The following is a 72,089-nucleotide window of genomic DNA, read 5'->3' on the forward strand; positions in this document are numbered from 1 at the left end:
CGACCCTAAGCACACAGCCAAGACAATGCAGAAGTGGCTTCGGGACAAGTCTCTGAATGTCCTTAAGTGGCCCAGCCAGAGCCCGGACTTGAACCTGATAAAACATCTCTGGAGAGACTTGAAAATAGTTGTGTAGCAACTGACAGAGCTTGAGAGGATTTGCAGAGAAGAATGGGAGAAACTCCCCAAATACAGGTGTGCTAAGCTTTTAGCGTTATACCCAGTAAGACTCAAGACTTTAATCACTGCCAAAGGGGCTTCAACAATGCACATTTACATTTTTAATAAATTAGCCAAAGTTAAAAACAGGTTTTGCTTTGTCATTATGGGGGATTTTGTGTAAATTTCTGCCCCGCTAGAGCTGCCACAGGTCAACTGTAAGTGCTTTTATTGTGCACTGGAAACATCTAGGAGCAACAATGGCTCAGCCGCAAAGTGGTAGGCTACACAAGCTCACAGAACGGGACCGCTGAGTGCTGAAGCACGTAGCAAGTAAAAATCGTCTCTCCTCAGTTACAACACTCATTACCGAGTTCCAAACTGCCTCTGGAAGCCACGTCAGCACAATAACTGTTCGTCGGGAGCTTCGTGAAATGGGTTTCCATGGCAGTCCGACGGACAAATCTGGGTTTGACGGATGCCAGGAGAACGCTACCTGCTCCAATGCATAGTGCCAACTGTAAAGTTTGGTGGAAAAGGAATAATGTTCTGATGGTGTTTTTCATGGTTTGGGCTAGGCTCCATAGTTCCAGTGAATTGAAATCTTAACGCTAAAGTATTTTTAAAGAACTTCATTGGTCTTTGTCCAGTACGCACGCACACACCTCAGCTTCAAACAGCTTGGCCCCCGAAGAGAGGCCACTTCCTGGCCACAGTCAGGTAGATGTTTCCACACTCGGATGAACTTCGACCCCTGAGTGATGCCCATCGGGTTGACAGACACCGGTACAGTGGCCTGGGGGGTGGGAGAAGGTCATTCATCATTGACAGAGTATGTGAGGGGGTTAATAAATAACAGAAAGTATGTGAGAGTCAGACCGAGAGAGAATAGAAATCCCCCTAGAATGGTGTGAGAAACTTGGATAAAGAAGGATATAATACCAGACCTGTGTCCAAAAACTATTTAAAATCTTTCAAATACTTTCAGTGTTTGCATTAGCCTCCTCTGAGTGCCAGATGAGCGGGATTCGCACTTTTACAACTATTCTATTGGTTCCATTGCGCCAGGAAACCTCGATCAAACCCAGCTAAAAGTATTTGAACCCAGGTCTGTATAATAGAACACATTCCAGCAGCTTACCCGAGCTGTTCCTCAGTGGAGGTCTTACGGTAGTGTTTCAGGTATTTTTATTTATTTTATTATTTCACCTTTATTTAAACAGGTAGGCTAGTTGAGAACAAGTTCTCATTTACAACTGCGACCTGGCCAAGATAAAGCAAAGCAGTGCGACACAAACAACACAGAGTTACACATGGAATAAACAAACACGCAGTCAATAATACAATAGAAAAGGTCGGTAATGCGAGCTGGTCTGCGCATGCCTGAAGTTCCTTGCTACTGACGCCGTCTGGACCATACGAGTTTCGTATTTCTCGCTCTTTCTCTCTCTCTCTCTCTGTGTACACTAACTGGTAAAGAGACCTGGTTTGTGTTGTTGAGGAAGTGAACAGGTAGACTGAAGGGCAGAGTGGTGGTAGGGGTTCCTAAGAAGGATCTCCGTCACCCTTCTGCTGCGTCTGCTCTACCGACCACTGACAGTAGATGGCGTACTTACCCAACTCTGTCCTGAGCGAGACACGGAAAAGTACAGTCAAATTGCAGACAAATACTGGATTGTGTTACCAAATGAGAGACTAGGAAATCAGACTAGGGACAATTTGCATGTGTGCATGTGTGAGTGTGTGCTCACCTGGAGTCTCCATGCCTTTGTTGTATAGGGTCATCTCCCTATACATCCACACTAGATAAGGGCAAACTGTTTAAATCCATTGCAGTTCACTAGTGCAAATTCAAATACATACTCCGCATGTTCCAGTTTAGTGCAGGCATAATGCATTAACAACAGTCTATTCATGACCGCCACAAGCCATTGCATTTGTCAGATGAGGACTGTTTGTAGTTTACATGTACTCATGCTGCCCCCCTGTGGTGTAGAGTGTGCATGTGTACCAGCAAGGGTCTGGGCTGTTGGGGCTGTCTCTTGCGTGTCTATTTGATGAGCTGACAGAAGAACTCGTCTGTAGCTCTGGGTTGGTCAGGCACACCTGCAAAGCACTCTGGGCTAGGGACATGTGGTAGTCAATTCCTGGAGCATCATTGACCACATTGATGAAGAGCTGGCATGTCTGGAAGAGAGGGAGAGTGGCGAATGTCAGTGACAATAACATTCTATAAATGTTTACAAATTAATACATTTTTTATATAGAAGTATTCACCCACTTTGTTATGGCAAGCCTAAATAAGTTCAGGAGTAAAAATTTGCAAATCACATAAAAAGTTGCATGGACTCACTCTGTATGCAATAGTATATATTTTTAAATACTACCCCAACTCGGTACCCAACACATACAATTATCTGTAAGGTCCATCAGTCAAGTAATGAATTTCAAGCACAAATTCAACCACAAAGACCAGGGAGATCTTCCAATGCCTCGCAAAGAAGGGCACCAATCGTTGGATAAAAAAATAAAATAGACACTGAATATCCCTTTGAGCATGGTGAAGTTATTAATTATGTTTTGGATGGTGTATCAAAACACCCAGTCACTACAAAGATACAGGTGTCCTTCAAAACTGAGTTGTCGGAGAGAAAGGAAACCGCTCAGGGTTTTCACCATAAGGCCAATGGTAATCTCTCATGGACAGATTCACGTGTAAATTGGAAGTGACAATTTTAGCGAAAATTTTACTTCTGGGTAACCAAGATTAGGCCAATGGTGATTTTAAAATAGTTACAGATTTTAATGGCTGTAATAGGATACAACTGTGGATGGATCAACAACATTGTAGTTACTCCACAAATAACCAAAACGACATAGTGAAAAGAAGGAAGACTGTACAGAATACAAATATTACAAAACATGCATCTTGTTTGCAACAAGGCACTAAAGTAATACTACAAAAAATGTGGCAAAGGAATTCACTTTCTGTCCTGAATACAAAGCGTTATGTTTGGGGAAAATCCAACACAACAAATCACTGAGTACCACTCTCCATATTTTCAAGCATGGTGGTGGCTGCATCATGTTATGGGTATGCTTGTCATCGGCAAAGACAATACCATAAAACACAAATTTAAACTGGAGTTGATACCAAGAAGACAGTGAATGTTCCTGAGTGACCTAATTACAGTTTTGACTTTGACAACTATGGTGTGGGGCGTGGCTTGTAAGCCCCTCCCGCATGATTTCAGCTCTTCGTCCGACTCATGTCGCCTGTCCACCTTCACCCGAGCCTCCCACACCACTGCGAGCAAGTATGGTGAATGGGAAGATATGAGAGTAGAGAAGACATGTATATGGGTATAAGTGAATGAGTTGTGTACCTTATCTTCCTGACTGCGGAAGTAGTAGAATGTTTTACCAATGTGGGCACACCACACGTTCTGGGTTCAGAACAACAATGTTTTAATTATACCACCACCCAAAAGGGCACTTGACGAGTGGGAGGGCAAAGGGGCAGGTGCTCGTGCTCAGGTAGACCCCTATTTGTGCACGTGTCTGCACACACACACACACACACACACACAAGTACCTGGAGCTCTTGCTTCCCATCGCCGTGGGCGATACTACTGGTGGCGTTAAACTCAATCTGACCCTGTGGTGTCCAGATGATATCACTCTGGGAAGACAATCACATGGGCTTGTTCAGTAAATGGCATAACAGTGAGAGTGTTACAGTTCATTGAACCAAATCACAGGACCAGTCATGAGACCCAGCTAGCAGATATGATCCCTTTGAAAGTGATGGGAACGTACATTTTTGGTTTCCCATTGGTTCTGGGAACGAGCCATACATTTTCTGACCTGTAAAACTAAAAAAAAATTCTGAGAACATTTTACTATGGTTCCCAGAAAGTTTCCTGGGAGGTTTATTAATGTTCTGTAGAATATTTTGAGTTTTTCAATAACTTCCTTAACATTTTCAATAAGAATTTTAATAACACTGCTAGCTTATTTGGGGTTAACTTTTTAGAACTTTTTTTGTGTTTTTTGCGGAAAGTTTTTTTAATAGAACGTTCTCGCAACAATTTGACAACATAACTTTAAAAAGAAACCATGATGAGGAAGCTTGTAGGAAACATTATGCTGAAGTACTGAAATTCCCACAGAAGAATGTTGTTTTTTAACGTTCTCTGAACATTCCCAATGTCAAAGCAGTTGGAGAACGTTCCTAGATCATTATCAAAAATGTATTTAAATGTAAAGGTGTTTGAACTTTTAGGAAATGCTCTGTTAAAGTAATGAAATACTAAGAAAATATGTTCCAAAGCCAGGCAAATATCCTTCACCATTCCCAGAAAGTTGTTGGAAGGTTGTATGCAAAATATCCATAGGACAACCGCGCTCTCACCAAGCTCTAAGAGACATATGGTTCTCAGACCATTATGTGCTAGCTGGGTAGCCTGTACAGATGTAAGATCTTGAGCCAGTGAGAAATAGGAAAAAAATCCTGCAGGAATTGTGAATTATTATGGGTATTGTAATTAATGGACATTTTTGTAGTGGTTACATTTTTTGTTAGGGCAAATCAAGTCTGAAATGGAAATTACACACGTTAAAAGCCTTTTTAAAATTCAAATGCACTACAAGTTTGCATTTCCTACTTTGCAGGAACATTCTCAGCAACAAAAGAGTGTTCAAAATAAGATTGAGAGCTGCTCTATCTTTGAGGACGAACCAAAGTCTCTTCCAAGTCTTCTTCAACATCTTCAAGAGGTACCCTGACTTCTCCATGGGTTCCTACAAACACCGGAGGTGGAGAGTGGTGTGTACAGTATCAGGTGTAGGGTATATGTGTAGATTGTGTCACTGTCTACTCCAAGTCAATATTCACTTCTTAAGAAGGAATTCCCCTCAACGATGCTCACAAATTGGCCAAAACAAACATTATTTTCCATTGAGTCCCATTAGTTTAGTTATACAGAAACAACAAAATGTGCCGAAAAGCTGATGTGTAACGATCTTCGTCTGGAGAAAGAGAGGAGGACCAAAGCGCAGCGTGGTAAGTGTTCATGATGAAACTTTAATAGAACAAACTGAACACTGAAATACAAAACAATAAATTGAACGAACAAAAACCGAAACAGTTCCGTGTGGAACACACATACACGGAAGACAACCACCCACAAAACACAACAGAAAACAGGCTCCCTAAATATGGTTCCCAATCAGAGACAACGACTAACACCTGCCTCTGATTGAGAACCATATCAGGCCAAACGAAAAACCCAACATAGAAACACAAACATAGATAACCCACCCAACTCACGCCCTGACCATACTAAAACAAAGAAATAACAAAAGAACATAGGTCAGAACGTGACACCTGCACTGTGAATGTTTACATGGTGTGTTCAATAAAGACATGAAAACGTATTGTTTGTTATTAGTTTAAGCAAACTCTGTTTGTCTATTGTTGTGACCAATATGAAGATTTATGCAGAAATCCAGGTATTTCCGAAGGGTTCACATACTTTTTCTTGCCACTGTATATGCAGTATCAATTAATAAGGCTGATGGAACAGATATTATATTCTTATTGGCAGACTCAACAGCCTTTGTTTCTCAAATGATTGCCTCGTCTGGTTCACAAACTACTTCTCTGATAGAGTTCAGTGTGTCAAATCGGATGGCCTGTTGTCCGGACCTCTGGCAGTCTCTATGGGGGTGCCACAGGGTTCAATCCTCGGGCCGACTCTTTTCTCTGTATACATCAATGATGTCGCTCTTGCTGCTGGTGATTCTCTGATCCACCTCTACGCAGACGACACCATTCTGTATACTTCTGGCCCTTCTTTGGACACTGTGTTTACTAACCTCCAGACGAGCTTCAATGCCTACAACTCTCCTTCCGTGGCCTCCAACTGCTCTTAAATGCAAGTAAAACTAAATACGTGCTCTTCAACTGATAACTGCCCGCACCTGTCCGCCCGTTCAGCATCACTACTCTGGACGGTTCTGACTTATCTAATTTGCAAAATGGCGGACGGAAGACAGGGTGGTGCGGCAGGTGCCGCTTCTCATTCGAATGCTGTAATTTTATCTAAACCATCAGGTGTACTCCGGCCCCAGCTAAGTAACTCATGCAAAGAGTTAAAGCGCAATTATGTGTTTTATCTCCAGTACTCTGCCATGATTGTCAGTTATGTAGCTGCTCTACTGATAATCTCAGTGCGTCCTTGCTGGGATGACACAATCAGTCTACTACCGGAGAATATTAACACCAAACACATTGGTTCACCGTTCCACGGGAGCGGACAGTACACAGCATACCATAATGTTCTGAATAATGGCCAAGTCTACCTCGCTCCCTATTCCACCACACAGCTTAGGCGTAACAAACACAAGTCCAACATTTATCGGAAACTGTTAAACTACCTGTTCACTACCCTCCTGCTCTCCGGGGATGTGCAACTCAATCCTGGGCCCAACATCACCGAGCCAGCGATACGCACCGGAGTGGAAAGCGGTGGATGGCCTCGTCCACTGATCGTCGCCGCTGTGGAAGTGGGTGAGTGCTATGGTCCTATGGTTTCTCTCGACTCACCCGGCTCCAGGATAGATTTTGACTCTTCAAACATACCAAAGTCGCTATATGCGATCCCTGACTCTGCTTCTGGTACGCAAGCTGTTTTAATTAGTTCCCCGCATCCAGTGCAGGCGGGAGGGATTGTTAATTGCGCTACCGAACTGCCCCTAATCAAAACGAAACAAAACGGCCTAAACCCAGCCGTCAGAAAACACAGAAAATGTAACTTTTTTCAATGTGTCAATCACTCTCGAGTCATCTGGGACCCACGAGCTAAGCCCAAGGGACTACTAGGGGGGCACTTGAACATTCGTAGTGTCATTCCAAAAAGTGATCAAATTCAACATCTACTCACAGACTCCAACCTTGACTTTCTCTGCCTCTCAGAGACATGGCTCCATAAAAACTCTCCATCTGCTGCTTTGATTGTGCCTGGCTACAATGTTTTCAGGAGAGACAGGACTGAATGAAGAGGAGGGGGTGTGATGATTTACATTAAAGAACATATCCGATGTAAACAAATTGAGTGGTCATGTGATAATGAACTAGAATGTATTGGCCTGAACATTACACTGTCTCCCCAAATGTCTTTTACCCTCATTGGAATGTATAGGCCACCTTCCACCAAAAGTGTGTTTTTTGATCAGTTTAATAACATGCTTAGGGAATGTGATTTTGGGAAAGAGGTCATCTTAATGGGAGATTTTAACATTAATTATGAAGACAAGTGTTGTAGGAAAACCCTCAAACGGATCACTAATACCTTTGACCTTACACAGCTAGTTAAAGGGCCAACCAGGGTGACTTGTTGCTCTAAAACACAGATTGATTTGGTGTTCAGTAATAAACCAGAGAGCGTGACTAAATCATTCAATATGGTTACTGGGCTATCTGATCATAATCTGACACTTATAGCCAGACAGCTGTCTAAGAGCAGGTTTAACCTCTCTACTGTTAGAAAGCCTGATCAACTAAGAATACCTAAGAGTGAATTAAGCTATTTTGAAAACGCAATTAAGGGAATTAACTGGAATGATCTCTTGTCCTATGCAGACGTGGAAGCTGATAGTCAAGTTTTTCTATCCACAATCCAGACTACATTAAATGGTTTCCTAAAGAAAATCAAATCCAAACCTGGCCAAAAGAGCACTCTTCCTTGGCTAAATGGAGAAATCTGGAAATTGATGAAAGAATGAGATTATTATCTAAAAATAGCCCTAAGATCCAAATTAGAGCATGACAGACGTAGGTTTACCATGTTGAGAAATAAGGTGATGAAAGAAATCAGACAGGCCAAGGCAAACTTTTTTATTAACATAATTGGTGAAGCAAAGGGAAATTCTAAACTGATCTGGGAGAATCTAAAAAAGTTAACAGGGAAAGACCATAGTAACACTGCAAAAAGACTAGAAATCATGGTGAATAACAATCTAACACAGGATGCAGTCGAAATAGCAATAGCCTTCAATTCCTACTTTATTGACTCTGTCAGGGTACTGACACACAACCCCTTCACTGGTTTCTTGGGCTCAGTGCTAGTAAATGATGCTCAACCTGTCTTCATCATAAGGGAGGTTTCTGAGTCAAAGGTGGACAAGGTGATTAGCTCACTAAAGAACTCTAAAGCCAAAGATGTGTTTGGGATGGACTCTACCTTTCTTAAAAACTACAAAGAGTCACTCATTGGCCCCATTACTAAGGTCACCAACACATCTATTGGTCTCGGGGTGTTTCCAAGGGTATGGAAGTCGGCCATAATAACGGCCATCTTTAAATCAGGCGACCCTGCTGACGTGAGTAACTACAGGCCCATTAGTATACTACCTGTGGTGTCAAAGGTTGTTGAAAAGTGTGTAGCAGAACAACTGATTGCCCACCTCAACAACAGCCCCTTCACATTACATTCCATGCAGTTTGGCTTCAGAGCGAAACACTCCACAGAAACGGCCAACTGCTTTCTTCTGGAAAATGTGAAGTCCAAGATGGACAAAGGGGGCGTTGTTGGGGCTGTGTTTCTGGACCTAAGGAAGGCTTTTGATACTGTTAACCATGAGATTCTCATCACAAAATTGTCCAAGTTCAACTTTTCCCCCGATGCCTTGAGATGGATGAAATCATACCTTGAAGGCAGAACTCAGTGTGTCAGTGAGCAATGAGCTGTCGCCCACTCTTAGCTATGATGTGGGTGTGCCCCAAGGGTCAATACTGGGGCCCCTCCTGTTCAGCCTGTACATTAATGATCTGTCTTCTGTCTGTACTGGGTCTGAAGTTCAAATGTATGCAGATGATACAGTGATATATGTGCATGCAAAGAGCAAACAACAAGCTGCACAAGAACTCACTACTGTAATGGTCCAGGTTACAAAGTGGCTCAGTGACTCGTGTTTGCATCTCAATGTGAAAAAAACTGTTTGCATGTTCTTCACAAAGAGGGCAACAGATGCTACTGAGCCAGATGTCTATGTGTCAGGGGAGAAGCTCCAGGTGGTATCTGATTTTAAGTACCTTGGCATCATACTTGATTCCAACCTCTCTTTTAAAAAGCATGTGAAAAAGGTAATTCAAATAACCAAATTCAACCTAGCTAATTTCCGATTTATACGAAATTGTTTGACTACAGAGGTAGCAAAACTGTACTTCAAATCTATGATACTCCCCCACTTAACATACTGCTTGACTAGTTGGGCCCAAGCTTGCTGTACAACAGTAAGACCTATTCAGTCTGTCTACAAACAGGCTCTCAAAGTGCTTGATAGGAAGCCCAATAGCCATCATCACTGTCACATCCTCAGAAAGCATGAGCTCCTGAGTTGGGAAAATCTTGTGCAATACACCGATGCATGTCTTGTATTCAAGATCCTAAATGGCTTGGCTCCCCCTCCACTCAGTATTTTTGTTAAACAGAAAACCCAAACATATGGCAGCAGATCCACAAGGTCTGCCATGAGAGGTGACTGTGTAGTTCCCCTAAGGAAAAGCACCTTTAGTAAATCCGCTTTTTCTGTGAGAGCTTCCCATGTCTGGAATACACTGCCATCAGACACACATAACTGCACCACATATCACACTTTCACAAAATGCTTGAAGACATGGCTAAAGGTCAATCAGATTTGCTAGCTGTGTGTTGCCGCTTTCCATGTCTGTTGTCTGTAACTTGTGAGGTGTGGAAACACTTTGTTGCTTTTATGAATTTTGTCTTGCTGCTTTTTGTTCTATGTTGCTCTGTCTGTATGCTACGTCTTGCTTGTCCTATGTTGCTATGTCTGTATGCTATGTCTTGTTCTATGTTGCTATTGTCTATATTGTAATTGTTTTTAATAACCTGCCCAGGGACTGCGGTTGAAAATTAGCCGGCTGGCTAAAACCGGCACTTTTACTGAAACGTTGATTAATGTGCACTGTCCCTGTAAAAATAAACTCAAACTCAAACTCAAACTCAAACTTAGAATACGTGGACAACTACAAATACCTGGGTGTCTGGCTAGACTGTAAACTCTCCTTCCAGACTCACATTAAGCATCTCCAATCCAAAATGTAATCTAGAATCGGCTTCCTACACTGCTCAAAAAAATAAAGGGAACACTTAAACAACACAATGTAACTCCAAGTCAATCACACTTCTGTGAAATCAAACTGTACACTTAGGAAGCAACACTGATTGACAATAAATTTCACATGCTGTTGTGCAAATGGAATAGACAAAAGGTGGAAATTATAGGCAATTAGCAAGACACCCCCAAAAAAGGAGTGATTCTGCAGGTGGTGACCACAGACCACTTCTCAGTTCCTATGCTTCCTGGCTGATGTTTTGGTCACTTTTGAATGCTGGCGGTGCTCTCACTCTAGTGGTAGCATGAGACGGAGTCTACAACCCACACAAGTGGCTCAGGTAGTGCAGTTCATCCAGGATGGCACATCAATGCGAGCTGTGGCAAAAAGGTTTGCTGTGTCTGTCAGCGTAGTGTCCAGAGCATGGAGGCGCTACCAGGAGACAGGCCAGTACATCAGGAGACGTGGAGGAGGCCGTAGGAGGGCAACAACCCAGCAGCAGGACCGCTACCTCCGCCTTTGTGCAAGGAGGTGCACTGCCAGCGCCCTGCAAAATGACCTCCAGCAGGCCACAAATGTGCATGTGTCAGCATATGGTCTCACAAGGGGTCTGAGGATCTCATCTCGGTACCTAATGGCAGTCAGGCTACCTCTGGCGAGCACATGGAGGGCTGTGCGGCCCCACAAAGAAATGCCACCCCACACCATGACTGACCCATCGCCAAACCGGTCATGCTGGAGGATGTTGCAGGCAGCAGAACGTTCTCCACGGCGTCTCCAGACTCTGTCACGTCTGTCACATGTGCTCATGTGCTCAGTGTGAACCTGCTTTCATCTGTGAAGAGCACAGGGCGCCAGTGGCGAATTTGCCAATCTTGGTGTTCTCTGGCAAATGCCAAACGTCCTGCACGGTGTTGGGCTGTAAGCACAACCCCCACCTGTGGACGTCGGGCCCTCGTACCACCCTCATGGAGTCTGTTTCTGACCGTTTGAGCAGACACATGCACATTTGTGGCCTGCTGGAGGTCATTTTGCAGGGCGCTGGCAGTGCACCTCCTTGCACAAAGGCGGAGGTAGCGGTCCTGCTGCTGGGTTGTTGCCCTCCTACGGCCTCCTCCACGTCTCCTGATGTACTGGCCTGTCTCCTGGTAGCGCCTCCATGCTCTGGACACTACGCTGACAGACACAGCAAACCTTTTTGCCACAGCTCGCATTGATGTGCCATCCTGGATGAACTGCACTACCTGAGCCACTTGTGTGGGTTGTAGACTCCGTCTCATGCTACCACTAGAGTGAGAGCACCGCCAGCATTCAAAAGTGACCAAAACATCAGCCAGGAAGCATAGGAACTGAGAAGTGGTCTGTGGTCACCACCTGCAGAATCACTCCTTTTTTGGGGGTGTCTTGCTAATTGCCTATAATTTCCACCTTTTGTCTATTCCATTTGCACAACAGCATGTGAAATTTATTGTCAATCAGTGTTGCTTCCTAAGTGTACAGTTTGATTTCACAGAAGTGTGATTGACTTGGAGTTACATTGTGTTGTTTAAGTGTTCCCTTTATTTTTTTGAGCAGTGTATTTCGCAACAAAGCATCCTTCACTCATGCTGCCAAACATACCCTCGTAAAACTGACCATCCTACCGATCCTCAACTTTCGGCGATGTCATTTATAAAATAGCCTCCAACACTTTACTCAAAAAATTAGATGCAGTCTATCACAGTGCCATCCGTTTTGTCACCAAAGCACCATATATTTCCCACCACTGCGACCTGTCCGTTGGCTGGCCATCGCTTCATACTCGTCGCCAAACCCACTGGCTCCAGGTCATCTACAAGTCTCTGCTAGGTAAAGCCCCACCTTATCTCAGCTCACTGGTCACCATAGCAGCACCCACTCGTAGCACGGGCTCCAGCAGGTATATCTCACTGGTCACCCCCAAAGCCCATTCCTACTTTGGCCGCCTTTCCTTCCAGTTCTCTGCTGCCAATGACTGGAACAAACTGCAAAAATCACTGAAGCTGGAGATTCTTATCTCCCTCACTAGCTTTAAGCACCAGCTGTCAGAGCAGCTCACAGATCACTGCACCTGTACATAGCCCACCTGTAAACAGCCCATCCAACTACCTCATCCCCATACTGTATTTATTTATCTTGCCCCTTTGCACCCCAGTATCTCTACTTGCACATTCATCTTCTGCACATCTACCATTCCAGTGTTTAATTGCTATATTGTAATTACTTCGCCACCATGGCCTATTTATTGCCTTACCTCCCTTATCTTACCTCAATTGCACTTTTTGTATATAGACGTTTCTTTTTTTCTACTGTATTATTGGCTGTATGTTTGTTTATTCCATGTGTAACTCTGTGTTGTTGTATGTGTCGAACTGCTGTGCTTTATCTTGGCCAGGTCGCAGTTGTAAATGAGAACTTGTTCTCAACTAGCCTACCTGGTTAAATAAAGGTGAAATAAATCAATTTAAAAAGATCAGAATGTTTAGCTTTGTCACGTTCCTGACCTTATTTCCTTTGTTTAGTCTTTGTTTAGTTGGTCAGGACGTGAGCTGGGTGGGCATTCTATGTTTTGTGTTTCTATGTTGGGTTTGTTGTTTGGCCTAATATGGTTCTCAATCAGAGGCAGGTGTTTGTCATTGTCTCTGATTGGGAACCATATTAAGGTTGCCTGTTTTTACTGTTTGTTTGTGGGTGATTGTTCCTGTTCGTGTGTTCATCTGTTCTGTGTTCCCATGTTCAGGACTGTAGCGTTTTCGGTTCCTTCTGTCAGTTTGTTGTTTTTGTTCGTCGTTTAAATATCCTAATTAAAATATGGATTATCATCACGGTGCATTTTGGTCCTCCTCTCTTTCACCCGAAGACAGCCGTTACAAGCTTGTTGATAAACTATTATTTCTTCACACAGCAGTAGACCTATGTGCGAATGTTCCAAAATACAATTTGCGGTAAAACATCTGTTCTAAAATGCACACCGCACAAGCGGTTTCATGGACAGTAATAGAAATATCCATTCGAAATTTTGAGAGGGGAGATCTAAAGATGTAACAACTATCATGGGTTGCTAATATGACTAGGATAATGCCTTTGGTTGCTAGACAATGAAGGAAAGTTGAATGAAGAACAGGAGAAAGGGAGAATGCATATGAGGAAGTCTTTATAAAATAATTGCCTCCACGTTTCTATGGTGGGATTTTGGCTATAGGCTACTTTGAAGCAAAGAAAGACATGCCTCATAATATGAAGTAAAACACCCAGGTTTAAAACAATAAAGGAATAGGAAAAATTGAGCGACGCTAATGATAGGCCTAACCGTCTTCTGGTAGATGGAAAGGCTTTCCCAAAAACCTTATTAATTAAATGTTAACTAGTTACAAAGTAGCCTATGCCTACCTGGCAAAATTATATCATGATTATTTGCATCTATCCAGTTGTTTTGCAAACTCCATCGCTAGTGCTACAGAAACACTGCAAACCAAACAATAGTGCTAGGTGCCTGCACACTTGAATTAAAGAGTAACTACACTTTCTTTAAAAAATTTGCATTGTAACTGCAGATAACAGTCAGAGTGCAGTACACTGCAGTACACTGCAGTTATTCAGCAATTACTGCGTCCGAAATACCACAGCCTACTGCAGTTACTGCACTTTTACTGCAGTTTCTTTTTTGTACGGGGCCTGTGGGGAAAACAACCTGTGGTCACCTTGGTTATGTCATTGGCTCACTGCAAAAACGTGACATTTTTCAAACGCAATTTTCTTTTTGTCTGCTTATTTTAGTTAATTACAAAACTACATTTAAGAAAAGTACAACATGTCTAAAGATGACGTTTCAACATTGCCTACTACCGAGCGTTCTCACTACTTAGAAAAACATAATATTGTAGGGCTTCCCTCATGCCCCTTTTAATGACGGTGCTAGCAACCACGTGAGTGAGTGCTGGCTAGCTACCGACCTGATACTTCAGGATATTGGCAGTGAGGCCCCTTATCTACTTCGCCAGTCTGATGAACTCGTGGATAGCCAATGCTAACTAGCAGTATTGTGCTAATGCTAGTTAGCAATTGCGCTAGCTCTAGTTAGCAACTTCCTTCAAACTGTACGCAGAGACATAAAAATTGTATCCACGAGTTTATCTGAGTCTCCCTTACAAAAAAATATTGCAGTCAGATTACAGTATAACTGCAGTATGCTGCAAATAGAGTCCAAAAGAGTCCAAAATAACACTGTTTTTTTACTGCAGTAAATTTGCAGTGTACTGCAGTTGACAGTTGAAGTACAGTTGAAGTCGGAAGTTTACATGCACTTAGGTTGAGTCATTAAAACTTGTCAACCACTCTTCAAATTTCCTGTTAACAAACTGTAGTTTTTGCAAGTCGGTTAGGATATCTACTTTATGCATGACAAAGTAATTTTCCAACAATTGTTTACAGACAGATTGTTTCACTGTATCACAATTCCAGTGGGTCAGAAGTTTACATACACTAAGTTGACTGTGCCTTTAAACAGCTTGGAAAAGTTCAAAGGATGTCATGGCTTTAGAAGCTTCTGATAGGCTAATTGACATAATTTGAGTCAATTGGAGGTGTACCTGTGGATGTATTTCAAGGCCTACCTTCAAACTCAGTGCCTCTTTGCTTGACATCATGGGAAAATCAAAGGAAAACAGCCAAGACCTCTACAAGTCTGGTTCATCCTTGGGAGTAATTTCCAAACGCCTGAAGGTACCACGTTCATCTGTACCAACAATAGCACGCAAGTATAAACACCATGGGACCACGCAGCCATCATACCGCTCAGGAAGGAGACACGTTCTGTCTCCTAGAGATGAATGTATTTTGATGCGAAAAGTGTAAATCAATCCCAGAACAACAGCAAAGGACCTTGTGAAGATGCTGGAGGAAACAGGTATAAAAGTATCTATATCCACAGTAAAACGAGTCCTATATCGACATAACTTGAAAGGCCGCTCAGCAAGAAAGAAGCCACTTCTCCAAATACGCCATAAAAAAGCCAGACTACGGTTTGCAACTGCACATGGGGACAAAGATTGCACTTTTTGGAGAAATGTCCTCTGGTCTGATGAAACAAAAATAGAACTGTTTGGCCATTTTGGAGGAAAAAAGGGAGAGGTTTGCAAGCTGAAGAACACCGGCCCAACCGTGAAGCACGGGGTGGCAGCATCATGTTGTGGGGGTGCTTTGCTGCAGGAGGGACTGGTGCACTTCACAAAATAGATGGCATCATGAGGTACGAAATTTCTGTGCATATATTGAAGCAACATCAAGACATCAGTCAGGAAGTTAAAGCTTGGTCGCAAATGGGTCTTCCAAATGGACAATGACCCCTAGCATACTTCCAAAGTTGTGGCAAAATGGCTTAAGGACAACAAAGTCAAGGTATTGGAGTGGCCATCACAAAGCCCTGACCTCAATCCCATGGAAAATTTGTAGACAGAACTGAAAAGCATGTGCGAGCAAGGAGGCCTACAAACCTGACTCAGTTACACCAGCTCTTTAAGGAGGAATGGGCCAAAATTCACCCAACTTATTGTGGGAAGCTTGTGGAAGGCTACCCGAAACGTTTGACCCAAGTTAAACAATTTAAAGGCAATGCTGCCAAATACTAATTGAGTGTACTTCTGACCCACTGGGAATTTGATGAAAGAAACAAAAGCTGAAATAAATCATTCTCTCTACTATTATTCTGACATTTCACATTCTTAAAATAAAGTGGTGATCCTAACTGACCTAAAACAGGGAATTTTTACTTGGATTAAATGTCAGGAATTATGAAAACTGAGTTTAAATGTATTTGGCTAAACTCCCGACTTCAACTGTACATTGAACAGCACATCATGTCACGCGGGACTAGGTGGGCGAAGGAATCAGACGCAGAGAGTTCCACTGGGGAAAAGTGCTCTTTACTTCGGCACACAAAATGATAAGCCCAACAATACAGGGCGCGGACAACAACGTGACAACCCAAAAAACACAGGGTGCCAAGTTTAAGAAAATAAATCCACCTCTACCTAAAACGCACACACGTAACATAAAGACAATCCCGCACAAAACAAGGGTGGGTCCACCTACTAAAAATAGGGAAGCTCATTAAACCAAACAACAGAAACACAGGTGAAACTAATAAGACAAAACAAACAGACAAACGAAAAAGGGATCGGTGGCGGCTAGTAGGACGGTGACGACGACCGCCGAGCACCGCCCGAACAGGCAGGGGAGCCAACTTCGGCGGAAGTCATGACAGCAGGGTGGAAAAAGTATGTGAACCCTTGGATTTAATAACTGTGAATGTTTAAATGACGTATTCAATATAGACAAGAAAAATACAATAATTTGTGTGTTATTAGTTTAAGCACACTATGTTTGTCTATTGTTGTGTGTCACACCCTGATCTGTTTCACCTGTCTTTGTGATTGTCTCCAACCACCTTCAGGTGTCACCCGTTTTCCCCATTAGTCCCTGGGTATTTATTCCAGTGTTCTCTGTTTGTCTGTCAGTTTGTCTTGTCAAGTCACCCAGCGTGTTTTTCCGTGCGCCTGATTTTTCTTATCGCCCTTTTGCTAGTCCTCCCAGGTTTGACCCTTGCCTGCCTTGACTCTGAACCCGCCTGCCTGACCATACTGCCTGATTAAATTGTTTCTTCCCCTCATCAATCTACACACAATAGCCCATAATGACAAAACAAAAACAGGTTTCTAGAAATGTTTTGCAAATGTATTAAATAAAAACCCTGGAAATATACATTTACATAAGTATTCAGACCCTTTACTTAGTACTTTGTTGAAGCACCTTTGGCTGCGATTACAGCCTTGAGTCTTTTTTGTATGATGCTACAAGCTTGGCACACCTGTATTTGAGGAGTTTATCCCATTCTTCTCAGCAGATCCTCTCAAGCTCTGTCAGGTTGGATGGGGAGCGTCACTGCACAGCTATTTTCAGGTCTCTCCAGAGACGTTCGATCGGGTTCAAGTCCGGGCTCTGGCTGGGCCACTCAAGGACTATAAGGGCACAAGGCGAGACCCAGATGCAGACGGGAGGCAGATGGTTAGAGTCCAAGATGTTTATTAACACTCCAAAAGGGAAGAGAATGTTCGTGGACTGGCAAAAAGTCAAAACCAGTTCACAGTTCCAAAAGGTACCTAATGGCAGGCAAGCTCGAGGTCAGGGCAGGCAGAATGGTCAGGCAGGCGGGAATGAAGTCCAGAAAAATAGGCAAAGGTCAAAACCGGGTTGACTAGTAAAAGAGAATAGAAAAGCATGGGAAAAACATGCTGGTTGACTTGAACATACAAGACGAACTGGCACAGAGAGACAGGAAACACAGGGATAAATACACCAGGGAAAATAAGCGACACCTGGAGGGGGTGGAGACAATCACAAGGACAGGTGAAACAGATCAGGGCATGACAAGGACATTCAGAGACTTGTCCCGAGCCACTCCTGCGTTGTTTTGGCTGTGTGCTTAGGGTCGTTGTCCTGTTGGAACATGAACCATTTGCTCCAGTCTAAGGTCTTGAGCGCTCTGGAGCAGGTTTTCCACAAGGATCTCTCTGTAGTTTGCTCCCTTCATCTTTCCCTCGATCCTGACTAGTCTCCCAATCCAATGCCGCTGAAAGACATCCTCACAGCATGATGCTGCCACCACCATGCTTCACCGTAGAGATGGTGCCAGGTTTCCTCCAGGCGGGATGCTTGGCATTCAGGCCAAAGAGTTCAATCTTGGTTTGATCAGACCAGAGGATCTTGTTTCTCATGGTCTGAGAGTCTTTAGGTGCCTTTTGGCAAACTCCAAGCGGACTGTCATGTGCCTTTTACTGAGGAGTGCCTTCCGTCTGGCCACTCTACCATAAAGACCTGATTGGTGGAGTGCTGCAGATATGGTTGTCCTTCTGGAAGGTTGTGGGTAGGGTACTTGGGAGTGAGGGCTGGGGTGAGGATGGGGCTGGGATTGACGGAGGGGTCACTGGAAGAGGGCGAGGAGTCTAGTCTTTGAGACTGGAAGCGTTTTGTCGAGTCTGTCTGAGGATCAGTCCTCTAGCTTCCTCTATCTGATCCCCTCCTTCTCCACCAGCCCCCCCCCCCCTCCACGGACCCTGGCAGGTGGAAGTGGGGGCGCTTGGTGCGCTCCATGTCACCGTCGAACAGAGAGCTGCTGTCATTGGATGCAGTGAGGTAGGTCTCGCTGCCGGGATGACTGCACTGCAGCGTACATACACCCCCTTCACACACACCTCCCCCTCTCCCTCCCACATAGCACTGACAGCCCTCCTGTGCTGGTGGAGTTATCTGTGAAAATGTGTCTTGGTTAAACCAGATCTAAAATCTTGCGTAATTTGGTCAGAAGCTCATGTTCACGTAGTCTGTCCACGAGAGATTAGTGAAAATAAACAACACTTAAACAAACCCTCTTCATGTCTATATAATGTAATATACTATGTAACAATAACGCACTACTAAATAACTACTCTGTACTAAATCGAGTTCTTCCATTGTGGTCCTGGGGACCTAGAGGGTGTGCAGGAACCTACGGGGCTTTTGTTCCAGCCCAGTACTAACACTCCTGATTCAACTAATCAAAGGTATTATGCTTAGTTGATAAGTTTATTAAGGTGTGTTAGTGCTGGAGAGGATCTAGAACCTGCACACTCTGTGGGTCCCTGGGACCAGGAGTAAAAAACATAGTACTATACTGAACAAAAATATAACAACATGCAATAATTTCAATGATTTTACTGAGTTACAGTTCATAGAAGGAAATCAGTCAATTGAAATACATTCATTAGGCCCTAATCTATTGATTTCACATGACTGGGCAGAGGCTCAGCCATGAGTGGGCCTTGGAGGGCATAGGCCCACCCACTGGGGAGCCAGGCCCAGCCAATCAGAATGAGTTCTTCCCCTCAAAAGGGCTTTATTACAGACAGAAATACTCCTCAGTTTCATCAGCTGTCCAAGTGGCTGGTCTCAGATGATCCTGCAGGTGATGAAGCCGGATGTGCAGGTCCTGATCTGGCGTGGTTACATGTGGTCTGCAGTTGTGAGCCCAGTTGGACGTACTGACAAATTCTCTAAAATTATGTTGGAGGCGGCATATGGTAGATAAATTAACATTCAATTCTCTGGCAACAGCTCTGGTGGACATTCCTGCAGTCAGCATGCCAATTGCCCGCTCCCTCAAAATTGACACATCTGTGGCATTGTGTTGTGTGACAAAACTGCAGATTTTAGAGTGGCCATTTATTGTCCCCAGCACAAGATACACCTGTGTAATGTTCATGCTGTTTAATCAGCTTCTTGAAAAGCCACACCTGTCCGGTGCAATGTGTGGGATCTTTTATTTCTGCTCATGAAACATGGGACCAACACTTTACATGTTCCGTTTATATTTTTGTTCAGTATACATTGATAGTCATGGAAATGATCGGTGGTGGTCATCCAGTAGATATGTGGAGTGAGGAGGTAGGGACTGACTGGTGTTTTTCCCCCTTTGGCCTCTCCCTCAGGCTGGGTGCTGAGGGTCCTCTGGGTGGGCTCGGGCCTGTTAGGAACTGGGTGGATTTCCCTTGTACCTGTAAACAGCCAAACGTCAGGCTGCTGAGACGCTGGGCCTCCCCTGGCTTGGACTGGACACCACCTTCTGCAGCTGACATCATGGCAGTGATTCTCTCCTTACATTTACATTTACATTTAAGTCATTTAGCAGACGCTCTTATCCAGAGCGACTTACAAATTGGTGCATTCACCTTATGATATCCAGTGGAACAGCCACTTTACAATAGTGCATCTAAATCTTTTAAGGGGGGGTGGGGGGGGGGGTTAGAAGGATTACTTTATCCTATCCTAGGTATTCCTTAAAGAGGTGGGGTTTCAGGTGTCTCCGGAAGGTGGTGATTGACTCCGCTGACCTGGCGTCGTGAGGGAGTTTGTTCCACCATTGGGGTGCCAGAGCAGCGAACAGTTTTGACTGGGCTGAGCGGGAACTGTACTTCCTCAGAGGTAGGGAGGCGAGCAGGCCAGAGGTCGATGAACGCAGTGCCCTTGTTTGGGTGTAGGGCCTGATCAGAGCCTGAAGGTACGGAGGTGCCGTTCCCCTCACAGCTCCGTAGGCAAGCACCATGGTCTTGTAGCGGATGCGAGCTTCAACTGGAAGCCAGTGGAGAGAGCGGAGGAGCGTGGTGACGTGAGAGAACTTGGGAAGGTTGAACACCAGACGGGCTGCGGCGTTCTGGATGAGTTGTAGGGGTTTAATGGCACAGGCAGGGAGCCCAGCCAACAGCGAGTTGCAGTAATCCAGACGGGAGATGACAAGTGCCTGGATTAGGACCTGCGCCGCTTCCTGTGTGAGGCAGGGTCGTACTCTGCGAATGTTGTAGAGCATGAACCTACAGGAACGGGCCACCGCCTTGATGTTAGTTGAGAACGACAGGGTGTTGTCCAGGATCACGCCAAGGTTCTTAGCGCTCTGGGAGGAGGACACAATGGAGTTGTCAACCGTGATGGCGAGATCATGGAACGGGCAGTCCTTCCCCGGGAGGAAGAGCAGCTCCGTCTTGCCGAGGTTCAGCTTGAGGTGGTGATCCGTCATCCACACTGATATGTCTGCCAGACATGCAGAGATGCGATTCGCCACCTGGTTATCAGAAGGGGGAAAGGAGAAGATTAATTGTGTGTCGTCTGCATAGCAATGATAGGAGAGACCATGTGAGGTTATGACAGAGCCAAGTGACTTGGTGTATAGCGAGAATAGGAGAGGGCCTAGAACAGAGCCCTGGGGGACACCAGTGGTGAGAGCACGTGGTGCGGAGACAGATTCTCGCCACGCCACCTGGTAGGAGCGACCTGTCAGGTAGGACGCAATCCAAGCGTGGGCCGCACCGGAGATGCCCAACTCGGAGAGGGTGGAGAGGAGGATCTGATGGTTCACAGTATCAAAGGCAGCCGATAGGTCTAGAAGGATGAGAGCAGAGGAGAGAGAGTTAGCTTTAGCAGTGCGGAGCGCCTCCGTGACACAGAGAAGAGCAGTCTCAGTTGAATGACTAGTCTTGAAACCTGACTGATTTGGATCAAGAAGGTCATTCTGAGAGAGATAGCAGGAGAGCTGGCCAAGGACGGCACGTTCAAGAGTTTTGGAGAGAAAAGAAAGAAGGGATACTGGTCTGTAGTTGTTGACATCGGAGGGATCGAGTGTAGGTTTTTTCAGAAGGGGTGCAACTCTCGCTCTCTTGAAGACGGAAGGAACGTAGCCAGCGGTCAAGGATGAGTTGATGAGCGAGGTGAGGTAAGGGAGAAGGTCTCCGGAAATGGTCTGGAGAAGAGAGGAGGGGATAGGGTCAAGCGGGCAGGTTGTTGGGCGGCTGGCCGTCACAAGACGCGAGATTTCATCTGGGGAGAGAGGGGAGAAAGAGGTCAAAGCACAGGGTAGGGCAGTGTGAGCAGAACCAGCGGTGTCGTTTGACTTAGCAAACGAGGATCGGATGTCGTCAACCTTCTTTTCAAAATGGTTGACGAAGTCATCCGCAGAGAGGGAGGAGGGGGGGGGAGGGGGAGGAGGATTCAGGAGGGAGGAGAAGGTGGCAAAGAGCTTCCTAGGGTTAGAGGCAGATGCTTGGAATTTAGAGTGGTAGAAAGTGGCTTTAGCAGCAGAGACAGAAGAGGAAAATGTAGAGAGGAGGGAGTGAAAGGATGCCAGGTCTGCAGGGAGGCGAGTTCTCCTCCATTTCCGCTCGGCTGCCCGGAGCCCTGTTCCTTAACACAGGTATGAGTGTTGATGAGGACAAGGCTGCCTAGTGATATATTGTATAAGGGCAGTGAAGCCAGTGGTACACAGCAAATCCTGTCTGATCAAGGAAGTTGTTATATGGGCATTTCAGTAAACCTGCCTAGTGATATATTTTATAAGGGCAGTGAAGCCAGTGGTACACAGCAAATCCTGTCTGAACTGGTCTAGTCCACTCTGTCTTCCAACTCTGGCTGAGGGAGGGAAGGCCTTGGGCCTATTCACAGCAGAGAGTAGAGGCAGACTGTACACACACACTACCCTAACTGTGGCCAGTGGTGTGCCAGCTGGACCAAAGGGTGTGTTCTGATCCAAAACACACATGAAACCTGCAAATATGTCACCACGCACACACACAGACACACGAACACAAATGCACGCACATGCACGCAGAGACGCAGGCACACACTTAGCCACATCTTCTTAGAAATTATTCTCTACAGCCCAAGGTCATCGACAAATGACAAACCACAGCTTTCTGTCAATTCACACATATAGCATCAGGCAGAGAATATAACTGTAATCATAGAGAGTACAGCTGGAGAAAGGGAGAAATGACACACACACTGCCATCTCGGTCTTCAAGGCTGAAATCACTGTCCATCGTTTCCTGAAAGGCTCTGATGGGACTTTGTTAATGATAGTTACTAGATTAGTTTGGTAATCTGTGTTATGGCCCATTAGCAAGTCCCAGTTCCAGTCAGACAACCACTCCTCCTGTCTCCTACTGTAGGCTATGTCTTCGCCATCCAACGTCTACCTGGGGCGGCAGGTAGCCTAGTGGTTAGAGCATTGGGCCAGTAACCGAAAGGTTGCTAGATCGAATCCCCGAGCTGACGAGGTAAAAATCTGTCGTTCTGCCCCTGAACAAGGCAGTCAACCCACTGTTCCTAGGCCGTCATTGTAAATAAGAATTTATTCTTAACTGACTTGCCTAGTTAAATAAAGGTTAAATAAAAAAAATTAAAAAACAATGTCAACATAAACACAGAAGGTTTACACAATTGAAGCACAAAAACATGCCCAACTTAGGTGCCCCTCTGCCCCTAACATCTCTCCATCACTCCACCCTGCAACCTCTCCACTGGATCCAAACTCCAGTTTGCCTGGAATTCCAGGCCTGCCTCGTTGTGGTCAGCCAGCCAGCATGCACCCCACACACATACAACCCTCTAGCCAGCTCCTAAAGCCCTCCTCTGTAACCACCAGGCCTACACTACATCTCTAGTGGTAACAACTGATTTCCATGCAGTGGTTCCATCAGATTATACTTCCACACAGCAGACACTTGACTACTGGGAGGATTCTGCTGAGCAGAGTGAGAATTACACCATGACATTCGGGGGGGGGGGGGGGGGGGGTGCACGAAAATGTATGGTGCAAATAATAAAGACAATTTAAACTGTAAAAATGAATGACCTTTTAATGTGGCATAAACACAACCAGTTTTGATATTTTCATCTGATTGTCAAACAAATCACTTCAAACAAAGTATTCTACCTGTGCAGATTTGTCCACTCCCAACAAATACCAGCATCCAAACTGAGTGTATACGCGCGCCATTCGGTGAATGGAAATAGACATCTGTTACGAAACGTCAAACAGTGTGCCTAATGACATTCAGCGATTGCGACTGATTAGGCCTAGATGAATTGATGCGTCTTGCTGACAAATGTACCTTTTTTTGTAGCCTGAAAAGTTCGGGACACCTGAAATTGGTCTGAAACGGAATGGTGGATACTTGAAATGCATTTCTGAAAAAGGTGAGTAAATGGTGTTTACTTGCGTTTACCCTCCACCAGGCCTACACCACTGCCGGTAGCCTAACCTCTCAGCCGAGGCAGTTTTACACACATGAACACACACAGAACAGGTAGCCTACATTCAATATAATACATGAGTTGAATCAAAACACGTTTTGCACTCTAGTTCATGAGTCCATAATTCATGAGTTAATACTTGTTACAGTCGTGTTATTTAGGTGATGCGTTACTGCTGATGTGTTCACTTTAGTTTGCATCCTATAGGAGAGCCTGGGATGTAAAGGCTACTTGGGATCATTCGACAACGTACACGTTCAATTTGTTATAATTTGGTACAACTTGTTACTTAAGACCAACCTTGTCTGCCGTTAGCTCTCTGATTTTGATTGTCTGTACCCAGAACCTCATGAGCAGGGCTTCCAGGACGAAACACTTCTCCTTCCAGTCCTCCTGTCCTAGGGCCTCCTCTGCCTTCACCATGCCCCCTGTCCCTTTCTCTGTGGAACACAGGGGTGAGAATTCGAAATCCTATTATCTCAAAGGCTCTTAAAACAATGCCAAACTATCCTTGGCCTTCACCTGATTCTCGCGTGGTTATACTTTCTGATGAGCCTGATAAGCCCATTTCCCAAAATACAGAGATTCGGAAAGTATTCAGACACCTTGATTTTTTCCCCACATTGTTACGTTACAGCCTTATTCTAAAATTGATTAAATAAATTTTTCCCTCATCAATTTACACACAATACCCCATAATGATGAAGCAAAAACAGGTTTAGACATTTTTGCAAATGTATTAAAAATAAAAAACAGAAATACCTTATTTACATAAGTATTCAGAACCTTTGCTATGAGACTCGAAAATTAAGCTCAGGTGCATCATGTTTTAATTGATCATCCTTGAGATGCTTCTACAACTTGATTGGACTCCACCTGTGGTAAATTCATTTGATTGGACATGATTTGGAAAGGCACACACCTGTCTATATAAGGTCCCACAGCTATGAGGTCAAAGGAATTGTCCGTAAAGCACAGAGACAGGATTGTGTTGAGGCACAGATCTGGGGAAAAGTACCAAAATAATTCTGCCGCATTGAAGGTCCCCAAGAACACAATGGCCTCCATCATTCTTAAGTGGAAGAAGTTTGGAAGACTCTTCCTAGAGCTGGCTGCTCGGCCAGACTGAACAATCAGGGGAGAAGGGCCTTGGTCAGGGAGATGACCAAGAACCCGATGGTCACTCTGACAGAGCTCCAGAGTTCCTCTGTGGAGATGGGAGGATCTACCAGAAGGACAACCATCTCTGCAGCACTCCAACAATCAGGCCTTTGTGTTAGAGTGGCCAAACAGAAGCCACTCCGCAGTAAAAGGCACATGACAGCCCGCTTGGAGTTTGCCAAAAGGCACCTAAAAACTCTCAGACCATGAGAAACAAGATTCTCTGGTCTGATGAAACCAAGATTGAACTCTTTGGCTTGAATGCCAAGTGTCACGTCTGGAGGAAACCTGGCACCATCTCTACGGTGAAGCATGTTTTTCAGCGGCAGGGACTTGGGAGACTTGTCAGGATCGAGGCAAAGATGAACGGAGCAAAGTATAGAGAGATCCTTGATGAAAACCTGCTCCAGAGCGCTCAGGACCTCATACTGGGGTTCACCTTCCAACAAGTCAATGACCGCTAAGCACACAGCCAAGACAAAGGAGTGGCTTGGGACAAATGTCCTTGAGTGGCCCAGCCAGAGCCCGGCCTTGAACCCGACCAAACATCTCTGGAGAGACCTGACAATAGACAATAGCTGTGCAGCAGCGCTCCCCATCCAACCTGACAGATCTTGAGAGGATCTGCAGAGAATAATGTGAGAAACTCCCCAAATACAGGTGTGCCAAGCTTGTAGCGTCATACCCAAGAAGACTCGATGCTGTAATCGCTGCCAAAGGTGCTTCAACAAGGTACTAAGGGTCTGAATACTTATACATTTGAAATACAAAAAAATAGTTTTTTAAAAGTAGCTTTAACTTTTGAAATCCTGTTTTTGCTTTGTCATTATGTGGTATTGTGTGTAGATTGATGATAGGGGAAAAAACTATTTAATACATTTTAAAATGAGGTTGTAATGTAAGAAAATGTGTAAAGTCAAGGGGTCTGAATACTTTCCAAATGCACTGTATGTTTTGATTGTTAATACATTGGAAGATTGCATGATGGTACTCTAATGATGATTTTGAAAAATTTGCTTGAAAGGCATGAGCCCTGCTTTGTTTTTTTTCTTCAGGCTGTACACACTTCATCAGTCTCTCATTCACAATTTGACAAGCACTTGATAATACCTCAAATTTCCCAGCGGCATCCCCTTTGCGTGTCCGTGTTGCACCCTAAAAAAAAACCAGGACTTTTGCGGCCAGTGGCCCTTGGGCTAAATATAAAAAATATAATTCCCTTCTCCCTGAGTGCTGAGTGCTCCGAAGCACCTCTCACTCACATGGCTCTTCATCATGTGATCGGGTCTTTCTCACAGGCTACAAGTGAAGACAGACACATCGGGACGCAACTGTGCGCGTCCTTATCCAATTCGAAGTGCATATTGAAGATATGGGAAGAATTGTCCACATTTACTTTTCGTCAGCCAACAAGATGAGAAAGGCTTGTGTTTTTGCTGCTCATTAGGCTATGTCAATCTACTATCCCCATAGTACAAAAGTTGACCTATTCTGTGCGAGAAATAAATGTTCCAAACATAGTCTGGGACAGTTGTCGGATGCGGTCGATCCCAAATTAATACATCAAAAAAACTGATCAGAAAGTTTAGTGTAAAAGGTTGATAATCAATTAGGCTATTTCTTCACATTATAAGCGCAGCAATGCGCACATGGCTGTAGGCTATAAGCACGACTCTTCCATTAGGTAATATTGTCACCCATCAGTCTATTCTTGATTTAATCTTGTCTTTACATATACTAAATAATGAGTGAAATTTGTTTTGATTTAGGATGAACCATTATCATGCACCTGTCTCGAAAGAGGGGGAAAAAATACATGTCATCTATGCACTTAGATGAAAACGGGGGCAGGCAAACGACAGGTCAAGGGCAGGCAGAGGTCAGTATTCCAGAGCAGAGTCCGAAAGGTACAGAACGGCAGGCAGGGTCAGGGCAGGCAGAATGGTCAAAAACTGGAGAACATGAACTAGAGCAAGACAGAAGCAAGGGAAAACCGCTGTTAGGCTTGACAAAACAAAACAAACTTGCAACAGACAAACCGAGAACACGGGTATAAATACACTGGGGATAATGGGGAAGATGGGCGACACCTGGAGTGGGGTGGAGACGAGCACAAAGACATGTGAAACAGATCAGAGTGTGACATAAATAGCGAATGGAGGACGTTTTTCACGTGGTTCATTTCCATGCCAGCCAGGTAGGCTATACTCCTGTTGTAAAGAGAAGCAATGTGCTTAATATTAGGAAAGTTGAGAAATAAATATAGTAGGCCTAGCCTATAGAAAGCTGATGGGATCTTCCTCTTAAGCGGCATCACACTGATTTCTCACGCAATTGCATAGCCTGTAGAAATGTTGCACAACATGAGCTCATGGGTTCTCATTAAGTGTTTCATTAGATTTTAGTTTACATTTGCATAGTCAGTCATTAGAGGGACAATAAAGTGCTGAGTACCAGGCAGTTAGCAAGTTTTGTAGGCTACTAATGACCATCAGCAGCATCAGAGCTTGGAGAAGCCTAATTACCCTGACTAAACTGTCACGTGGAATTTGACTGCCTTTGTGACTCGAGACCGCCGGTGTGGCCTGTAATATGGTCACCACAACACCCCTCGTCACAAATCCTGTTCCAGGAGAGCTACAGCCAGGGTGTGCAGGCTTTTGTTCCAGCCCAACACCACCACACCTGACTCAACTACTCAACTGTGCTCCCAACAGTATAACTTCTGTAGCTTGATATCTCACGCTACACCCTGGTTGTTGTGTCACAGGTTCAAATCATGGTGACAAACAAGAGAACTGTAAAAGTGGAGTCTGTGGTCTTGAGAGGTAAGCAGATGGAATTGATTATTTTGCCTAAACATCAGACTGTTACCATGGTTACTCCATGGCTATCAGTCTGAAAGAAGTGACTGTAAAAAAGACGCAAGCCAGAATGTTGAATACATAGACTGAGTGTACTCTACCGGTTGCGCATGCTGTTGGTCCTTTTGGCAGTAGGAGGTGGATATCGGGTATACACAGGAAAGTGTTGTTTACCCAACTTTTTGCGGCGCCGGTAGGTTCTGTCACTTGTATTTTCAATCTCTTGACTCATTGCATGTGATGCACAATATGTAAACAATAAGAAGCCCGTTTCCTCTCAATCAGCTGGAAGATTTTGCCATTTGGTCTGTGATTCGGTACAGAGCAGCGTAGGTAAAGTCGGGTTAATAACATTACTCTGTGGATAGTTTTGCAACATTTAGGGGGGGTGGGGTGGGGTTGAGCTCGACTGCAGGTTTGCGTGCTACGCCACTGCTTATAACTAACTATAAGTTAACTAGTGAGTGCCGCAGCGGTCTAAGGCACTGCATCAGTGCTAGAGGCGTCACTACAGACCCTGGTTAGATCACGGGCTGTACCACAATCGGCCGTGATCAGGAGTCCGGCGGAGCACAATTGGCCCAGGGTCGTCGGTTTTTAATTTAAAATTTATTTTACCGTTATTTAACTAGGCAAGTCAGTTAAGAACACATTCTTATTTACAATGACGGCCTACCCTGGCCAAACCCTAACTCCGACAATGCTGGGCCAATTCTGCGCCACCCAGTGGGACTCACCTGATCAAGGTTCTTGGTTACAGCAGAGACAATGAATCCTGAATCAAGATCCCTGCGGCCTAAATTTGTTTTGTCTGTTTTAACATTTTGGAAATACCGTATACGCCGGTATGGTACTGGAATGATGGAATGAAAATCTGGTTAACGCCCAACCCTAGCAAACGTGTGAGGTTGACATAAATGAAAATGTGTGTGGAGGAGGTAATTGGATGACAGTACTGTTGTTTTTCTTGTCCCGTCGTAGAGATATTGTAAGCCTTATGTTGCAGTGCAGGTACATCTTATGTTCTCCTGGCTGGTCTAATTGTGTCTGTGTCTCTCCAGGCAGGGTCTCAGGTGGAGCAGCTGAGTGAGGCGGAAACTTCCCATGGGTCTCTCCTCCAGGACTGTCTGCACACGCTGGCCCTCATCTACACCTCCCTGCAGGCCAAGAACCCCCCCCCCCCCCCCCCCCCCCCCCCCCCCCGTAGGGCCAGGTACATCTCACCACCTCCTCCTCTCCCTCAGTCTCAAGCCCTGGCACATAAGGTGTGCAGGCTTTTGTTCCAGCCCAGCACAACCACACCTGATTTCAACTACTCAACTGCTGATCAACACCTTGACGAGTTGAACAGGTGTTACGGCTGGGTTGGAAGTGGAACCAAAGCCTGCACATCCAGGACCAGGGATTGTGACCACAGCTCTGTCTTTCCAGTAGATTAGCAAACATGTTATAGAATTGCTACTCTCTTTAATCTACATGTTCTCTCTGCAATCTGCAGTGCCCTGAGCTCTGTACCAGACTGGCTGCAGGAGCAGACTGTTGGTTGGCTGTCCGGGTGCCTGTCTGACTGTCTGTCCACTCTCGGCTCAGATCACACCGCATACCCATATCTGATTGACTCCCATCACATCTTGCCTAGGCGGCTTCCCACTCGGTACGTATGGAATCTCCTCACTTAGGCTGTCTCTCGTGTTTGGTATAATTTTTAGAAGATACACTTCATCCACAGTTCATTATATATCGAATGTTCTATTGCCTTTCAGGTGAAAGGTGTATACAGTCTGCTAACAGAAGGCGAGTGCTTTGTTTTCCTTCAGGTTATTATCAAACCTGCTCAGGATGATGAGCTCAAACACAGAAACATTTTTCCCGGAGTTCATTGATGTCTTTAGTTAATATGCCTCTCCCTCTGTTCTTCTCTCCAGTGTTACAGTTCCTCCAGAAGGCCTTAAGTGAATATCTCCAACAGGTAAGACATCCTGTGCTCCTAAATCTTGGTCCTCTGGACCCACAGGACGGCATGCTTTTGTTCCAGCTCGGTAGTAACACACATGATTAAACTATTCCAGGTCTTAATTAGTTGGGTGGTTAAATTAGCTGTGTTTGGGCTAAAACAAAATTGGCACCGGTCCCAAGTATCAGGATAGGAAAAACATGTGGTGCGTGGCCTCTGACTGACTTGTGTGTGTGTGTGTGTGTGTATGTCGCCCCCTGCTGTGTATGCTACACCAGGGGTGTGTTCACTAGGAAACCGACAGAAACGGGCAGGGACCTACCTGAATTTGTCCAATAGAAACTCTCGTTTTCATTGTAAAATGATTTCCGTTTGGAGTAAACGGTCTCCGTTGCAGAACTTTTGCAACTGTTAGCCACGGTTTGCTATGGTCTTGGTCTGAATGAATACACTCCAGGTTACTCAACATTAGCTCATAAAGTGTGAGCACTCAGCTTTTAAGTAATGAGTAGGCTCCCCCCCACTCTCTTTTTCTCTATAGATTTTGTGCAGTCGGTCCAGAGCATGGTTGGCCAGGTGTGTCATGGGGAGTGGAGATAGTGGCCGCAGGGGTGAGTGACTACACCCCATACACTCACAAGTACACTGAATGACTCATTTTGATTGGATTCATTTTCGTTGTTCCTTGATAGTAATGGCCATGATGTTGATTTCTGGAACTTTTTGTCTCTCTCTCTTTCTGTGTGTTTTTGTCTGTCCATCTGCCTCTCTAGGTGGCAGGTCTCCTGCAAGGTTCAGAACAGGTTGGTGAGTGCGCCCCCGTGTGGCTGAGACAAAGCTGTACGGGGCTATATGACAGTGGCCGTCCCGCGGGTGTGTCTCTCTACCTGTGTCACGGGGCCCTGGCTATGCTGAACTGGAGGATCTTGTTTCTCATGGTCTGAGAGTTTTTAGGTGCCTTTTGGGAAACTCCAAGTGGGCTGTCATGTGCCTTTTACTGAGGAGTGGCTTCCGTCTGGCCACTCTACCATAAAGGCCTGATTGGTGGAGTGCTGCAGAGATGGTTGTCCTTTTGGAAGGTTCTCCCATCTCAACAGAGGCACTCTGGAGTTCTATCAGAGTGACCATCAGGTTCTTGGTCACCTCCCTGACCAAGTCCCCTCTCACCTGATTGCTCAGTTTGGCCGGGCGGCCAGTTCTAGGAAGATACTTGGTGGTTCCAAACTTCTTCCATTTAAGAATGATGGTGGCCACAGTGTTCTTGGGGATCTTCAATGTGGCAAATGTTTTGCTACCTTTCCCAGATCTGTGCCTCAACACAATCCTCTCTCTGAGCTCTACGGACAAGTCCTTTGACCCGATTTTTTTTGTGTTTTTTTCTCTGACATGCCCCTAACAACTGTGGGACCTTTATATAGACAGGTGTGTGCCTTTCCAAATCATGTCCAATTAAATGAATTTACCACAGGTGGACTCCAAGTTGTAGAAACATCTAAAATATGATCAATGGAAACAGGATGCACCTGAGCTCAATTTCGAGTAGCAAAGGGTCTGAATACTTATGTAAATTTCTGTTTCTTATTTTTTATAAATGTGAAATAAAATGGCTTTGTCATTATGGGGTATTGTGTGTAGATTGATGACATTTTTTAAATGTAATCCATTTTAGAATAAAGCTGTAACGTAGCAAAATGTGGAAAAAAGTCAAGGGGTCTAAATATTTTCCAAATGCATTGTATACAAAAGTATGTGGACACCCCTTCAAAATGAGTGGATTTGGCTATTTCATCCACACCCGTTGCTGACAGGTGCATATTATCGAGCACACAGTCATGAAATCTCCATAGACAAACATTGGCAGTAGAATGGCCTCACTGAAGAGCTCAGTGACTTTCAACGGGGCACCGTCATAGGATGCCACCTTTCCAACAAGTCAGTTCGTCAAATTTCTGCCCTGCTAGAGCTGCCCCAGTCAGCTGTTAAGTGCTGTTATTGTGAAGTGGAAACATCTAGGAGCAACAACGGCTCAGCTGCGAAGTGGTAGGCCACACAAGATCACAGAACGGGACTACCATACGCAATGCCAAGTGTTGACTGGAGTGGTGTAAAGCTCGCCGCCATTGGATTCTGGAGCAGTGGAAACACTTTCTCTGGAGTGATGAATCCCGCTTCACCATCTGGAAGTCCGACAGACAAATCTGTGTTTGGTGGATGCCAGGAGAATGCTACCTGCCCGAAGGCATAGTGCCATCTGTAAAATTAGGTAGAGGTGGAATAATAGTCTGGGGATGTTTTCATGGTTCGGGCTAGGCGCCTTGACGCTACAGCATACAATGACATTCTAGACGATTCTGTGCTTCCAACTTTGTGGCAACAGTTTGGGGAAGGTCCTTTCCTGTTTCAGCATGATAATGCCCCCTGTGCACAAATCGAGGTCCAGATGTGTAGTTCTTGTTGTTGTGTCTGAAGGCAGAGTCGTCTCCCCTGCTGGTGGCAGCCTCACCTATCTACGGCCGAGCCGACTGCATCACCGCTGCCTTACTGCAGCTCAACACCAGGTGAGTACACACATGCACATTCACACACGCACATGCCCGCGTACACACTCACACACACACTTGTCGTAGCCAGTCTTTGGTGTGTATTGTTCATTCTGTGTGTCCAGGTGTTTAACTCTGAAAGGCCAGTGGAGTAGTGTGCTGTCGGAGCTCATCACAGTGTCCTATAGGATGTCTGACCTAGTGTCACTTGTTGTTCAGAACTCCTCCACTGAAGGCCTCATCCCCATGGATACTGACTCAGGTCAGCACCTCTGATTGGTCTAGACTAGAGTGAGGATGCCTCATAACTAGTGCCCAGAGTTTTTCTTAGTAAGGAAAAACTCCTGGCCCTACATAAGGGTGTGCGTGTGCACGTGCGTCTTCTCAGAGACATCCGCTGGACTGCAGAGGATCCTGCAGGAGATCCAGCCTCACAACACCAACAACTTTTTCACCAGCACCAGGGAGCTGGACACAGCAGTCTGGACAGGAGAACGAACCTGCAGCTCCCACAGACAAACCACAGCATGACAGCACAGGTCAACACATCTCCCCTCACTGACTCACTGAACTAGCATATATGATATGATAATCTTGTGCTTCTGCTGTGTCTTTGTGTTAGGAGGCGGTAGGTAGCCTAGAGGTTGAGAGAGTTGGGCCAGGGGTTTGAATCTCTGAGCCGGCAAGGTGGAAAAATCTGCCTTTGAGCAAGGCAGTTAACCCCCAACAACAACTGCTCCCTGGGTGCCGATGACATGGATGTCGATTAAGGCCTTCCCCTGCACCACCTGGGATAAATGTGGAAGACACATTTCGGTTGAATGCATTCAGTTGTGCAACTGACTAGGTATTCACTTTCTCTAAACCTGACACCTCAGAAACAGCAGACGAGTGGTGTAACACGGACCCCATCAGGACAGAACCGGTACTGTAGCCAGCTTTATAGCTGCAGTACCAGTTATGTCCTGATGCGGTCAGTGTTTCACCACCGCCTACTGATACTGAAGTGTTATGCACTCGAGTGGATACTACACGACACACTGTCCATATAGACGGTTTATCAGTACGGATGCAGAAAGACAGCCATCCAATCTGCCCCCATTTACGTAATTATTACTTCTAAACAAAAACACTTTTTGGGGTTCTTATACGCTTACAATGTTGTTTTGGTTATCGCTTGACCAGTTGCTAAGATTGTATTTGTTTGTCATCTTTGCAAAATACCTATTTTGGATGCAGCTATTGTCAGCTAGAATGGTACCAGTCATTGACAAAAGCTAGCCAAACAGCAATTTTACTAGTTGAAGAAGTTTAAGTATAATGTAGTTGATTAGCGATGATGACACAAACATTTTTGTCAAGCAGGACATTCATATGAGCCTTACATTTTAATTATAATTCAAAAGTAGTGTGAAATGCACTCAAATTGGCATTTTTTCGGTTTCTTGTAAATCTGTATTTCGACCTTTTTTGGAAGTACATACAGGCTGTAATAGTAGCTTAATTAAGATAGTTAATTAAGCAAAACAGCAAAACTCCATATTTGGTGATCAACAAACTTATTTTGACATAACGCTTACAGAGCTGGTGAATGGAAGTTTTCTGGATGACGGAGAGGTTTAACGTAGAGATAGTGGTTCACCACCAACATGGCGCGCATCGCTCTCGTGCGGCAATGTTTACAAGCACAGTGAAAAAACGATTTGTTTGGCATGACACATTCTAGAAGGCTTTTTGTAAATAGTGAGTTGTATGCCTATGGATTTGACAATGAGATGGTGTTTAGTGTGAGTTGTAGGTGGTAGTTGCGAGGGCTACAGGGTGACAGCTCAGATGGTGTTGGTGTGCTGCTGGAGCAGAATGAAGGAGGTATCCATGGTGTGTCAGAGCCACCCTGTACAGACCCCCGACACACACTCTGACCAGGAGCTCATCACAGAGGAGCAGGTGAGACACACACACACACACACACACACACACACACACACACACACACACACACACACACACACACACACACACACACACACACACACACACACACACACACACACACACACACACACTGAAACATTAACTCAGTGCCCTCTCCTTTACACTGTTTAAAAAAACAAAAGAAGGATTTCACCTTTATTTAACCAGGTAGGCCAGTTGAGAACAAGTTCTCATTTACAACTGCGACCTGGCCAAGATAGAGCAAAGCAGTGCGACACAACACAGAGTTACCCATGGGATAAACAAACGTACAAGCAATAACACAATAGAAAAGTGTATATATAGAGTGTGTGCAAATGTAGTAAGATTAGGGAGGTAAGGCAATAAATAGGCCATAGTGGTGAAATAATTACAATTTAGCAATTAAACACGAGTGATAGATGTACAGAAGGTGAATGTGCAAGTAGAGATACTGGGGTGCAAAGGAGCAAAAAAAAACAATATGGGGATGAGGTAGTTGGGTGGGCTATGTACAGGTGCAATGATCAGCAAGCTGCTCTGACAGCTGATGCTTAGTTAGTGAGGGAGATATAAGTCTCCAGCTTCAGTGATTTTTGCAATTCGTTCCAGTCATTGGCAGCAGAGAACTGGAAGGAAAGGCAGCCAAAGGGGGAGTTGGCTTTGGGGGTGACCAGTGAAATATACTTGCTGGAGCGTGTGCTATGTGTGGGGTGCCTGTGGGTTTGGCGACGAATATGTAGTGAGGGCCAGCCAACGAGAGCATACAGGTCGCAGTGGTGGGTAGTATATGGGGCTTTGGTGACAAAACGGATGGCACTGTGATAGACTGCATCCAATTTGTTGAGTAGGGTGTTGGAGGCTATTTTGTAAATTACATCGCCAAAGTCGAGGATCGGTAAGATGGTCAGTTTTACGAGGGTATGTTTGGCAGCATGAGTGAAGGATGCTTTGTTGCGAAATAGGAAGCCAATTCTAGATTTAACTTTGGATTGGAGATGTTTTATGTGAGTCTGGAAGGAGAGTTTACAGTCTAACCAGACACCTAGGTATTTGTAGTTGTCCACATATTCTAAGTCAGAACCATCTAGAGTAGTGATGCTGGACGGGCGGGCAGGTGTGGGCAGCGATCAGTTGAAGAGCATGCATTTAGTTTTGCTTGCGTTTAAGAGCAGTTGGAGGCCACGGAAGGAGTGTTGTATGGCATTGAAGCTCATCTGGAGGTTAGTTAACACAGTGTCCAAAGAAGGGCCAGAAGTATATAGAAGGGTGTTGTCTGCATAGAGGTGGATCAGAGAATCATCAGCAGCAAGAGCGACATCGTTGATGTATACAGAGAAAAGAGTCGGCCCGAGAATTGAACCCTGTGGCACCCCCATAGACTGCCAGAGGTCCGGACAACAGGCCCTCCGATTTGACACACTCTATCTGAGAAGTAGTTGGTGAACCAGGTGAGGCAGTCATTTGAGAAACCAAGGCTGTTGAGTCTGTCAATAAGAATGTGGTGATTGACAGAGTCGAACGCCTTGGCCGTGTCGATGAATATATGTGACTACATTTACCAATTGAGTCTTATGTACCACTTCCAAGATTGTATTTCTCTAAAATGTACAAAAAGGCCAGACACAGCGCTTCAAAATAGTAGACTGTCGTACACTGCAGTTTGGGGAAACATGGTTAATTTATACATATTTTAAATGTGATAAACTTGTTATTCCACCTTGTAGACGAGTTCATTCAGCATCATTCACACCCTCTTAAGCCTTAGCCCCACCCATCTCTTTAAGTATTCAGATGAGGCCATGTGCTAAACTGAGTGATTTTAAGGTAATCTAGTGTTGAAATTGGTAGCCTTCAATAAGGAAAACCTCCAGGTAAAAATAGACTATCTCGTCCTTGGCCTATATCCTAACATGTTCTAAACATTGTCTCTGGTAAACGCACTACATATCAAATCTCCCCCCCAGCTAAGTGGATAGGACTCTCTTGTCTAGACCTGTTCACCTGTTCATGAACTACAATAGATGGCCACATCAGCCCCAGACACACCTGGCTAAATATATGGGTCATGTAATCATCTGGCTAAGTGGATTCTTTTGTATTCAGAGCCCTTTACTTTTTTTACATTTTGATAGGTTAGTCTTATTCTAAATTGTTTTTTCCCCCTCTTCAATCTACACAAAATACCCCATAATGACATTATTTGTTTTGTTTTACATTTTTGGAAATGTATTAAAAATAAAAATTGGAAATATGACATTTGCATAAGAATTCAGACCCCCTACTCAGTACTTTGTTGAAGCACCTTTGGCAGTGATTACAGCCTCGAGTCTTCTTGGGTATGAGGCACACCTGTATTTGCGGAGTTTCTCCCATTCTTCTCTGCAGATCCTCAAGTTCTGTCATGTTGGATGGGGAGCGTTGCTGCACAGCTATTTTCAGGTCTCTCCAGAGATGATTGATCAGGTTCATGTCTAGACTCTGGCTGGGCCACTCAAGGACATTAAGCCACGCTTGTGTTGTCTTGGCTGTGTGCTTAAGGTCGTTGTCCTGTTGGAAGGTGAACCTTCGACCAAGTCTGAGGTCCTGAGCACTCTGGAGCAGGTTTTCATCAAGGATCTCTCTGTACTTTGCTCCGTTCATCTTTGCCTCGATCCTGACTAGTCTCCAGGTCCCTGCCGCTGAAAAACATCCCCACAGCATAATGCTGCCACCACCGTGCTTCACCGTAGGAATGGTGCCAAGTTTCCTCCAGACGTGACGCTTGGCAGTCAGGCCAAAGAGTTCAATCCATCAGACCAGAGAATTTTGTTTCTCATAGTCTAAGAGTCCTTTAGATGCCTTTTGGCAAACTCTAAGGGGGCTGTCATGTGCCTTTTACTGAAAAGTGGCTTTCGTCTGGCCACTCTACCATAAAGGCCTGATTGGTGGAGTGCTGCAGAGATGGTTGTCCTTCTAGAAGGTTCCCCCATCTCCACAGAGGAATTCTAGAGCTCTGTCAGAGTGGCCATCAGGTTCTTGGTCACCTCCCTGATTGCTAACTTTTTGTCTGGGTGCGGCCAGCTCTAGGAAGAGCCTTGGTGGTTCCAAACCTCCTCCATTTAACCTTTTCTCAATAGGGGGTGCTGTTTTCACTTTGTAAAAATTTCGTTGGCGTGGCTGCATAATGGCTGCATAATTGGCTGCATAATGATGGAGGCCACTGTGTTATTGCGGACCTTCAGTGCTGCATAAATGTTTTGGTACCCTTCCCCAGATCTGTGCCTCGACACAATCCTGTCTCTGAGCTCTACGGACAATTCCTTCGACCTCATTGCTTGGTTTTTGCTCTGACATGCACTGTCAACTGTGGGACCTTAATATAGACAGGTGTTTGCCTTTCCAAATCATATCCAATCAATTGAATTTACCACAGGTGGACTCCACTCAAGTTGTAGAAACATGTCAAGGATAATCAATGGAAACAGGATGCACCTGAGTTAAATTTCGAATCTCATTGGAAAGGGTATGAATACTTATGTAAATAAGGTATTTCTGAGGATATATATATATATATATATTTAATCCTTTTAGAATAAGGCTGTAACATGTGGAAAAAGTCAAGGGGTCTGAATACTTTCCGAAGGCACTGTAGCTAGCTAAACAAGTTCTTGAACCATAATACCAACCGATACAGTTAAGCAATAAACTTTCTCATACACTTAGCTAGCCAGCCACCATGCATGAAATTATGTAGTATTAATATGCATGTAACGCTAACCAACTAGCTAGCTAACAGTAGGCTATAACTAGCAAAATGAGATATGATTTTTAACGTTGGCTGGCATTAGATACCAAGCAATTGAATTTAGCTTGCTAGCTAGGTTAAATGTTGGCTAGCTAACGTTAGCTATCCATTCAGGTAGCTAACAGTAGGCTTTAACTAGCAATGCAAATGACTATAACAAAATGAGATATGAATAATATCGTTACATGAAGCTAACGTTAGACTCTTACCCATATACATGGATGAATGCTTCACGGCAGACTGGAACTCCTTTGATTAAGTAAAAGGTCCTCTGTCTTGTGCGTTTTGTCTGCTCAGCTTTTTTGGGACGTCATGTCATGTTGCGGTGACCATATTACCGCCACGCCGGCAGTCATGAGTCATGGCTGCAGTAAAGTTCTACGTGACCGTTGAGTCGCGGTAATCTCCTCTTATGCACTCTGGACATGCGTTCGTAGTACCCAACTCGCGAATGTACATCAGATCACTAATGTCCTGGTGCTCAGAGCTCTATTGTCCCTCTAACCACTTTGACATCAATGCAAATGCATTCAAATCATTTTTTTTATTTTTCAAGGCGCGCATCAGTGGCTTGTATGCGTGGAGGTCTGGAGATGCTAAATGTGTTTGTTTTATTAACGGTCAATTACTGTGAGACCGGCAGTCTTTTGCATGACAATAGCCGGCTGACAACATTTCATGACCGCCACAGCCCTAGTCATGTCGCTCCAGTTCACATTGACTGTGTTCAATATTCCAAGAATCATCGCATCTGTCGTAAACTGATCAGGGAAACCCCCATTATGTTATAGACAGTAACTTGTGGCATGGCAGACCAATCAGGACTCATCTCTCAGCATGCAGCCCCTTCATGATCTCAGCCAATTAAGGCTAGCCAGAAAGAATCAATTGTTTCTCCGTGAGATTTTACAGATCACCTACTATCAATCAAATGTATTTATAAAGCCCGTCTTACACCAGCTGATGTCACAAAGTGCTGTACAGAAACCCAGCCTAAAACCCCAAACAGCAAGCAATGCCGGTGTAGAAGGAGCCTAGAGAGGAACCAGGCTATGAGGGGTGGCCAGTTAAGGCACATGAAAGTTCATATGTTCAAGAAGGTATTTCTGCAAAAGAGGGGGAAAAAAGCATTTCAAACATCTCTCCTGGGAATTAGGAATGTCCATCTTACACCTCACTGAGAGATCCAGAAACATATGTAAACACAACCTCACACTCACTGAATACATGTTTGAACGTAATACCAGTAAAACACACTCCCAGTTAATTGTACGTTGTTGTTAACATCCAGCTACACACATGCCAACCCACTCCGTCCCTCAGTGCTCCCAGCATGCATGTGGGCCTGGAGGTAGTGTTTAGGGATGGCATGTTTACTGTGTGTCTACTGTAGTGAAAAACAACGTGAATATGTGTGTGTCACCACGCTGCAACTGTCTTCAATTAGCATCCGTCCTCGTTTAGCGGAAAGCTTTCATTTTAGGCCGACCCACTGTTTAACGGCCACAATTGCCTTGGTTCCCAACTTGCCTCGCATTCTTTCCAAATCACTTCCATCACCACCGCTCTCTCCCTGAAGAGGTAAACACAAAAAAGTCCCTAGACCCCCCCCCCCCCCCCCCCCCCCCACCCCACCTTCCGCCTGTCCACATAGCGAACACACAGCCTGTTCAGTCTTTAGACACCCTACCTTACCCTCAGGCCAGCGACTTGTCGTTGCTTCTTGAGCATCTAAACTGCATCTGGTCAATTTAAGCATATAAAAATGACTTCAATCATCTTCCAATAATCAGCTGTTCTGGGCCTGCTCGTCATTTTTTACATTTTATTTTATTAGGATCCATTAGCCGACGCCAGTGGCGACAGTCTTATATGGGTCCGACACATAACGAAAAAGACATTACAGACAAAAGACTATACAATTTAAGTAAATGTAAAACATGAACATGTAGTGTACGCGTGTGTGTTTGCATCTCTGTTACAGATACATGTCAGTACATCAAAGGTCGTTGGTCAATTGGCGAGGACTGGCTCGTGGTAATGGCTGGAACGGAATCAGTGAAATTGTATCAAACACATGGTTTCCATGTGTTCGATGCCATTCCATTTGCTCTGTTCCAGCCATTTTATTATGAGCTGTCCTCCCCTCAGCAGCCACCACTGGTGTACATACACACAACAAGTAGGTTACGGGGAGAAGCCTTGTGCCGTGAGGTGTTGCTTTATTAGTTTTTTTTAAACCAGGTTTGCTGTTCACTTGTGCTATATGATGGCTCTGTATAATACTGTATGTTTCCTTGAATTTGTTCTTTACCTGGGGACTGTGAAAAGACCCCTGTAGGTATGTATGGTGGGATAATTGTGTGTGCCAGTGCTGAGTGTAAGTTTACTATGCAAACAATTTGGAATTATTCATTCTTATAAAAACAAGAAGCAATCCAGTCATTCTTTCCTCAACTCTTAGCCAAGAGGCGACTCCGGGATGCTGGCCTTCTAGGCATAGTTGTAAAGAAACAGCCATATCTGACTGGCCAATAAAAATAAAAGATTAAGATGGTCAAAAAAACATAAACACTGGACAGAGGAACTCTGCCTAGAAGGCCAGCATCCCGGAGTCGCCTCCTCACTGTTGACGCTGATACTGGTGTTTTGCGGGTACTATTTTATGAAGCTGCCAGTTGAGGACTTGAGGCATTTGTTTCTCAAACTAGACACTCTAATATACTTGTCCTCTTGCTCAGTTGTGCACGGGGGCCTCCCACTCCTCTTTTTATTCTGGTTAGAGCCAGCTTGCGCTGTTCTGTGAAGGGAGTGGTACAGTATACTTCCATACATAAAAAAAACTGGTACCAGGAATCTTCAGACGAGTCTTGTGAGGCTTGTAGGCATCCTAGAGCAAAACGGAGAAGACCATCGTACGCGTGAGAGTCTCATCTTCCCACAGAGGGTAGTTTGTTGGCCAAATTGTTCGGTCGCTACATACGATTTTGTGAGATGTCTGACAAACACCGTTCTAGCTCTACCTCCTTTCACCGCAGAGGGTGATATCGCCGATAGATTATTATTATTATTTTTTTTAAATTATGTTAATACAGTGGGTGTAGAAAGTCACCACCCCCTTTCAAAATGTTCACCTTTTGTTGCTTTACAGCCTGAAATGAAAACTTTTTACTGCTTTCTTTACACACAGTAAACCCCAATATCCAAGCGGAGAAAAAAAAATAAAAAATGAGATCAATTGTAGTGACTTTGATTAGTTCAGAATAAAAGCAGATGTTCATAGAGGACTCCACTGCTTAGTAGTGCAATTCAAAGCAAATAATCCACTATGGGCTGAAAGGTACTTTCAAAAGATATGATACAAAGTTCTAGAAAGGCACAAGTCAGGGGATGGATATGAAAAGATTTCAAAGGCTTTGTCTAGCCATCGGAGCACAGTTAAGACCATTATTGAGAAGTGGAAGGCGTATGGCACCACCCAGACCCTGCATAGATCAGGCCATCCCTCTAAACTGGATGACCGGGCAAGGAGGAGACTGAACAGAGACTTGTTGGGTTGTTGTCTTATTTACAAAAAAATCTAAAAACCTGTTTTCTCTTTTTCATTATGGGGTATTGTGTGTAGATTGAGAATGGAAAAATATATATATTTTAGATTAAGGCTGTAACTTAACAAAATGTGGAAAAAGTAAATGGGTCTGAATACTCTCCGAAGGCACTGTATGCAGCAACAGCTCCCCCATAGGTATTCCTGTGTCTTCTGTAGATGTTATATCCTTGTATTGCTCATGCTGTATCATAATTTTTTAATTTTTTAAGTGAGTCTCAGAAATAGCTAATATACAGTGTGAATATTAACAAGTCATTGATTTCATCAACATTATTTCTCAGGCTACATATATTAATATTGGCTATTTTTAGCCCTGTCCTTAGCTTATCAGAGATAGACAAAATATGGAAAAGAACAAACAAAGTAAGAAAAAATGTATAATTCTTCAGCAGTCCATCAATCAGTGGATGTGTGTGCGGTGGAGTTGAAGCTACGAACCCACAGGCTCTCTCATCCCTTCCATGCTTTTGGGCGGGAGGGTGGACAATGAGCCTGTCATAGCGGATGTAAGCAATGCCCCCACGCACTCTGTCAGCTTTCATGCTGGGATAAGTTATTTCCTCTTCTGGCTCACAGCTTCAGGATAGTCCTCGTTGAGGAAGATACACGTTCCTCTCAAGTTCTTGGCTCTATTTAGAACAGCTACCCTTGTCCTTGAACCTCAGGAACTTGACAACTATTGACCTGGGCCTGTCACCTGGCCCGGTTGTGGGTTGTCTAGTCCTGTGTGTGCGCTCAACGTCAATTGTCCTGCGATCCATCTTCAGTTTCTCAGTGATAATTTTCCTCACTTTGTCCTCAGACTACATCCAGGTCTCGTGAAGATTCTGCAATTCCAACCACAACAATGTTGCCCTGCCTTGATTGTTCCTCGAGATAATCAGGTTTTTCCGTCATTGTTATCATGGGTTCACATACAGAACTAATGTCCTCTCTCAGTGCCTTACAGATTGTCATCTTGCTGTTTTCCTGTTTAAAGTCATCGAGCTGAACCTGGGAGAACTGCAAACTGTGCCTGGACCTGGACCTCTCAGGTCAGATCATTATTTTATTAGTTGACTACACCAGTGTTTGGAAACTACACTTGAAGCAATTTTATTGTTATAACAGCTGCTTGTACAACTCTTTTTGTTTGTTTGAAAGATCCTTCACCTGTGATGGAGAGACACCACTGTCCTCAACAGTACTCCTACCGGCTTTAGTCTTTTTGTCATGGTAGCTCTTTCTCTCGCCGTCTTTCCTTTTCTCTTGCTCTCTCTCTTTCTCTCTTCCTCTTCTCTAAGTGGTAGTGTTGAAATGTCAGTGCGACGGGTTCAGTCCAGTTCTGTGTTTGTGGAGTGGTTCTGGTCTCTTCTGCACAGACAAACGCTTTCTAACCTACCACAAAGATGGCACGCTCAGTCAATGCTACTACTCGTGTGAGTTTGTTTATTTATGACGGCGCGAGACATCTTTCCAACACGCGTGCCGTCAACCTTCCGTGGCCTTCTCCAGCGCACTCCTTTGCCATGGCGACGTGGCAGATGTTTCTGCTCCTCGTCTGCACCGTAGCAATGGTAATCATTAGTCACGGCGGCTGGCCGATGGTATTTAATCCTTCATATTCACGGCACTGCCTGGGCTTCAGATGGTAGACGGATACAGTAAACAGAGCCAGGAGATAAAGCATTTTTACCCTGGGGGGCATTCTGGGATATGTCTCCATCTTAAGAGGGGTTGTGTGTGTGTGTGTGTGATAGACCACTAGTGAGCTGGTGTGAATCCAAGGTCCTCCATGTTTTCACAGCTGTAGTGTTTGTTTGGCCTGGCCTGGAATAGATGGACAGTTTGGTCTACAGTGGAGACAGAGCCTTCAGTCTTGCCTCTGGACATTTGGAGAGGCCAATTTGTTCTAAGCTAGACTAGAGAAATTAGCTTTAAGATAGGGGGCAGTGTCTTACTGCAGCTCAACTAGGTGCTGTGACTCTCCCTCTCTTTCTCACGCGTTCTCGCTCTCTCTCAGCATTTTAGGATTGCTGATAGTATCTGTTATTGTGTGGGTCATGTTTCCCAAACACATTTATGAAAGGAACAGAAACTAAGGTGAGGGGGAAGCAGTGGTTCTCAACTGGTTTTTCCTCAGGACCCAAATTTTAACCCGGTTGTCTCAGTCGTGGCCCAATTTTCACATCGCCAAAATGCAATCTGGGAAACTATTTTTAATGCTATAGTAAATGTAACAATGATATACCAAGGCAAAAACATTCCCACCTTTTTTCATTGTCAGTAATTTTGCCCATATTCTTGATGAAGAATGTTAATAAGCTCACTGTTTTGAGCCCACAAAATAAACCACTTAATACTGTAGCTCTGCTAATAGCTCTATGTTGAAAATACTGTGATTGAAGAAATGTAGTTCAGAGATAAAAATTATTGAATCACTTTCTACCTGGTTTAGTCATTTTAAATTCATACTGGGGTATTTTTCAATATCAAAACAATGATTGGTTTATTTTTTTTTTCATTTTTTTTTTCTCACACGCAACCAATTCAAAACCTCCCGTCGCGAGCCACCAGTTGAGAATCGTTGGTGTAAACTGTCAAACTCGAGCGTCACATCCTCTTAAAGGACAACTCCGCCACTTTTCAACCTCATGTGAATGGCACGTTTCTATGATCTGAGGTTATAAAGATAAGAAGGTTCTAAGAAATGCTTCTACGTAACATCACAGGGTAGGATTAAAAGTACAAAAAAAATAGATTTTTCAAAACCTGCAACAAGTTTCTAGCCAGAGGGAGGCAATTTGTTTGCTCCCCACATCACCGCGTATCTCATAGTGTTTGAAAATGTCATTGGTTAGAACTTTTTAATGCTATATTTTTTTTTGACAAGATATAAATGCGTTAATTTCACATATGTAGACACTGGTTTGGTGCTCGAGATAATGCATATGAGGTTGAAAAGTGGCGGAGTTGTCCTTTTGAGTAGTACACACATACCCCATGAACTTTGAAAAAAAAAAAAAATAGACCCAACCCTGGGGTGACAAACTCAACAAGTTCATGCCCCATCAACCAATCTGACCCTATTGCCTCAACCTTTGGGCTTACCCACCTGCACCCTACTGTATTGCAGTGCATTACCAATTTAACCACTGCAGTACCAACCCAATGACTGTTCCATCAGACCCACTCAGTAACAACCCTGAGTCTAGAGTGCAGCCTGAGGACAGAGCTGACCTCACTGCAGTAAAACCCTAGTGAAAGTTACTCAGGGAGGGTAGTGACCAAACCGCGGTGCTGGGCTGTGGCATGCGGAAGAGAGGGGGGGGGGGGGGGGCAGTTATTTAAGGTGTAAGGCGTTTGTGTAATCGTTAAAGTTCCACTCGGGTTCCTGGTTGGTGGGGGAACTTAATTTAGACTGGACACTTCCTGTTTGCAATGCACCCATTTCCCAGAAAAGCGTCCGTGAGCGGAGACGCTGTTTCCCAAAGTCCTAATTACATAGGGCTGTGTGTCAGTGACCCAAATAGCAGCTTTTCCTCTTGACAACTGGGTTGGCTGCCGGTCCTCGGGGCCTGGCGTTGTGGCGGGTGTAAGAGCCTTAAGGAGGGAAAGCTGCTGCTGATGCTACTACTGCTACTATTGTTGTTGTCGATCTGATGCCATTGACTGGAACCCCAGGGGGATTATGTAACGGGCTAAGAAGAGAGCAGGGCAATCAAGGGAGTAAGACCATAGAAAATACTTAACATTGTAAATGCCACATTCACAAGGTCAAAGTTGACCGCAGGACAACTTAAGTAAGGGTCAAGATTCAGGGACAGTGCAGACCAGGAAAAGTCCGTAGGTGCTGTGGTGTAGAAGTCACAGACCATTAGCGCATCCAGCCCAGAGAAAGAGCTGAATAATATTCATGAAATTAAACTAGGATGGTAAAATATGTGTCAAACTTAGCATATTACAGTTGAGACGTGACATTTTAAATGTATTACTTGAAAAAACAAAACGATTTAAAATCATGTTGACCTGGGGTGATGGTAGGTTGTTGGTGAGTGTTATTTTGTAGTGTGTGTCTGCTTTATACACATGTGACAAGGAGAGCAGACTGGAGTCCTTATTCAGGGCTGTGCTGAAAGATGCCTGTCTAAATCTCTGCGTTTTAGAGGGGATAAGTCCAGCCAGGTTGTGTGATGAAACTCAAGAGGGTATGTGGAACTCTAGAAGTATTCCATTCTCATTCCCACAGAGCTATGCCCATCCCTCCGTCCCTCCCTGTGCCCCCTGTGCCACCCCAGCCTGGCACGGCGCCTGGGCCCAGCCTGTGGTAGTGATGCCACAGTGTAATGACAGAGCACAAAGGCCTCAGCCAGCTCCACCCTGCTCTACCTCACCTGGAACACCCCCGCATGTTGACGAACTACAGAAACACACGTGGGCTGTGTTGATGTTCTAGAAGTTAATTACATCACCACGTGTAATCATATATAGTAACTAATTACTGACAATGAACCCGATTGAATGATATTGAAATCTGTCAATCATTACTATAACTTTTATATGCTTGTTTACCTACCCACGTGTAACTCATCCAGAGGAATTTGACCGTGTTATGTTCCCATACCCTCCCCCCCTCTCTCTTTCTGTCTACCTCTCTTTCTTTACCCCTCTCACCTATCTCAGTTGAAGTGGGTCAGTCAGCAGCTCCTCCAGTCTCTTCACCGAGGGGCCTTTAAGCTGGCCTACGTGGGCTTTGTACATCTCACCGACATGCTGTACAGATGAGTGAGCGAGAGGGTGTGTGTGTGTGTGTGTGTGTGTGTGTGTGTGTGTGTGTGTGTGTGTGTGTGTGTGTGTGTGTGTGTGCGCGCACGCTCTATCCACATCAGTACCAAAGCGGCACACTTGGGAGGCGCAGGCGGCAGCTAGGGAGAAATGTGCTGCTCTGTTTTACAAGGGGCAGTGGACCAAGCTGGCCAGATCAAGCATTCCACTGTGGAGGATGGGCGAAGGGCAAGGCACACACACACAAACCCATACTGCCATCTCCCAGAGCCCAGTGGAACATACCACCCCAGAAACAAAACTGAGCTTCAAGAGGCGGGCAGTTAAGCACCCCACAATCAACACCCCATAACCCAGTTCCGTGCATACCATCAGGACTGCTGTTTCCACCCCAACGCTCTCCCTCCAAACACAGGCCCAACACACACACACTTGCACACACCAACCCACAAGAACATTCCCCTCATCAAATCACTCAGGCATTTCAATTATTTCTCTATTCAGCATATGTACGCATACGCTTCTCCAAATCCTTTCAGGTTCAGTGCCTTGCTGTATGGCACACAATCAGTTTCCTTGACCTGTTAGGGATAGGCCCCTTTTTTCTCCATTTCCTGCCTGAATGACGTGCCCAAAGTAAACTGCCTATAGCTCAGGCCCTGAAGCCAGGATATGCATATAATTGGTACCATTGGAAAGAAAACACTTTGAAGTTTGTAGAAATGTTAAAATAATGTAGGACAATGTAACACAATAGATATGGTAGGAGAAAATTTGATTAACAAGAGTTTAAGCTTTCAGCCGATTTAAGACACTTACAGTTGAAGTCGGAAGTTTACATACACCTTATTCAAAAACATTTAAACTCAGTTTTTCACATTTCCTGACATTTAATCCGAGTAAACATTCCCTGTCTTGGGTCAGTTAGGATCACCACTTTATTTTAAGAATGTGAAATGTCATAATAGTAGAGTGCTTTTATTTCTTTCATCACATTCCCAGTGGGTCAGAGGTTTACATACACTCAATTAGTATTTGGTAGCATTGCCTTTAAATTGTTTAACTTGGGTCAAACGTTTCGGGTAGCCTTCCACAACATTCCCACAATAAGTTGGGTGAATTTTGGCCCATTCCTCCTGACAGAGCTGGTGTAACTGAGTCAGCTTTGTAGGCCTCCTTGCTCGCACACATTTTTCAGTTTTGCCCACAAATTTTCTATAGGATTGAGGTCAGGGCTTTGTGATGGCCACTCCAATACCTTGACTTTGTTGTTCTTAATTAAGCCATTTTGCCACAATTTTGGAAGTATGCATGGGGTCATTGTCCATTTGGAAGACCCATTTGCGACCAAGCTTTAACCTCCTGACTGATGTGTTGAGATGTTGCTTCAATATATTCATATAATTTTCCTCCCTCATGTTGCCATCTATTTTGTGAAGTGCACCAGTCCCTCCTGCAGCAAAGCACCCCCACAACATGATGCTGCCACCCCCGTGCTTCACTGTTGGGATGGTGTTCTTCAGCTTGCAAGCATCCCCCTTTTTCCTCCAAACATAACGACGGTCATTATGGCCAAACAGTTCTATTTTTGTTTCATCAGACCAGAGGACATTATTTCAAAAAGTATGTTCTTTGTCCCCATGTGCAGTTGCAAACTGTAGTCTGGCTTTTTGTATGGCGGTTTTGGGGAAGTGGCTTCTTCCATGCTGAGCGGCCTTTCAGGTTATGTCGATATAGGACGTGTTTCACTGTGGATATAGATACTTTTGTACCTGTTTCCTCCAGCATCTTTACAAGGTCCTTTGCTGTTCTGTGATTGATTTGCACTTTTTGCACCAAAGTACGTTCATCTCTAGGAGACAGAATGCGTCTCCTTCCTGAGCGGTATGACGGCTGCATGGTTCCATGGTGTTGATACTTGCGTACTATTGTTTGTACAGATGAACGTGGTACCTTCATGCGCTTGGAAATTGCTCCCAAGGATGAACCAGACTTGTAGAGGTCTAAAAAAAAAATTCTGAGGTCTTGGCTGATTTCTTTTGATTTTCCCATGATGTCAAGGCAGTGAGTTTGAAGGTAGGCCTTGAAATACATCCACAGGTACACCTCCAATTGACTCAAATGATGTGAATTAGCCTATCAGAAGCTTCTAAAGCCATGACATCATTTTCTGGAGTTTTCCAAGCTGTTTCAAGGCACAGTCAACTTAGTGAATGTAAACTTCTGACCCACTGGAATTGTGATAGTGAAATAATCTGTCTGTAAACAATTGTTGGAAAAATTACTTGTGTCATGCACAAAGTAGATGTCCTAACTGACTTGCCAAAACTATAGTTTAACACAGAAATTTGTGTAGTGGTTGAAAAACAAGTTTTAATGACTCCAACCTAAGTCTATGTAAACTTCCGACTTCAACTGTATATGTACCTAAATGTGTAAAATCCATAATATTTATGATTATTTATTTGAATTTCGCGCCCTCCAGTTTCACCAGAAGTTGTTCCGCTTCTGGGACGCCTATCCCTAAGAAGTTTTAATTAACAGACATGAGAACTGGTTTGGGAGCAGTTTTTTAAGGTTGTCGTACTGCTAAATTTGTCTGAAACACTTAATACTCTCGTGTCAGAGAGAGGATTCACACGACTACTGTTGAGGATTTAAACTCTCAACAACAAAAACGTAGTGAGTGTTACATTTTTGTGAGTAGACGTGTTTGTGTGGGTGTATTTTCCAGCTTACTGCCACATACAGGTAACTGCCAAAATAAAGGAAACACCAACATAAATTGTTTTAATAGGGCGTTGGGCCACCACGAGCCAGAACAGCTTCAATGCAGCTTAGCATAGATTCAAGTGTCTGGAACTCTATTGGAGGGATGAGAAATCATTCTGCCACGAGAATTTTCATAATTTTATGTGTTGTTGATGGTGGTGGAAAACGCTGTCTCAGGTGCCGCTCCAGATTCTCCCATAAGTGTTGAATTGGGTTGAGATCTGGTGACTGAGACGGCCATGGCATTTAACATCGTTTTCATGCTCATCAAACCATTCAGTGACCACTCGTGCTCTGTGGATGGGGACATTGTCATCCTATGAGGGCACAGCCATGGTAGCCAAAATAATGGCCTGCTTAGCATTTTTATACCTGACCCTAAGCATGATGGGATGTTAATTGCTTAATTAACTCAGGAACCACACTTGTGTGGAATCACCTGCTTTCAATATATTTTGTATCCCCCATTTACTCAAATGTTTCCATTATTTTGGCAGTTACATGTATATTTTCAACATATTATTTGTGTGTGTGTGTGTATTCATAAATGTTTTTGACATCACTACTCACTGTTCAGCCTTGGCTAGTCAGGAGCCTCTCATGAGTGTGACCTCTGACCACTATGTGTGTGTGTGTGTGTTTTAGGAGCGGAAGCCGGACCCTGCAGCAGCTGCCTGCTCGCTGGCTCACGGAGGTCCTACAGGAGGCCAAGTCCAGTGACCGCTCCTCCAAACTGTGTGCCACGCACCGCAGGGATCCTATTCTTCATCCAGGTGTGTCTGTGTGTGTTTATGTTTGGAGAGGAAGTTCTTGGCATGCCTTTAGAACAGTCATGCTGGAAGAACACCATGTATCGCCATCCTTCTCTCTCTAGTAAATACTATATTAGAGAGATGGCAGGGAAACATTAGGGAGATAATGAGGTAGAGGGTAAGGAAGGAGGGTAGTAGGGTCTGAGAGGTAGCAAGGTAATAGAGAGATATTAGGAGAGAGAAAGAGAAGAGAGGAGGCTGATCTCCACACCATGGCAGGCTTGTGCATTCCATTGCTGCGGTGAAATACGAAAATCAAATCAAATTAAATGGTATTAGTCACATGCACCGAATACAACAGATGTAGACCTTACAGTGAAATGCTTACTTACGAGCAACAAACCAACAATGCAGTTGGAAAAAAATAGATAATAAATAAAAGAAGAAGTAACTAGCAGCATTAAAATAACAATAGCGAGACTGAATACAGGGAGGTAGCGGTACAGAGTCAATATGCGGGGGCACCGGTTAGTTGAAGTAATGTGTACATGTAGGTAGAGTTATTAAAGTGACTATGCATAGATGACAACAGAGAGTAGCAGCGGTGTAAAAGGGGGCAAAGCAAATAGTCTGGGTAGCCATTTGATTAGATGTTCAGGAGTCTTATGGCTTGGGGGTAGAAGCTGTTTAGAAGCTTCTTGGACTTAGACTTGGTGCTCCAGTACCACTTGCCATGCGGTAGCAGAGAGAACAGGTCCTGGATGGCAGGAAGCTTGGCCCCAGGAATGTACTGGGCTGTTTGCACTACCCTCTGTAGTGCCTTGCGGTCGGATGCTGAGCAGTTGCCATACCAGGCAGTGATGCAACCAGTCAGGATGCTCTCGATGGTGCAGCTGTAGAACCTTTTGAGGATCTGAAGAACCATGCCAAATCTTTTCAGTCTCCTGAGGGGGAATAGGTTTTGTAATGCCTTCTTCACGACTGTCTTGGTGTGCTTGGACCATGTTAGTTTGTTGGTGATGTGGACACCAAGAAACTTGAAGCTCTCAACCTGCTCCACTGCAGCCACGTCGATAAGAATGGGGGCATGCTCGGTCCTCTTTTTCCTGTTGTCCACAATCATCTCCTTTGTCTTGATCACGTTGAGGGAGAGGTTGTTGTCCTGGCACCACACGGCCAGGTCTCTGACCTCCTCCCTATAGGCTGTCTCGTCGTTGTCGGTGATCAGGCCTACCACTGTTGTGTCATCGGAAAACTTAATGATGGTGTTGGAGTCATGCCTGGCCGTGCAGTCATTAGTGAACAGGGCGTACAGGAGGGACTGAGCACGCGCCCCTGTGTTGAGGATCAGTGTGGCGGATGTGTTGTTACCTACTCTTACCACCGGGCGGCGGCCTGTCAGGAAATCCAGGATCCAGTTGCAGAGGGAGGTGTTTAGTCCCAGGGTCCTTAGCTTATTGATGAGCTTTGTGGGCACTATGGTGTTAAATGCTGAGCTGTAGTCAATGAATAGCATTCTCACATAGGTGTTCCTTTTGTCCAGGTGGGAAAGGGCAGTGTGGAGTGCAATAAAGATTGCATCATCTGTGGATCTGTTGGGGTGGTATGCAAATTGGAGTGGGTCTAGGGTTTCTGGGATAATGGTGTTGATGTGAGCCATGACCAGGCTTTCAAAGCATTTCATGGCTACAGACGTGTGTGCTACGGGTCGTTAGTTATTTAGGCAGGTTACCTTAGTGTTCTTGGGCACAGGCACTATGGTGGTCTGCTTAAAAACATGTTGGTATTACAGACTCGGACAGGGAGAGGTTGAAAATGTGAATGAAGACACTTGCCAGTTGGTCAGCGCATGCTTGCAGTACACGTCCTGGTAATCCGTCTGGCCCTGTGGCCTTGTGAATGTTGACCTGTTTTAAGGTCTTACTCACATCGGCTGCGGAAAGCGCGATCACACAGTCTTCTGGAACAGCTGGTACTCTCATGCATGTTTCAGTGTTATTTGCCTCTAAGCGAGCATAGAAGTAGTTTAGTTCATCTGGTAGGCTCATGTCACTGTCCAGCTCTCAGCTGTGCTTCCCATTGGAGTCTGTAATGGTTTGCAAGCCCTGCCACATCCGACTAGCGTCAGGGCCGGTGTAGTACAATTCGATCTGTATCCTGTTTTGAGTCCTGTATTGACGCTTTGCCTGTTCGATGGTTCGTCGGAGGGCATAGCGGGATTTCTTATAAGCTTCTGGGTAAGAGTCCCACTCCTTGAAAGTGGCAGCTCTAGCCTTTAGCTCATTGGGGATGTTTGCTGTAATCCATGGCTTCTGGTTGGGGTATGTACATACGGTCACTATGGGGACGACGTCATCAATGCGCTTATTGATGAAGCCAATGACTGACTGATGTGGTGTACTCCGCAAGGCCATCAGAGGAATCTCTGAACATATTCCAGTCTGTGCTAGCAAAACAGTCCAGTTGCTTAGCATCTGCTTCATCTGACTGCTTTTTTATTGATCTAGTCACTGGTGCTTCCTGCTTTAATTTTTGCTTGTAAGCAGGAATCAGGATGATAGAATTATGGTCAGATTTGCCAAATGGAGGGCGAGGGAGAACTTTGTATGCGTCTTTGTGTGTGGAGTAAAGGTGGTCCAGAGTTTTTTTCCCCTCTGGTTGCACATTTAACAGATAGAAATTTGGTAAAACAGATTTCAGTTTGCCTGCATTAAAGTCCCCGGATACTAGGAGCACTGCCTCTGGGTGATCATTTTCTTGTTTGCTTATGGCGGAATGCAGCTCATTCAATGCTGTCTTAGTGCCAGCCTCAGTCTGTGGTGGTATGTAAACAGCTACGAAAAATACAGATAACTCTCTAGGTAGATAGTGTGGTCTACAGCTTATCATGAGATACTCTACCTCAGGCAAGCAATAGCTCGAGACTTCCTTAGATATCGTGCACCAGCTGTTATTTACAAAAATACATAGTCCGCCGCCCCTTGTCTTACCAGACGCCGCTGTTCTATCCTGCCGGTGCAGCGTATAACCAGCCAGCTGTATGTTGATAGTGTCTTCGATCAGCCATGACTCCGTGAAGCATAAGATATTACAGTTTTGAATGTCCCGTTGGTAGTTTAGTCTTCCTGTAGGTCATCAATTTTATTCACCAAAGATTTCACGTTTGCTAGCAGAATGGAAGGAAGTGGGGGTTTATTCGATTGCCTACGAATTCTCAGAAGGCAGCCTGCCCTCTGGCCCCTTCTCCGCCTCCTCTTCACGCAAATCACTGGGATCTGGGCCCGTTCCCGAGAAAGCTGTATATCATTCGCGTTGGACTCGTTAAAGGAAAAATAGGATTCTGCCAGTCCGTGGTGAGTAATCATAGTCCTGATGTCCAGAAGTTATTTTCGGTCATAAAAGACGGTAGCAGCAACATTATGTACAAAATAAGTTTAAAAAAAAGTTACAAACAAATGTGCATGTGTCTGCTCAAACGGTCAGAAACAGACTCCATGAGGGTGGTTTGAGGGCCCGACGTCCACAGGTGGGGGTTGTGCTTACAGCCCAACACCGTGCAGGACGTTGGCATTTGCCAGGGAACACCAAGATTGGCAAATTCGCACATGCACATGCACATGCACATTTGTGGCCTGCTGGAGGTCATTTTGCAGGGCTCTGGCAGTGCTCCCCCTTGCACAAAGGCGGAGGTAGCGGTCCTGCTGCTGGGTTGTTGCCCTCCTACGGCCTCCTCCACGTCTCCTGATGTACTGGCCTGTCTCCTGGTAGCGCCTCCATGCTCTGGACACTACGCTGACAGACACAGCAAACCTTCTTGCCACAGCTCGCATTGATGTGCCATCCTGGATGAGCTGCACTACCTGAGCCACTTGTGTGGGTTGTAGACTCCGTCTCATGCTACCACTAGAGTGAAAGCACCGCCAGCATTCAAAAGTGACCAAAACATCAGCCAGGAAGCATAGGAACTGAGAAGTGGTCTGTGGTCACCACCTGCAGAATCACTCCTTTATTGGGGGTGTCTTGCTAATTGCCTATAATGTCCACCTTTTGTCTATTCCATTTGCACAACAGCATGTGAAATTTATTGTCAATCAGTGTTGCTTCCTAAGTGGACAGTTTGATTTCACAGAAGTGTGATTGACTTGGAGTTAAATTGTGTTGTTTAAGTGTTCCCTTTATTTTTTTGAGCAGTGTATATATAATTGGCCACGCTCAAGGTCCTAAACGATATCATAACTGCCATCAATAGGAGACAATACTGTGCAGCTGTATTCATCGACCTTGCCAAGGCTTTCGACTCTGTAAATCAACCTCCAACTGCTCCTAAATGCAAATAAAACTAAATGCATGCTCTTCAACTGATCGCTGCCCACACCTGCCCCCCCGTTCAGCATCACTACTCTGGACGGTTCTGACTTAGAATATGTGGACAACTACAAATACCTAGGTGTCTGGCTAGACTGTAAACTCTCCTTCCAGACTCACATTAAGCATCTCCAATCCAAAATTAAATCTAGAATCGGCTTCCTATTTCGCAACAAAGCATCCTTCACTCATGCTGCCAAACATACCCTCGTAAAACTGACTATCCTACCTATCCTTGACTTCGGCGATGTCATTTACAAAATAACCTCCAACACTCTACTCCGCAAATTGGATGCAGTCTACCACAGTGCCATCCATTTTGTCACCAAAGCCCCATATACTACCCACCACTGCGACCTGTATGCTCTCGTTGGCTGGCCATCGCTTCATATTCGTCGCCAAACCCACTGGCTCCAGGTCATCTATAAGTCTCTGCTAGGTAAAGCCCTGCCTTATCTCAGCTCACTGGTCACCATAGCAGCACCCACCCGGAGCACGCGCTCCAGCAGGTATAATTCACTGGTCACCCCCAAAGCCAATTTCTCCTTTGGCCGACCTTTCCTTCCAGTTCTCTGCTGCCAATGACTGGAACGAACTGCAAAACTCACTGAAGCTGGAGACTCATATCTCCCTCACTCACTTTAAGCACCAACTGTCAGAGCAGCTCACAGATTATTATTTCGCCACTATGGCCTATTTATTGCCTTTACCTCCCTTATCCTACCTCATTTGCACACGCTGTATATAGACTTTTTCTACTGTATTATTGACTGCGTGTTTGTTTATTCCTTGTGTAACTCTGGGTTGTTGTTTGTGTCACACGGGTTTGCTTTATCTTGGCCAGGTCGCAGTTGTAAATGAGAACTTGTTCTCAACTAGCCTACCTGGTTAAATAAAGGTGAAATAAAATAAATAAATATGCATTTGCATGTCATTGGTAGAGGTCAACCAGTGGGCTGCTATTCACCTATCCAGTTATAGATTAGTGCTGGCGATGAATGATGACACTTTTAGAGTCTAGACTATTGACATGCAGGCGGATGCAGCAGCTGTGTTCTGTCTGTGATTGTATCTGTCATGTCGCCTGTCCAGGCCCTGTTGTCGTCTGAGCCAAAGTCACCCAGCTGTAGCTTGCTGAAGATGACCATGAGAGAGCTGACTGATCTGGCCATGCCCTCTCCTGACAGAGCCGCCGACCAGACCACTGTCCCTTAGGTACTCAACACTACTACTGAACACTACGACTTAACACAGTCACCTGAGGCAACACTTACTGGAGGGATCACAAGTTCCAATGGGGGGGGGGGGGGGGGGGAAGGGGTTGCAATTGAATTTAGCTCTAACCATAGCTTGTCGTATTGGTGACATTTTAACCCCTTTGATCCTCTAGATCTAACACTGGCTCCGTACGGGAACCATAGCCTGTGTGTGCTCTATATGTCTCTTTCTATGGTAACACATGCAGTATAGTGATGTCCCTGTTTGTCCCTCCTCTAGGTTCATGTGCTCAACATCCTGAGGTGCTCTTCACACAGACACTCATCTGGGGGAGAACATCGTTCCCTTCGTCTCCGAGGGAATGCACGCTGCAGTCCTGGGCTTCACCTCCCCCGTCTGGGCTGTGAGTCCTCATCCCTCCCTCCGTCACGCGCTCCTCCTCTTCGTCGTCCCTCTCTCTCTCTCCCTTCATCTGAATCTATCCTGCAGGAGGATAGTCTTCTGAATGTAATCTCTCCTCCTCCTCTCTCTCCGTCTCAGGTGAGTATCTCCCCCGCCCTACTATTCAACATCCTCATCATGAGGATCTTTGGAATGAAGAAAGGGAAGGACAAACACTCCAAAAAGAACAGGTCTGGATCCGTCTTCAGTCCCCTAGACAACATCTCTCACTGTTTCCTATAGTAGAGCACCAACATCCTACACCTGCTTGCTCAGCCCCTGTACTTCTCTATAGGGCCTACACTAGCATATGTTAGTGCAAATCTCCCATTGGCATTGATGCACGGTTTATACACAAAAGCTGAAGGTGTTGTTTGTCTGTTATGATTTGACCTTTGAACTCTACCAGGATGTTGTGCTCGGCCCGGTTGGTTCTGTCCTGTACCACCAGGGGGCAGTGAGGCCCCACCAGCCAAGCGCTTCCTCAACCCCAACCGAAAGCCCTACAACTCTCTCTTTGCCTGAAGAGTATGGCAGGAACATACAGTCTGGTGCTACGATTCCCTGAAAGACTTGAGTATCCTCTCACACTGTGCCTTTAGAAGGGATGGATGCACTGCACACTCAAACTCCCCATCTGCTTTCTTTGTTTTCTAGTCATCCATAACCCCATTTCTCTCTCTCTCTCCTCTCTCCCTCTCTCTCTCTTTTCTCTCTTTTCTCCCCCCTCTTCCCTCTCTCTCCTATGCTTTTTCTCACTGTGATATCCAGGACTTTGCTCTAGAATTATTTTAAGTTTGTTTTAATCAAGTCTAGTGAATATGAGCTGCATACCTATCTACAAATAGGAGTATGCACGTACAGTCGCACACACTCACGCACTAGACAGACTCTTTCACACTCACTCACTCACTCACTCACTCACTCACTCACTCACTCACTCACTCACTCACTCACTCACTCACTCACTCACTCACTCACTCACTCACTCACTCACTCACTCACTCACTCACTCACTCACTCACTCACTCACTCCACCCCCCACACACACCTTCACCAGTTGACAGCAAAGCTGCTGTTGTCGCGCCCTCCCTCCACTCCCCCAACCCTGCACCCCCTCTGCCCTCCAATCACTGTTCCACCGGCCTTCACCTCTGACCTGTGTGTCGGTGTTACCGTGAGGGGGTTAGACTAGTCCGTGACAGGATCCCCTGAAGCACTTGACTGGTTGGCGTTCACCCTATAGCCTTCGCCCTACTCTACTGTCATCTCTCCCATCATTCCCCACTCACCGCAGATGTGACCTCTGTCCATACCCACAATGCAGTGCTCTGACGGGGCGCTCGCTCGGCGCTGTCCTGGGTAGCTAATCTCGCCCTGCACAGGACAGCGTCGAGCGAGCGCCCCCGTCAGAGCACTGCATTGTGGGTATGGACAGAGAGGTCACATCTGGAGTGAGTGGGGATTGATGGGAGAGATGATAGTAGGGCAAAGGGTATAGGTTGAATGGAGAGAAGGGGGGGGGTGGGGGTAAAAGAGAGAGGAGTGCATGAGAAAAAGGTTGAAGGTAGAGAGACTTGCTGAGGCTTAGAAAAAAGTAATTGATTGTTATACAAAAATTAATCCTATTCCTATGCTTATAGATGCTGTGTGTGCGATTTAATGTTATTTTGAGGTCTTAGCTGAACGGACTTTTACCCATGGGGGCAGATGAGTTGATCTGAAGAGATTTTTCTTTCTCCTGATAATGTCCAATCCGTGGTCCTTTTGGCCCGTCCGACAGCACAGTCTGTTTTAGTGTTTTCCTTTAGTTTAATTTGCTTGTGTGGCAAGAAACCTTCTGATCCCTCTGGGCCAGGCCAACTATCTTGTTAATGTTTTTGGGGATTTTTTGTTGTTGTTGTTGCCATTTTCTTTTTCTTGGCGTTTTAGTCTGTCCCATATTATTAGTGTGAGAGAGACGTGTGTTTGTGTTTCCCCTGCTCGTGTGTTCTGCGTCTGGCTCGTGTTATTACTGTGATTATTTGGTTGTGTGTTCTGGCTACAGTAAATGCGTTGTGACAGGATGTCCACTCCAATGTCTGGCTGGATGCTGGTGTGTTTGGTCAGACCGCTGTGTGTGTGTTGGGTCGGCTCCCATGGCTCCAGTGGAGGTGAAGTGTATCGGATCCGTCGGGCCGGCTGACCTCTGACCTGTGTGTGTGTTTTTTGCGTGCGTGTGAAAGCTGTGTTTGTGTTGCGTGTAAGAATTATTTTGTATGAGGTTTGAATCTGAAGTTAGTGAATCTGTTTATAATATGGTTATTTCTTTTGTTATTTATTATTGGCGTTCTGCGTCTGGATTTTATTTGGATAACACTGCTCAAAGTTCATGAGAAACTAACTTTTGCCCTACAATCCCCGGCCAACAGCTATAGCTGTAGTTAAGCACCTAGTTCAAACCATGAAGCTGGGAGAGAACATGCGATGCTGGTGCAGGACAAAGTTATAATTATAGGCTAGCGAATTTGATTTAATTTTAGAATATAATATGGCCTATTTTACATTTGTGTATTTAGTCTGACTCATACAGTGCATTTGGAAAGTATTCAGACCCCTTTTTCCACATTTTGTTACAGCCTTATTTTTAAATGTATTAAATTAAATCCTCATCAATCTACACACAATACCCCAATATGACAAACTGAAAACAGATTTTTAGAAACGTTTGCAAATGTATTAAAAAACAGAAACCTTGTTTTCCATAAATATTCAGACCCTTTGCTATGAGACTAGACATTGAGCTCGGGTGCATCCTGTTTCCATTGATCATCCTTGAGATGTTTCTACAACTTGATTGGAGTCCACCTGTGGTAAATTAAATTGATTGGACATGATTTGGAACGGCACAAACCCTTCTATATACAGTGCATTCGGAAAGTATTCAGACACCATGACTTTTTCCACATTTTGTTACGTTACAGCCTTATTCCAAAATTGATTAAATTTGTTTTGCCCTCATCAATCTAAACACAATAACCCATAATGACAAAGCAAAAACAGGTTTTTAGACATTTTTGCAAATGTATTTAAAATTAAAACAGAAATCACATTTACATAAGTATTCAGACCCTTTACTCAGTACTTTGTTATAGCACCTTTGGCAGCGATTACAGCCTCAAGTCTTCTTGGGTATGACGCTACAAGCTTGGCACACCTGTATTTGGGGAGTTTATTCCATTATTCTCTGCAGATCCTCTCAAGCCCTGTCAAGTTGGATGGGGAGCTTCGCTGCAAAGCTATTTTCAGGTCTCTCCAGAGATGTTCAAGTCCGGACTCTGGCTGGGCCACTCAAGGACATTCAGAGACTTGTCCCGAAGCCACTTGTGCTTTGTCTTGGCTGTGTGCTTAGGGTCATTGTCCTGTTGGAAGGTGAACCTTCGCCCCAGTCTGAGGTCCTGAGCGCTCTGGAGCGGGTTTTCTTCTTTCTCTCAATCCTGACTAGTCTACCAGTCCCTGCCTCTGAAAAACATCCCCACAGCATGATGCCGCCACCACCATGCTTCATCATAGGGAGGGTGCCAGGTTTTCTCCAGATGTGACGCTTGGCATTCAGGCCAAATAGTTCAATCTTGGTTTCATCAGACCAGAGAATCTTGTTTTTCATGGTCAGAGTCCTTTAGGTGCCTTATGGCAAACTCCAAGCGGGCTGTCATGTGCCTATGGTAGTGGCTTCCATCAGGCCACTACCATAAAGCCTGATTGGTGGAGTGCTGCAGAGATGGTTGTCCATCTGGAAGGATCTGCCATCTCCACAGAGGTACCCTGGAGCTCTGTCAGAGTGACCATCGAAGTTTTTGTTCACTTCCCTGACCTAGGCCCTTCTCCCCTGATTGCTCAATTTAGCCGGTCAGCCAGCTCGGTACAGAGAGATCCTTGATGAAATCCTGCTCCAGAGCGCTCAGGCACTCAGACTGGGGCGAAGGTTCACCCTATCCAACAGGACAACGACCCTAAGCACACAGCCAAGACAACATACGAGTGGCTTCGGGACATGTCTCTGAATGTCCTTGAGTGGCCCAGCCAGAGTCCGGACTTGAACCTGATCGAACATCTCTGGAGAGACCTGAAAATAGCCGTGCAGCGACGCTTCCCATCCAATCTGACAGAGCTTGAGAGGATCTGCAGAGAAGAACGGGAGAAACTCCCCAAATACAGATGAGCGAAGCTTTTAGCTTCAGACCCAAGAAGACTTGTGCTTCAACAAAGTACTGAGTAAAGGGTCTGAATACTTATGTAAATGTGATATTTTTAAATGTTTTTTTAAAATTTTAAATGTTTAAAAACCTGTTTTTGCTTTGTCATCATGGGGTATTGTGTGTAGATTGAGGGAAAACAAATATTTTATCCATTTTAGAATAAGGTTGTAACGTAACAAAATGTGATAAAAGTCAAGAGGTCTGAATATACCTTTCATAATATTTCCCTTGTTGTGTAACGTGCGTATGAGCCAACCTCCTCTTTCTCTCTCTATTGTTGCTTCATTCCTTCCTTGCTTTCAACAGTAATATGAAATTAGTTTTGTTGTCCTGATCTTCCGCATTCTAATGACACGCTTGAATAATGTAGGACTGGAATAAGATGCAGACGGCTTTCACTTCTCTTGACGAAAATTGAATGGCTTTGGGTCTAAACAAATAACTGCAATAGCCTACCACTATCGCACGTTCTCTCTCCTTTCAAACTCCCCGTGAGTTCTATCGGCTGCTGTATTTAACATTCAGCAAACAAGAGCATGTATCCCTCTTCGAATAGTTTTATTAGCATAAGAAATGCTATTCTTGTCTAGCTTTTCCTGGGACTCCAAGAGTGTTTTTTTAAAGAGGGTTTTGTGCAGGAGACCGAGGGTGTAAGTTAGAAGCTTATGCGCAAGCTAAATATGAGGCTAATACCGCATTTCATTTTTGTACCTGACTAGGACGTCGACATTTCGATCTTGAACAGGACAATCTATTTTGGATGGAATTGATGGAGAGAGACTGTGAGAGTGCTCGCGTGCGCACGGATTTAAAGCAACGATATTTGAGTGATTAGGCCATTTTAAACCTTTAAAGCAGAAAAAAAAATCCATAAATAATGTGACCCCCAAAATCTAGATGGAGATGTTTAAATTAGACACACATTTAGTTTATTATATTACTGTATATATATTACTGTAGTATACCTGTCACCAGATAAAAAGTTACCATCATGAGATGATAGAGAGATTGTGAACTGCGTTCCATACCGAGATACGCGCTGTCCCCACTCTGAGTGTTGATGATTCATCTTGACGCAGAGAGAAGGCCGTAGAGAAGCCAGATTTAGACATTGCACATCATTTAACAGTTCCATTTCAGGTCATGCTGTTCATAGAAATGTATAATCATTTACCGGTTTCTCACTCTTATTTATCCCTGGAAGAAGGAGTGGGTTTGGCAGGGGAAATCTCGGTAACCCGGTTCCCGCTATTCAACCCAGTGTGTACTGTGTGTGTGTACTGTGTGTGTGCGTGCGCACTGGTGTGAGTATAGAGGTCAAAGGTGATTTTGTGTGGCATAGCTCAGAGCCCTGTGATGGACAGGTTTGCAGGGGGCTGGGCCGTGTTAGCTGTGTTAAAGCCGTTTGGCCTGGCTGGAAGGCTACGCTAATCCTAAGTGAAAGAATACAGGGCTTTGTGCGACTTGAACTGCTACCACATTGGCCTAGTCAGTCCCAATCGGGGGACTGTTTTCCATGTCGCGCTGTGGCGCTGCTTGCCGCCACATGCGGCCTCACCAGACACAACCGACGCACCTCTACCATGACGGCGCCCCGGCTCTAACTCGGACCAGGCCTGGGACGGCTTAGTTAGTAGCGAGGGAGAGGAAGTGGGGTGGGAAGGGTGGATGTGTCTCTTTCGGGAAAGAATGTGTCGCAGTCATGGCTGAAGCATATGTGTGCTCCGGTCTTCATGTAATTGGTATACGTTGTTTGGCATTGCAGGCTAGCCTAGCAAACCCTTCCTTCCGTTTCAGGGCACGTTATTAGACTTTAGGAGTTCAAAAAATAGGCCTTTATTGGCTTGGGGTAAATGGTGGGGTTTTGAGTTTGCGCTTGCCAAGGTTGAACAAAGTTTATCCGCACACGCTACCGCTCCACCCCCCCCCCCCCCCACACACACACACACACACACACACACACACACACACACACACACACACACACACACACACACACACACACACACACAGTGACTGAGTCAGACTAGTGTCCACAGTACACCATTTTCTTTCCAGACACGCTGCTTGCCTTACCTGTTTTGGGGATAAACAAGCGGTGCAGGCTGAAGTGAAGTGTGTTTCTCTCTGAGTTGGTAGTTGGCATGAGCCTCATGAGAATCCGACCCTGCTGGCCTGCTTCTAATGAGCTCTTTATGGGCCTGTAACGCTTTGATATGGAAGGAAGTGGTTTAGAAGCCAGAACTGCACCGGAGAGGTTGTTTTCTTTATTTCTACAAGTTCCTCTCTCTCCCACTCTCTCTCCCTCCCTCCCCCCAGTCTCTCTCTCGCTCACATTTCTCTGCACAAGGAAACTTGTGTAATTATCAAATGGTTTGCAGAGCTGGGTAGGATGCTCTGCTGACGTTACACTACTGTTTAAATAACAGAGTAGATCTACAGCAGGGGTAGGCAACTAGATTCACCCGCGATTTTTGTCCGAGCGGGGGCGACCAAAATGATAATAATTTGTACATTTACCACAAATAAGCCCAAAAATAGTTTTATATTTGAAAATAACTATCATTTCATACCGTGATTACATTGAGACACGATCACATATCAATTTTTCTTTTTTTTGCAGAATTTCTGGTGATTTTACAGTATTTTATTTTTTTACTAAAAACTTGCGGGCCAAAACCTGCCTGTTGCCGACCGACCCCTGTGTGTACAGTTCAAAAAGTTGAACTGTACACACATAGGCTACCTGAGTTGAAAGACCCCTGTACTGACTTTCCCAATCCTCCTCGCTCTCGTTCTCGCTCTCTGCTTCCACACATAGCCTACAAGCCACTGATGCAGACCTTTGTAACATCTACATTTAAAAAAATTCTAATAAATCCATGTAATAAAGCCTACATCTTCACAATAAATCCATTATTTATTTTAGACAGGTCTAAAGAAGCATGATATGAAGAAAATGTAGTCAATTTCAGAAGAACAGAATAGCATGCTCGGAGTTGCCGTTATGTTAGGTCCTGATCTGGCTATGCCATATGGCTGTGGGTTACACTAGCTCATTTAGCAGACAAGATTTACATAGAATTCTGTGGTATTATTTTAAAGTACGAAGATTTTTTTTTTACCAAGCTAAATAAAATAGAAAGGATATTTTCTCCAAACGATTTGAGGGAGTGCGCACATGCGGCTATTCTGTGTTGAGCGGTTAACCTCTAACGAGCCTCAACCCCGGATCCGGGATCACCCCCCACCCCCCCCACACTGATTAGCATCGCTAGCATAGCGTCACAATTAAATAGTAGCATCTAAATATCATTAAATCACAAGTCCAAGCCACCTAATGAAAGATACAGATCTTGTGAATAAAGCCACCATTTCAGATTTTTAAAATGTTTTACAGGGAAGACACAATATGTAAATCTATTAGCTAACCACGTTAGCAAAGGACACGATTTTTTTACTCCCAACAGCTTTTTCCTGCGTCAGTAGCTATCACTAATTCGACTAGATAAAAATATATATAGCCACTAACCAAGAAACAACTTCATAATATGACAGTCTGATAACATATTTATGGTATAGCATAGTTTTTTTTGGGAAAAATGTGCATTTTTCAGGTATAAATCACAGTTCTACATTGCAGCTGCAATCTGAAATAGTGCTGACCCAGCCAGAACAATTACAGAGACCAACGTCATATAACGAATTACTCATCTTAAAACATTTCAGAAAAATACACAGCGTACAGATATTGAAAGCCCAACATCTGGTGAATCCAAACAATATTTCAGATTTATTAAATGTTTTATAACGAAAACAAAATGTAGCGCTAAATTAGCATAGCTATACAAGGCAGATTCGGCTAGGCGCCCACGGTCAGTTCACATGCACAACAGATATGATATAACATCGTAAATTGGGTCTTACTATGGCTGATCTTTCATCAGAATGTTGATCAAAGTGTCCTTTGTCAAGATGAGTCGTTGGTTCCGTTCAGAAATCTTCCTTTCCCACTCCATTTAGCACAGGTACCGGTCGAGTGGCACAGATCTCTCAAATGTAAATAAATTGTGACAACGGAACACCGCAAAACTCCCAAAAAAATTCAAATAATCTGATTAAACTATATTGAAAAAACATACATTACGATGATATGGTCACATGTATCAAACAAAATTCGACACGGAGATAGTTTTCATCCATAACGCCAGCAAAACAGTACACAATCGCAGCTCCAACTCGTGCGAATCAGCAAACCGGAAGTTGTCGGTCACGCCAAAGAAATAGGTCTTATTTCACGTCAGTACCAGATAAACAAAGAATTTCTCCTCTGACGTCCTCTTGACACCCAGAGGAAGGCGAATGAGGTGTGTTTCGGGTCATAGGGGGCACGACCATATATAGGCAGAGCTTTGAAGCCAGCATAACACATCTTGATTTTATGTTCTTGGTCATGGAAAGTGCTGTGAAATGACTTCTGTATCACTCAGAGACAAAATTGAAACGGTTTTAGAAACTAGAGATTGTTTTCTTTCCAATGGTATTATTTATATGCATGTAGTAAGAGCAATAATTGAATAAGAGGCAGTTTAATCTGTTGAGCAAATTATGCTAATGGGAAAATAGCACCCCCTGTATTCTCAAGAAGTTTTTAACAAAGAAATAGGTACTCCTATATGCTTAATTTAGAGTTATTAATGTAACATTAGTTGTTCTACAAACTTTGGGCTATATGTTTTGGTTTTTAATACATTGTAAGGCTGCATGGTAAGACTCTGATTTTAAAAAAAGTAGCTTGAAAGGCATGAGCTCTGCTTTGTTATTTGTGCAGACTGTACACACTTCATCAGTCTCTCATTCACAATTTGACAAGCACTTGATAATGCCTCGAATTTCATGGGGGCATCCCCGTTGCGGCCGTAATGCACCCTAAAAAAATCCATGCCTTTTGCGTCTAGTGGCCGTTGTGCCCTTGGCACAGAGTGCTGCGTTGTGCCCTTCTCCCTGAGTGCTGCATGCTCCAAAGCATCTCTTGCATCTCTTGCTCTGGCTCTCCATCACATGATTGGGTCTTTTGCACAGGCTACAAGTGAAGACCAACACAACTGTCCAATTCCGAGGTGCATATTGAAAATATTGGAAGAACTGTCCACATTCACTTTGTCAGCCAACACGATGAGTAGGCCTGTCAATCTACTATCCCCCATAGTACAACAGTCGACCTATTCTGTGCGAGAAAATTAAATATTCCAAACATAATCTGGGCCAGTTGTGGGATGTGATAGATTCCAAATTAATACAACTATTAGCATAAAAAAAACGTGTTTACGCAATGTGGCTGATGCTACAGTTCAGAACGTTTAGCTTAAGGTGTTGATTAGCTATTAGGCTATTTCTTCACATTATAAGCGCAGCAATGTGCACATGGCAGTAGGCTATAAGCGCGAATGTTCTGTTAGCACGAAAACACCATTATCAAAAGTGACCGCAAATGTGATTATGCATATAATGCTTTTATTATAAAGGTGCATATTTATGGTGAAAATTATCTTCCCCAAACTTGAAACTCATGCGCTGCTTATATATGCCAGTTAGGCTCTACACACCTTGTAAAGCGGATTAATGTGCTTTAATTTTAAGAAGTTATTTGGCCGCTTTAGTTATGATACAAACCTTATCAAAACATATAGGCCTATGGGCTAGGCTACACGAGGTGTGCGATTATGATGTGAAAAAGTCGCAATAAAAGGAAGTTTCTAATGCTGGGCATCATTCACGTGATAATATCTAATTCACAAGTGATAGGCTAATATTGTCACCCATCAGACTATTCTTGATTTAATCTTGATTTTACATATACTAATATATGTGTGAAATTTAATTTGATTTAGAATAGACCAATATCATGCAACTGTCTCGAACCGGGCAGCGGGAAAATGCACTTAAATAGCGAATGGCAGACGTTTTTCCCGTGGTTAATTTTCATGCCAGTCAGGTAGGCTTATACTCCTGTTTTAAAGATAAGCAATGTGCTTAATATAAGGAAAGTTGAGAAATACATATTGTATGCCTAGCCTATAGAGAGCTGATGGGATGCTCCTCTTTTTAGTATGGGCCATTACTCTGTTTTCTCGCAAAATTGCATAGCCTACAGAAATGTTGCGCAACATGAGCTCATGGGCTCTCATGAAGTTTAAGTGTATGATTAGATTTTCAATGACATTTGCATTGATGTCAGAGTGATTAGAGGGACAAAGTGCTGTGTACCAGGCAGTTAGAAAGTTTGGTAGGCTACTAATGACCATCAGCAGCATCAGAGCTTGGAGAAGCCTAATTACCGTGACTAAACGGTCACGTGGAATTTGACTGACTTCGTGACTCGTGACCGCCGGTGTGACGGTAATACGGTCACCGCAACAGCCCTAGTTCCACCCCACCATTGGACAGCACAGCAGTCTTCCCGCAGTCACCCCCTTTCCCTTTCCTTTCCTCTTTTCAGCCTCCTCTGGTTTCTCTGGGGCCCTAAATTAAGGCCCCGTTGAGATGGCTTCATAAGGCTCGTTAAGTTCGTTAAGCTCGTTAAAGCTATTGGCCAGACTAATGGCCAGTTTCCTGGATACGGAAGAGGAGGGAGGAGGAATAGACCGACTCCTCCACTCTCTATGGAAGAGTCTTAGTCTTCTTATATCTACCAGTTTCTCTCGTCTCAGTGCCTCCACCTAAAAGCTTTTGGACTCTCACTCTCTCTGTCACTCACTCATATTCCCTCCTTTGCCTCTCGTAGAAGTCATGTATAGTTTCCCACGAAACTAAACCGACCCCCCCTCGTCCTCCAAACAAACTTGTGACAAACCAGAGCTTCACAGGCCCAACTTCATCCAGACCCTCACAGGGTATCTTGGACCCCCACACACATCTTATTTGAACCTGCCCTCTTGTCAGTCCTACTGTACATGTCAGGCCAACTTTGACCTCAGGGTAATTGTGAGGCTCGTGGATTGAGCTCTCTCCTTTCCCCATCATACCTCATACAGTATGTGTTGTCGTCCTCTCCCCTTGCTCTCTCTCTTTCCTCATCTCTCTTTCCTTTTGATCAGCCCCCTTTACCTTTCATACCCATCACTCTCTCTCGGTCTCCCTCTCTATCCCTTTGTCTCTTGTCTTCCTTTACCCAGTCCCTCTCTCTCTTTATAAGCCTCTCCAGCAGGGCTTCGTATGTTGACAATTCCTCGGCCCTTCAGTGCCACATGACATCACTCATGGCAGGGCTTGCCTGTGCTGTGCCTGACTGAAATCGGACGCTAAACACATTACACGGGCCTTAATTAGCGGCCTATTACATTTCCCATCTCACCCATCGCCAGTCCAGGCCATCCCAGGGAGGGGGGGAGGGGGTATTGTTGAATGTAATATTGAAAAGCTTAAGGACCCAGCTGGCAGAGGGGGTCTGGGTTTTTGGCCTTCTACGACAACCTCATAGTCATAGCGACAGGCCTCCCGAAGCACTCCTCTCTTTATATCTTGCACCTCTCCTCTCCTCTCTTCTCCTCTCCCCATTCTGAGTCCGGGAGGGAGCTGGGGGTTGTAGAGTTTGAGAGTGAGAAATGTAGAATGAGAGAGTTGTAGGATTAGAATGGGAGAGGTCGAGTGTGGTAAAAAGGGATTGATATAGGGTTTGAGTGTGAAATAGGTCTTTAAAAGATTAGGTGAAGCAGAGGCGATCGGAGTAAGACGGACTAGACTGATGGGATGGGGGGGGGGGTATAGTTCTATTCAATAACTATTACTTTACTGTGTACTGTATCTCCCCTGTGTGTATCCTGTCCTCTTCTGTATCCTGTCCATATTCCTAAATCCAGAGAACATCTGGCCTGTAATATTTCCCAGGCAAGTCTGCTCCGTCTGTCTTCCAGTACGGGGGTGAAACGACAAAATATGTGTATAAAGGTTGTCTAAACACAGCAGATTTCCTGCACACTCAGCGAGTCACTCCATATGGGTCAATGATCAGTAAATCATTGCAATGTTGCTTTCTGGCTTAAACCGACACCCTCTTTCTTTCTGCCTCCCTTTTTCTAGGGGACCATTTCCTTGATTTTTTTTAGTCTACACTTGCTCTCTTTTTTTATTTTATTTTTATGAACCCCCTATCCATACTTTTGTTCGCCTGCACCACACTTTTCTCTCTTGTCAGTCTGCATAAATTTCAATTCGATTCAAATTATTTGCATGAAGATGAAATCAAAATTTCAAATTTTCGGCATGCCAAAACCAAATCTCACGTCTAGCCAGATACGCTGGATACTGGATTTGGTTCTGGGACAGGGAGACGTTACATATAGACTAGTGCGAGTGGCTAGGAAAAAAACAACAAAGCCCTACTAAAATTCAAAAGATAGCCGTGGCGACTTGTCCAAATAACCAGTAATTCAAAAACCAGCGCACCGGAATAGTTTTCGTAATGATCACAGCCCGAAAGACGTAACATTTTTCATGTTTTCGGCTGTCTCGAGAGACTAAATGTTGTTAAATCCGTGTACCACAACAAGTACAGATGATAAATAACTCTGTGTGTGTCTGTTCTAGTGACGGTGGTCAGGTGATTCTGTACCCCAGCCTGTTCCTGTTGCTGCTGGTGTGGGAGCTTCTCTTCCCCATGGACAGGTCTTCTTCCACTCTGGGCCTGGCCCCCTTCATGCCTTTCATCAGATAAGGACACACACACAAAAACTGATGACATAACTTCGGGACTCTCTCTCAGATTTAACTCTAACTCACATTATGTACTGTAATTCACTGTCCTCATCCAATGGTGATTTAGCAGCTATAATCATACTGTTCAGTCCGATGATGCTGTGACACACCGCCCCAGACCATGATGGACCCTCCACCTCCAAATGGTGGAGGGCCAGAGTACAGGCCTCGGTGTAACGCTCATTCCTTCGACGATAAACACGAATCCGACCATCACCCCTGGTGAGACAAAACCGCGACTCGTCAGTGAAGAGCACGTTTTACCAGTCCAGTCTTGTCCAGCGACAGTGGGTTTGTGCCCATAGGCGACGTTGTTGCCGGTGATGAGGACCTGCCTTACAACAGGCCTAAAAGCTCTGTCTGAGCACTGATGGAGGGATTGTGCATACCTGGTGTAACTCGGGTAGTTGTCGCCATCCTGTATCTGTCCCGCAGGTGTGATGTTCGGATGTACAGATCCTGTGCAGGTGTTGTTACACGTGGTCTGCCACTGCGAGGACAATCAGCTGTCCGTCCTGTCTCCCTGTAGCGCTGTCTCAGGCGTCTCACAGTACGAACATTGCTATTTATTGCCCTGACCAGATCTGCAGTCCTCATGCCTCCTTGCAGCATGCCTAAGGCACGTTCACACAGATGAGCAGGGACCCAGGGCATCTTTCTTTTGGTGTTTTTCAGAGTCGGTAGAAAGGCCTCCTTAGTGTCCTAAGTTTTCATAACTGTGACCTTAATTGCCTACCGTCTGTAAGCTGTTAGTGTCTTAACGACCGTTCCACAGGTGCATGTTCATTAATTGTTTATGGTTCATTGAACAGGCATGGGAAACAGTGTTTAAACGCTTTACAATCTGTGAAGTTATTTGGATTTTAAAAAATTATCTTTGGAAGACCAGGTCCTGAAAGAGGGACGTTTCTTTTAATGCTGAGTTTAGCTTTCCCCAACCGTAACAGTTCCAAGAATATAGTAGACCTAATTTCTGGTCAATAAAGGACAGTATTTAGCCGTGTGTGGAGGCTGTTTGTGTGTGCGTAGGTGTTTGTGTGTGTGCAAGCATGCATGCAAGTTTGTGTGTCTCCACATCTCATGACGTTCCCAGATTCCCACTCCTTTATCTCTACTCCTCCTGCCTCGCTGCGTCGGGAGGGTCCGGGCAGACGCGTGGGAAACTGCGGTTAGGCTCGCACATTCTTCTCACTTCTTGGAGCTGGAAGGAAAGACGTAAAAATATTATTCCACCGTAGCACCTGAAAACAGCCCAGGAGCTGACAGCCATTCCCTCTCTCTCCACCCCCCCCTGACTCGTACCATCAGCCAGTAAGAGCGGGGGAGGGGGTCTCTCTATCACAGAGATGTCAGATGCACCCTAATGGAACGTTCTGTTCTAACACTATAGGGAAAATAGACTGGCGGAGAGCAACAAACAGAACAGACACAGCAAACAGTCAACACCACATAACGTCACAATGTCACGTAAACAGCTCCATGACGATGTACAGCGTAAACAAAGACGACCGTTTACTTGTCATTTTTCAGACAGAGTGTCTGTCACTATTCAGTTCAGTTGATTAAGATACCAGGTTGTACATCAAGACTAATCTTCCCGGGTTCCTTCGCAAACACACGACAGACAACACAATACGAAACATGAAACACAACACGCATTTCGATAAGTAGGCATTATAATAAATAATTAATTCAATGAAGTTGTTTGTCTGTAGGCCTATTTCTTGGCTGGAGCATTCGCTCCCGCTTTCCTATAGGTTGTACTACACCTTGATAAGTGTGGTGGATATTTGGAAACTCATCAGTCATTTAGCAGGCACTCTTATCCAGAAGGGAAAGGGAAGGGAAAGGGGGACACCTAGTCAGTTGTACAACTGAATGCATTCAACTGAAATGTGTCTTCCACATTTAACCCAACCCTCTCTGAATCAGAGAGGTGCGGGGGGCTGCCTTAATCGACATCCACGGTGCCCTGGGTACAGTGGGTTAACTGCCTTGCTCAGGGGCAGAACGACAGATTTGTACCTTGTCAGCTCGGGGCTTCTATCCAGCAACCTTTCGGTTACTGGCCCAACCACTAGGCTACCTGCCCAGCAACTTGCAGTTAGTGCATTTATCTTAAGGTGGCTAGCCGAGACAAGCACATATCACAGTCGTATTAAGTACATTTTTCTTCAATAAGAAAGTTGTCAGTGCTAGTAGGAAAAGACTAGTGCTAGCGCGTGACAAACATACAATTGTTCTTAACATTTAAACTGGCATTTTTTATGGTTTGAACGATAAGACAATATTCTAAATATTATACTTATTTTCCACCATAATTTGCAAATAAATTCATTAAAAATCCTACAATGTGATTTTCTGGAATTCTTTTTCTCATTTTGTCTGTCATAGTTGAAGTGTACCTATGATGAAAATTACAGGCCTCTCTCATCTTTTTAAGTGGGAGAACTTGCACAATTGGTGGCTGACTAAATACTTTTTTGCCCCACTGTATATACACCATTGGTATGACCGCTAGGGGGCAATGTGGTTCAATCTACCGCGGTCCTGGCAAACTAACAGACGTCGCTCACCTTACTGCTGTGCCCCATCCACTCAGCAACGATGGTAGTTAATCCCGTTGTAGATTCGCTGCTATGTCCCTATCCGTGTTCTCAGTTGTCAGTACGCGGTTTTTCCGACATGGCATCTTGTAGTCTGGTTCTAGATATGCCATCAGGGCAGTGAAGCCGACATCCTCTACCATTTGACTATGGCTGCGTATCAACTGCAATCATTTCTGTAATCAGCGCTGGGATTTTCTCACTCTGTCCCTTTATCGCACTGCTGCTAGCAACAGGTTGGCTCTCACGGTGACTCCCTTTTCAGATGGTTAAGCATTGCACCTGCACTGCCACTGTAGCTCAATTCCACCTTGCCAAGTTAGCATTTATTTCACCACCTTCTCATTGAACCTTTTCAAAGCTTTGCCATACAGGACT

Source organism: Salvelinus namaycush, chromosome 4 (assembly GCF_016432855.1).
Source record: "Salvelinus namaycush isolate Seneca chromosome 4, SaNama_1.0, whole genome shotgun sequence".
Classification (NCBI taxonomy): Eukaryota; Metazoa; Chordata; class Actinopteri; order Salmoniformes; family Salmonidae; genus Salvelinus; species Salvelinus namaycush.